Source organism: Babylonia areolata, chromosome 1, assembly GCF_041734735.1.
Source record: "Babylonia areolata isolate BAREFJ2019XMU chromosome 1, ASM4173473v1, whole genome shotgun sequence".
Taxonomy (NCBI): Eukaryota; Metazoa; Mollusca; class Gastropoda; order Neogastropoda; family Buccinidae; genus Babylonia; species Babylonia areolata.
The window spans coordinates 55,605,355-55,668,719 of NC_134876.1; the positions used below are offsets into that span (position 1 = coordinate 55,605,355).

The 63,365-nt window shown below is 40.9% G+C and overlaps 2 protein-coding genes across 2 annotated transcripts; one reads left to right on the plus strand and one right to left on the minus strand.

Moving 5' to 3' along the window:
* The first annotated feature begins 9,089 nt into the window (after window positions 1-9,089).
* LOC143292760 (solute carrier family 15 member 4-like) lies at window positions 9,090-36,671 on the plus strand. Its single transcript, XM_076603308.1, has 12 exons — window positions 9,090-9,442; window positions 12,003-12,156; window positions 13,011-13,170; window positions 14,369-14,467; window positions 15,211-15,284; window positions 19,152-19,291; window positions 19,904-20,073; window positions 28,190-28,398; window positions 29,405-29,591; window positions 29,861-30,049; window positions 32,564-32,698; window positions 34,489-36,671. Exons 2-12 carry the CDS (start codon window positions 12,010-12,012, stop codon window positions 34,704-34,706), a joined length of 1,728 nt encoding a protein of 575 aa, XP_076459423.1. The 5' UTR covers window positions 9,090-9,442; window positions 12,003-12,009; the 3' UTR covers window positions 34,707-36,671.
* Window positions 36,672-43,234: 6,563 nt separating this feature from the next.
* On the minus strand, window positions 43,235-59,808 carry LOC143284176 (solute carrier family 15 member 4-like). The gene is made up of 11 exons (XM_076590842.1): window positions 59,489-59,808; window positions 57,032-57,420; window positions 55,929-56,027; window positions 52,942-53,027; window positions 50,914-51,053; window positions 50,218-50,387; window positions 47,467-47,681; window positions 46,742-46,928; window positions 44,929-45,132; window positions 44,346-44,480; window positions 43,235-43,726 (listed from the first exon to the last, which is right to left on the minus strand). The coding sequence occupies exons 2-11, from the start codon at window positions 57,414-57,416 to the stop codon at window positions 43,515-43,517; spliced, it is 1,833 nt and encodes a 610-aa protein (XP_076446957.1). The 5' UTR covers window positions 57,417-57,420; window positions 59,489-59,808; the 3' UTR covers window positions 43,235-43,514.
* Between the last annotated feature and the right edge of the window lie 3,557 nt (window positions 59,809-63,365).

Sequence of the window (63,365 nt, forward strand, 5' to 3'; positions counted from 1 at the left end):
TCAGTGACTAACTGTTTCGCTGTTAAAAAGATCTGACTGTCCACTGTCAGACCGGCCACTCTTGCGCCACTTCTTCTCAGCACGACGGCGCTCTTTCTTGGCGTCACGCAGGATGTCGCTGACACCTGTGTACCACGGGGACGTGTGGTCTGAAGGCATACGCTTCTCTGTAGCTGGAGCATGTCTGTCCAGCAGTCCGCGAAGGCCATCATCCAGCTGTTGGGCGGAGAGGTCGGGTCCAAGGTCATCCAGCATGTCCTGGACGTCAGCCTTGAAGGAGTCCCTGTCAATGGCCTTGATGTCCCGCACTATGCGGTAGACAGGCTGCCTCTTGGGGCGGGACACTTTAAGCCTGCAGAGAACAGCGGCATGGTCAGAGGAGACCATGTGGTTGACCCGGCAAGAATGGACGAGCTGATCAGCCTCTCGGTGCAGGACCCAGTTGAAGACGTGGCCGCTTCTGTAGTAGGTAGCCTCCTGCACACCCTGTGTGAGTCGAACCTCGACAGAATGTCCAGCACCTTGGAGGTAAGTGGATCGGTGGGCACGTCATAGTGCACATTGAAGTCGCCGACCACCACTGACTTCCCTCGTAGGAGGTTGCAGTAGTCGAGCAGGTCTGGCAGCTCTGTCAGAAATGTAGAGTTCAGAAGTTTGTTCTGTTTGCTTGGCGGTTGTCTGTACAGACAGAAGAAGTGGATGTGCTGGGTGCTGTCAATGTGAACTGAATCAGTTCACAGGAAGTGAGAGTGAAGGGGAAGGTGGAGGTGATGGTGAAAGGGAGATGGTCGCGGTAGAGGACAGCAAGTCCCCCACCCCGTATTGCACGAGGGAATGACCTCAGCTTGTAGCCTGGCGGAACTAAGTCAGCACATTTGCTTTCATCGCCACTAGTTTTCAGCCACGTCTCTGTTAAAAATAAAACATCCATATTCTCATCCTTGATGAAGTCCACAATCTGTGTCCGCTTAGACTTTGAGCCGACGGACTGTGTATTAAATAGGCCCACAGTCATTCTGGTGTCTTGATGCCAACCATTGATGGCGATGACGTTGCCGATTTGAGTGTACCCGAGGTCCAGTAAGTATGGTGGAGTTGCTTGACCATCAGTCTTATTTGATGTTTGTGATGCCCTTAATGGCCTGTATCGTGCGAGGTCATCAGCTTGGTGGTGGGCTGCAGGGCGACAGAAAACATCCACAACAGTCTCAATTCCTCTGCTCTCCATACTGATGAGCGGGATGGGGTGAGGGGGGAGACCGTTTTTCACAGGGCACAGGGGAAAATATATTAAAATGCTCAAAAAGCTGGTAAAACTCATGAGTTCTGTTGGTTTAATAACTTTTTGTATGTAAACAAAATTTAACGTCTGCAGGCGCCTGTGTTCAATGACGCTTGTTTCACTGACTGAGTGCTCGTGCACTGCAAATAACAGATGTGTCAAAGCACGCTCACGTGAGGAGTTCAGCAACATTCGGTAAGGTCGTACTGCAAACGTGCTTACGAAAAACTCGTGCAGCAGACACAGAACGATAATGAACATCTGTTGACCTTCTTGAGTGGTGTTGATATTTTGTTCCCTTCTTCGACAATAGTAATCAGTAAAAACAGTAATTGTGGACAATCTACCAACCTTCTGCCACAACGAAAAACACTTTCACATTCACACACCGTCCAACAGCATCTGTGTCGAAGTTTTCCGAAATCTATGCACTATAACAGTTGTAATTTACACAACAAACATGAGCACAATTCTCACACGTCCGCCCGGAAGTAAATAACTGAAGCATTGATTGGACATTGTTTCTTTTATGTTTTGTTCTGAAAAATTGTAACCTTACATGTATTTGGAAGTAACCTGATGATTCTTTGACACTGAAATAAAATACTGATGATTTCGTGGATCTATTTACCACAGACACAATAAATGTTTTCGCTAAACTTTGTCTTAAAAGCATTCAGTCTTATGAGAGACACCAGAGAGATTACCATGCAGTCCATAATAGTACAATGGAAATTTTTGTTGTGTAATTTCAGTGGCAAACCCCTTTTCCTTTGGAAAAGAAATCCTGCCATCTGCTCCATATTGAAGACTTGAGCAGTCTACAACATTCTGAAACTGATTGTTGTATGGGAATTTCTAAAGTATTCTCTATTCTTTGTCCACCCGTTTTTTGTTGGGTTTTTTTTGCTGCTCTGTCGGCCATTTAATTTCCATTGATGCCAATATGAGAGAGTACCCAGCAAAATTCTGTATTTATGCCTCGGTTTGGCTGACAGAATGTGTAACATATTTCAAAAATAAAATCTGAACGGGTTTTTATATTAATCAGTATATTCTAATGCATTTAACACTGATTTTGAGTCAACCAAGAAAACAACTTTGAATATAGCTACTGGGAGATTTATCAGATATTTCAGCACAAGCATTATAGATGAGCAACGAGTTCAACTGTAATTATAGATAGGCTTACTTCCCAGATAAAATTATCTTTCAATTTCAAGTGAAGGAATTACAAAAGCTGCGCCCATGTTTTGTTTCCAAGCACTGAGCCTTCCGTGAACACGTGAAGGTGCGATTGGTTTTGATTTTTTTTTTTTTTTTTTTTTCTATAAACGTGTGTTTGCATTCACAAGGCTCTTACGATCGCCCTGATATTTCTCCTAATGTAATTTTTTTGTTCTTTGTGGCGTTGACTTCTTTAAGGTTACGTTCATCCACATGCAAATATCAGCATACTGGACTGGGGTAACACTTTCTGAGACTTCTTGAGAATGATCCTGTATAAGGATATATATAAAAAAAAAATTTAAAAAAAAGACGGGTGCTATGATTAATCGGTGTGTGTGCGCGTGCGTGCGTGCGCGCGCGCGCGTGTGTGTGTATGTGTGTGTGTGTCACTGAGTGTGTTTGTGTGTGTGTGTGTGTGTGTGTGTGTGTGTGTGTGTGTGTGTGTGTGTGTTTGTGTGCGCTTATGTATGTGTGTGTTTGTCAGTGTATTTGTGTGTCAGTGTATGTGTGTGTGTTTGTGTGTCAGTGTATGGTATTTATAGTACCATGCAATTACTTCATCAGTGTCACACTTGATCCGCACTTTTACCAAGTGAACGTTTCAAACAGTTTATATGAGTTCATTCTCCAATCTCCAAGCAACACTGACGTTATCTGATACGTATTATTTGGTTCAAGACCATGTGACTGATATAAAAATGTACTATCATCGTACATGCACGTGGTGTACAATGATAACTAGTGCTAAAAATTGTCTCAACTTCACACCACTGACCGGAAAAAGCGCATCCGGTTTGCACAAATGAAGTAATTTTCATTCCACCCGATTGCATAATAATGTACTAGCCTATCAGTGTAATCCTGTAATATCTTGAAGCTGTATGATAAAAAAACGATTCAGTGATGCCCGGCGGACCAGCAGCGCAACGCAACGCCGCGCTCATCGTCAAATTAATGAAAACAATTAATCAAACAAATAGATAAGTGATGAATGAATTTCGGTAATTTTTTTTTTTTTTTTCTTTTTTAAGTAAGCAATTGATAATGAAATGGAATAAAAATGCTGAAACAAATAAAACAAAAATGAAACAAACTGAAAAAAAACACTTAAATGATGATGATAAAGTAAAAAGGTAATAATGACAATAAGTAAACAAATAAGCAAATAAATATAAGTACAGACACGGAAGCACACACACGCGGCGCGCACACACTGGCACACACGCACACACACTCACACACACACACACACACACACACACACGCTCACTGACACTCACACCGGCACACACGGCCGAGCACACACTCACACACACACACACACACACACACACACACACACACACACACACATGCGCAATAGGTATGCAGCAAACATGCAGTTTCACAGATATGAAAGCATAAACAATATTGCGCTGGCCCAACACTACACATGAAAGCACATGCACTAACCCCGACACACACACACACACACACACACACACTGCCCCCACCCCCACCCAACACACACACACACCTCCTCCCACCCCCCCGCCCACCCCCACCCCCACACACATGTGTGGTTCGTCCGTCGGGATCGAGGAGGACCATCTAGTCATCCTGGGGGTGGGTGGGTTGGGCTCTGTGGGTGCGCAGATAACTGGTCAGGCCAATTCGCGACAGGAAGGTTCTGACGCAGTGTGGACAGGGGATGGTGGCGGCTGTCGGGGACTTGCTGGCACTGCTTTTCCTGACCTGTCTGCGTTGCTCTGCTGCAGCGATTCTGTTGGCCTCACAGGATTTGGCGCCTTTGTGGACAACTGAACGCCACTTTGGTCTGTCCATTGCATTCAGCTCCCATGTGTCGTGGCTGATGTTGAAGGCCTTCAGAGAAGCTTTCAGAGTGTCTGAAGCGCTTCTTTTGGCCTCCATGGGAGCTCTTGCCATGTTGGAGTTCGCCGTACAGCAGTTTCTTGGGTAGCCGGTGGTCTGGCATGCGAACTACATGGCCTGCCCAGCGCAGCTGGGCCTGCATCAAGATGGTGTAGATGCTGGGTAAGTTTGCACGAGTGAGCACCTCTGTGTCAGGGATCTTCTCTTGCCACTTTATGCCGAGAAGTTTTCTGAGGCTGGTGGTGCGGAAGTGGTTCAGCTTTTTGGCGTGGCGTTTGTAGACGTCCATGATTCAGATCCATAGGGCAGTGTGGTGAGAACTATGGCCTTGTATACTTTGAGCTTCGTCTCCAGGGTGATACCTCTCCTGTTCCAAACGTTCTTATGGAGTCTGCCGAAGGCAGCGCTGGCTTTGGCGAGTCTGGCATTCACCTCGTCGTCGATGACAACTGTGCGAGAGAGTGTACTGCCCAGGTATGTGAACTTGTCCACCGCGTTCAGTCGTTGCCCGTTGATGAAGATGTTTGGTTCAACGTAAGGCTTTCCTGGAGCTGGCTGGTGCATCACCTCAGTCTTCTTTGTGCTGATTGTGAGGCCAAAGTTGTCACAGGCAGCAGAGAACTTGTCGACGCCGTGTTGCATGTCAGCTTCGAAGGCAGCGTTGAGAGCGCAGTCATCAGCAAACAGGAAGTCGTTGACGGTGTCTGTCCTCACCTTGGTATTTGCTTGAAGCCTCCTGAGGTTGAAGAGTGAGCCATCTGTGCGGTACCTGATGCCAATGCCTACGTCAGCATCTCTGAAGGCATCTGTCAGCATGGCTGAAAACATTAGACTGAACAGGGTGGGGGCAAGAACACACCCTTGCTTGACTCCGTTGGAGACAGGGAATGGTTCTGAAGTCTCTCCGTTGTCTTGGACTCGGGCCAGCATCCCATCGTGTAGTTGCCATATGATGGTGATGAACTTTCTGGGACATCCGTACTTCGCCATGATTCTCCAAAGGCCATCTCTGCTAACAGTATCGAAGGCCTTGGTCAGATCGACATAGGTGGAGTAAAGGTCGGCGTTCCGTTCCTGACACTTCTCCTGGAGCTGCCTGGCAGCAAACACCATGTCGATAGTCCCGCGTTCTTTCCGGAAGCCACACTGGCTCTCTGGTAGGAGACCGTGCTCAAGGTGCGCTATGAGACGGTTGAGTAGCACTCTGGCCAGAGTCTTGCCTGCGACGGACAGCAGGGATATTCCCCGATGGTTGTCACAGGCCTGGCGATTTCCTTTGCGCTTGTACAGGTGTATGATGGAAGCGTCTTTGAAGTCCTGTGGAACTGCCTCATGCTGCCAGATGAGCTGGAACAGCTGATGAAGCTTCTCAGTCAGCGCCATACCACCTTCTTTGTAGACCTCAGCTGGAATGGAGTCTGAGCCGGTGGCTTTGCCATTGGATAACAGACGGATAGCTTTCTGGGTCTCCTCCAAAGTTGGAATGGCATCAAACGACTCACTGACTGGCACCTGGGGGAGTCGGTCGATGGCTTCATCATTGATGGTGGAAGGGCGGTTCAGTACGCTGTCAAAGTGTTCAGCTCATCTCTCAAGGATCCCGTCCTTGTCAGTGATTTGGGTAGAACCATTAGCACTGAGGAGTGGAGCAGATCCGGAGGTTGTGGGACCGTAGACTTCTTCCAGGCCGTTATGGAAGTTCTTCATGTCGTTCCTGTCTGCAAAGCCCTGGATCTCATCAGCTTTGTTGCTCAACCAGGAATCCTGCATCTGCCGCAGCTTCCGCTGGATGGTGCTGCGTGCGCTCTTCAGTATGTCTTTCTTTGACTGTGACTTGGGATCTTCAATGTGGGCTCTGTAGGCTTGGCGTTTGTCTTCCAGCAGCTGCTTGATCTCAGTGCAGTTCTCATCAAACCAGTCTTTGTGCTTCCTGGCAGAAGGCCCAAGGCACTCCATGGCAGTGTTGTACACCGTCTCATGCAGTGCGCCCCATGCTGCCTCCACATTCTGGTTGTCAGGCACGGTGGACTCAAGGCGTTTCTCCAGGGTGTCAGCAAAGCTCTGCTTGATGTTGCCTAGCTCCAGCTTGTTGACATTCAGGCGTTTAGGTGCTTTCATGCCCTGAGGCCGTCTCTTGGGCTGGATGCGGAGGTTGAGTTTGGAGACGATAAGGCGGTGGTCTGTCCAGCACTCAGCGCCGCACATGGCCCTCGTGACCCGTACGTCCTGCCTGTCCCTCTTCCTGACAATTGCAAAGTCGATGAGATGCCAATGCCCAGAGCGAGGATGCATCCATGACGTCCTGTTACGGTAGGGAGGCAGAAGACGGTGTTTGTGATAAGAAGGTTGTGCTCGGCACATGTCTGGAGAAGTAGTTGACCATTGCTGTTACAGTTACCAAACCCATGCTTCCCAATCACGCCTTCCCAGGAGGTGCTGTCACACCAAACTCTCGCGTTAAAGTCACCAAGAATGATGAGCTTGTCTGCGTTGGGAACAGTGGTGATGACAGCGTTCAGGTCCTCGTAGAACTTGTCTTTGATCTCATCCGGGTTGGTCATGGTGGGCGCGTAGGCGCTGACAATGGTGGTAAACTTCTTCCCGTTGCATAAAGGGAGTTTCATCCTCATCAGACGATTGTTCACTCCTTTCGGGGGGCCAGCCAGCTTGCCAACAAGGGTTGTCTTCACTGCAAAGCCAACTCCAGCCTCACGTCTCTCTTCAGGTCCGCGACCACTCCAAAAGAAGGTGTAGCCTGCGCCTCGCTCACAGAGTTCGCCTTCTTCTGCCAGTCTGGTCTCACTTAAGGCAGCGATGTCGATGTTGTACCTGGCTAGTTCACTCGCAATCAGTGCTGTGCGTCTCTGTGGTCTGTCCGAGTCGCCTCTGTCCAGAAGCGTACGCACGTTCCATGTGGCAATGGTCAATGGGGTGCTCCTTGTTTTCTTCTTTCTTTCCTTTGTGTGTCGACCGCTTGAGTAGGGTCCCCGTCAGCCGCGGTATGCTGACTAGGGTGGTGTGGAGCAGGCAATGTTTAGGGCACCTTTTCTAGCTCCTTCCTCATGCCATGGAAGTGAGCAGTGCTGTCCTGAAGAGGGCTGCTCAGTCGCTCAGGGGGCTGCCGATCTCCACCGCTGCTCCAGTCGGTGAAAAACGACCCTATGGCCTGAGCCGCCTGTGTGCAGATCCGCGGCTACGACTGCCAGTGTACCCACACCTGTCGCTTCGTCGCTCGCCTGTCGCCACAGGGCTTGGGGAAAATGATGGTATGGGATGAAGGATGACTGATGACTTGCGCGATGACTTTGTTTATAGTGAGGAGGAGTTGCGCACCGTCGACTTCACTCTCTTGTCCGAGACCGTCTGTATCCAGTGGCAAGACGAGGTCAAGACGACTGGAGATGGAAACGGATGCAGTGGATGACCAGGATGTCATAATTATGTGCCTCATCCTGCCCTCAGCACTCCACAGTGCTCTGCTGCAAACACCTTCCTCTCCGTTGAACCATGAAGGTTTCTTCCGCAGAGTCCGCCGGATCCAGAGTCTTCACATGCTTGGGTAGACAAGCCCTAACTCACCGACTGTTTGAGACCTGTCGGCTAGCCTCACCTAGTTTAGCCAGCCTGTCAAAGCCGTTGCCCGGGGGTTGGGCGCTGCCGCATACTAGCAGCTTCTAGGACCCATAGCTGAGAGCTGGGTGCCGGTGTGGACCAATAGAGGACGAACCACTCCCGGAAGAGCGTGACAACCCCCCGCCCCCTCTAGAGGTACTACTCTAGAGGTACTAGCCCTCCCGTGCACCCCCTAACCCTCCCCCCCTCCCCCCCATACACACATACACACATACACAAACACACACACTCACCATCAAGTCTCCCACGTAGGCCTACATTCAGTACACACACACACACACACACACACACTTACTTTCTCCCACGTAGCCTACATTAATTACCCTGCACCCCCGGCGGGCCGCCCGGCCATCCAGTTTGCACATTTTTTTTAAAGAGCTGTTCAGTCCCAGACTACATATATAATTTTGTACTAACGTAGTCCCATAATATCTTAAAGCTGTATGATAAAATTGATATGACACAAATGTGAGTCAAGAACGGGGAACTCAGTGAAAAGGCAAAAAGAAAACCCGGGCAAAACAGAGAGAGATTTTCTCATTGACGGCTCTGTGTCATGGTGATTGGCGTGTGAGACACTGAGACAAGACAAGACAAGACAAGACAAATTCTTTATTTTCGAGGATAATAGATAAACACTGGCACTTTTTTTCATCCAGTTCCCTCCCCGAAGCAGCTTGGGTCTCCACTACACAATATACATTATATATGTCATTGCATGCATGCACTACACAATGCTACTTAAAGTCATAGAATGCGAATCCTATTCTACATAAAGGCATAAGCATAGTGGTAAAAAATAAAGACACACACACACACACACACACACACACACACAGAGAGAGAGAGAGAGAGAGAGATTTTCTTCGTGTCATGGTAAACAATAATTATTGATGACAGGCCTGAGAGAGAGAGAGAGAGAGAGAGAGAGAGAGAGATGGAATCCAATCTGGGGACTTGGTGTTACACGGCTTAATTACTGTCAATGACCCAGACACCGTGAACCGAGCGAGCAGGACATGCGATCACATGACACAAGGAAATATTTCTCACATGACCAAAACATGTCTGCCAAGTCACAGCACAAAAGACGCGGTTACCGTGACAGATGGGGAAGCATGTGACCCCACTTTCACTCACAAACACACACGCAGACACAAGCATACACCTAACATAGCAAGTTTATTATGACCATGAGATGAATCTGTTGTGTGCTGTGTTATGCGCAATCTCGGAACACAAATGAAAAAAGAATTGACAGTGAAAGACCAACGACCGGCAACTCGGCACAGACATAATCGCGTGTGACAGCTGTTTTGTTTATTGCTCTACCAGAGTGCATGTTTTTTTATTTTTTTTTCGCAATATTCAGTATATGGTGGCAAGTTTGTAGGCAGCAGTTTTTAGCGATCATTCTCAAAGACGGTAAGTTTATGGTTGACTTGTTTGCATGCCGCAAATCTCCTTCACACTTCTCGACTGTTCGTAGTTTACAAACCAGAAAGAGAGAAGGAGTAGGAGGAGTTGGGTGGGGGTCGTGCTGAGTCACGCGCTTTGCGACACAGTTTCTTCGTTTTCTTAGTTTTGTCGTTTTCTTCACATGGTTGCTCCCCATTTGTCCCATATGTTTTATAGAATGTTAAGAGAACTATGCATTATGGAATCCTAGAGATACGTCCGGCAATGTTGTCAGGAGATTAAAAAAAAAAAGTTCAAAAGCAAAATAGATTTTTGGAGTGATTTTTTTTCTTCTTCTTTTTAGTTCGCTTTTCAGCATTGTCATGATGTACCAGGACAGTGCATTATATTAGTCACAAGCTTTTGTGTCAAATATTTTATCTAAAAAAAAGGACCATGTTTATGTTGCACTGAGAATAATCTAGAGTATTTGAAACATATTCAATTGATAAACTGAAGAGTGTGCAAGCATTCATTGACATACACACATTACACACACACACACACACACACACACACACACATATTGACAAATACACAACTTGGTTAAATATTGTTTTGCATTAAAATTTCAGTTGATGAACTGAGGATTATGCAAGCATTCACTGACAAGCAAATGTAGCACACACACACACACACACACACACACACACACACACACACACACACACACACATGCTCAAACACTCTGTCTCAACACACACACACACACACACACATGCACACAGACACACACACGCACATACACACACACACACACACACACACACACAGAGCTGGGACTGAGAAGTATGCAAGCATTCATTGACAAGCATATGCAGTATACATAACCACACATGCACATGCACAAACACTCTGTCTCTCTTGACACACACACACACACACACACACACACACACACACACACACACACACACACACACACACACACACACACAAAGCTGGGACTGAGAAGTATGCAAGCATTCATTGACAAGCATATGCAGTATACATAACCACACATGCACATGCACAAACACTCTGTCTCTCTTGACACACACACACACACACACACACACACACACACACACACAAAGCTGGGACTGAGAAGTATGCAAGCATTCATTGACAAGCATTTGCAGTATACATACCCACACATGCACATGCACGAACACTCTGTTTCTCTTCACACACACACGCACACACACACACACACACATACACGAAGCTGGGACTGAGAAGTATGCAAGCATTCATTGACAAGCATATGCAGTATACATAACCACACATGCACATGCACAAACACTCTGTCTCTTCACACACACACACACACACACACACACACACACACACACACACACAAAGCGGTGAATGCAGATAATAGGGTAGGTAGGCCTAATTATGAACAACATGTAATTTGGAGCGGTTGGTGTGCCACCCCACTTTGAACTATTGAAGCATTCTCACCTCACACATTTCACTATTTTACATCTGCTTGGACCTTGTTCTGGTACCGTAACCTGCTTAAGGGCAGAAGGATAAGTGGTGATCTCATTGAGACATAGATTTTACAATGGTCATATTGATGTGTCTTGGGATCAGTTCTTTGAAACTAAGTATAGTTCCACAAGAAATACTGATGGAAAAACTTTTGTACAATGTTCAAATACTAATACGAGAAAGTTTTGCTGCAGTAATCAGGTTACTAATGAATGGAATCAACTGCCACCTCAGCTAAAAGCAAGCACTATCTACTAATTCATTCAAGAATCAACTAGACAGTTCTACAAAATAATTATTGTTAGAGAGTTTAATGAACAAATAAACTGTAAATGAACTGTCAAACCTTGACCAAAACTCTACCAAAATGTGTTGTGAAACAGAGGGATTGTTTAAAAGCTTCAAAGCTTACTTTGTCTGTATCCTACTACTACTATGACTGCTAATACTACTACATATATGGTAGGTAGATAGACCGGTTTTATCACTTGCCCTTCTTGTTTTCCCAAAGAATTGTTTGTCAGTGTCTCCATCTCTCTGCCTGTCTTACTGGCTCTGTCTCTCTGCCTGTCTTACTGGCTCTGTCTGACTCTCAGGTGAAAACAGAAAAGATTTGCCTCTCTCTGTCTCTCAATCTGTCTAGGACTTTCTTTTAATGTTCTAATATTGTCTGCTTGTTTATCAGTCTCTTCCTCTGTATCTTTGTTGACACTATCTTTTTTTTTAAATTCTTTTTTTTTTTCTTTTCTTTTTTTTTTTAACCTTTGTATGCTTCTAGTCAAGTTAAGATCTCAGTCTTTTTTTTTCGGGAAAAATTACTCAAGAATCACTTCACATATTGATCAATTTATGCAACACAAACGTTCATAGCATTCAAAATCAGTTATTTTCTTTTTCAAAATTAATTCAGTTGTGTGTGTTTGTGTGTGTGTGTGTGTGTGTGTGAGAGAGAGAGAGAGAGAGAGAGAGAGAGAGAGAGATTCAAATCTTGCAGACTGCCACTGCAACAGAAATCTGTTCTGTAACACTTTGTTAACTCTGATTTCAGAGAAATCATGATGACCCCTGAGGAAACACATGAGAAGAGGCCACTGCTGGACCAGGAAGAAGCCTATTCCTCACCTGCCAGTGGCTCTTCTGTCAGAAATTCCACACAGAACAATAGGGATGCATTGCAGATAGGCTCTGAGCAGGATCAGAAGGTGAATATATAACCATGTTTTATTATAATTTGAAGAAGAAATAAGAAAAGAAAGGAAAACGGAATGAAATGAAATTCTAAAAAAAAGTTTGAAAGAAACAAAACTGGACTATAAAACATGTTTTTTAAAAATTATAGTATAATAGTGTGATCCTTGTTTATATCATTATAATAAACCAATTTATGCTACAAACATTACATAGAGCTGCAAGTGCAATGTTAATTTGTTTATCTACAAGTACAAACACACAATGAAAACATGCATCACAGCACACACACACACACACACACATCACACACATGTGTATGATATAACTTACATTTCCCAAAGAAATCCAGATGGTGTATAATAGAGTGTACACCAGAATCTGCAGAAATACCAAAAGAAGAAACACTTTCAAATATCACTTTTAGTTTTGTTAAGAATTTTAATTAGTATATTTCATTATTTTTTTTTTTTATTTATTTTTTTTTTTTTAATTAATATCAGTTTGCCTTTTGCTTCTTTTTGTGTGTAAAATGTTTCAACACCTATTTGAAATGCCTTGTGTTGCCTTTCACACACATTAAAATTTAAATGAAAATACACACACACAAATGTGTGCGTGGGAAAGAAAGAGAGAGAGAAAGAGAGAGAGTGTGTGTGTATGTTTGTGTACGTCTGTGTGCTTGTGTGTGTGTGTGTTTGCGTGTGTCCATGCTCACACATGATGTATGCATTTGTTTAAAACTGCTTTTTTTGTATGCTTAAAAAAAAAATCATTTCACACACACACACACACACACACACACACACACACACACACATATATATATATATATATATATATATATATTCATTACATTTCTGTGCAGTTGAGTCCCAAGAAACTGGGAGTGGTGATGTGCATTTTGGCCACAGAGTTGTGTGAGCGCTTGGCGTACTACAGTGTGGTGGCCAACCTTGTTCTGTTCTGTACCAGTGTCCTCCAGTTTAGCAGTAACGATGCCACTACCATCAGTTTGGTCTTCTCTGGTGAGCATGTTGTTATTGTATTGTATTTTGTTGTACTGTATTGTAATGGATTGGATTTGATTGAGCTGGATTTCTTTTTGTCAAAGCATTTTCTCTGTGTGAAATTTCGTCTGCTCTTCCCAGAGAGACCCCATCACTAAGGTTCATCACACACCCTTTTTTTTTAATTACTGTTTTTTGTTTGTTTGGTGTTTTTTGGGGTTTTTTTTATGAGCATGTGTGTTTGTTTCGCTTTCAGGCTGGATTCTTTCTTCGGAATTTCTGCTAAGGACAACCCTTTTTTTTTTTTGCCATGGATTATTTTACATGCATCTTATGTATGCTGGACATGGGACCAAGCAATCAAACGACTAATGAGCTGAGACATAATTTTGGCTTTGGTTTAGTTTAATGATAGGTTAACTGCTCGCTCTCTCTCTCTCTCTCTCTCTCTCTCTCTCTCTCTCTCTGTCTGTCTATCTGTCTGTCTGTCTGTCTGTCTGTCTGTCTGTCTGTCTCTCTCTCTCTCTCTCTCTCTCTCTCTCTCTCTGTGTGTGTGTGTGTGTGTGTTTAGAAAGTGTCCAGATGTTACACTGTTCAAATGAATTTGAAATGGTTGAGTCATTCAATTTTTAATTGCTTTTATTTCAAATATATGGATTGGGGGGGGGGGGGGGGGGTGAAGATTTGCTTTCATGTGTGTCTATGTTTGTGTGGCAGTGTATTAGATATACAACAAAGAGCTTTCTCTATTTTTTATTTATTTTTTTTTTTAATTTGAAGATGATATTGAAACATAATGTGTTGTTTACGGAGGACAGCTTTTTTGTTATTAATGGACTATATTTAAAGAAAATAGAGAAATCAGAGATAACACACTGTTAGAAAACACTTGATATCAATTTTAACTCCAAAACCAGTGTCTCACTACTTCAGTAATATAGTTTGTGAGTCTGTGTGTGTGTGTGTGTGTGTGTGTGTGTGTGTTTGCGCATGTGTGCATGCATTTACATGTGTGTATGTGTGGGTGTGTGGATGTGTGTTGGATTATATTTTGATTCACATGCCTTCTCAGCTTAGTCAACTTCATGTGTTTGTTTTTTCACATGTCAAACAGAGAATTACTGTACCTTTGTATAGACAATCAACCAGTCTTGAGTCTTGAGAAACACAGTCACATTACAGAGGACTTCTTAATCAGTTGTGTGGGGTTCTGCAGGAACAACCTACCTCATGCCCATCATCGGAGGCTACATTGCAGATGCTCACATTGGCATGTACAATGCCATCTATGGCTTTGCTATGATCTACCTTTTAGGTAAGTTTCAGTAGTGTGATAATTTGCATATAATTATATTGTGCATGATTTGGTTGTGAACATTTTGTGTGTGTTTATTTTATTCATTTACTTGTAATATTATTATTATTGTTATTATTATTATTATTATTATTATTATTATTATTATTATTATTATTATTATCATTATTATTCTTGTTGTTGTTGCTGTTGTTGCTGTTGTTATAATGTGTGTGTGTGTGTGTGTGTGTGTGTGTGTGTGTGTGTGTGTGTGTGAAACTATCTTCCTAGCAAGAATATATGTACTGCTGCACTTCCTTGACATTTCTGATGAATGAAAGAGGTGCACAACAGAAATGCATGGTGTGGATAAATAGAAAAAAAGTAAGCGTGATGCCAGAGAGTTTGCAGTTTGCCATTATCAAATCTATACAGAATTAATCATCTTGAGCATTACAACTAACAAAACCAGGATAATCTAAATACCCTTCTGGAATTCTCTCTGATGTCTCATAATGGATTTTTTTTTTTTTTTTTTTTTTTTTTAAGAAAGAAAAGAAAAAAAAAAGCAGCAACTCAATCCATTCAGGTTGGGATACTGTTTGTAACTGAAAGAGCCTCCAGCATTAGGCTGAGGAACTGAGATTAGTTCAGGTTATGAGAGTTGGATATTGTTGAAAGCAACAGTCTTCCATTTTTAGTTGTTGTTGTTGTTTTTCAATTTTTATTTTTTATTTTATTTATTTTTTTTTTTTTTTTTTTAGGTCTCTTTTTGGTGCCTTGCTCAGCCGTTGATTACCAAGCACTCTTTGATGATGAGAAGTATGCACTCAGTGTGGTAAGTGCTGATTGTTTTCTTTCTGTTTTGTATATTGTATGTTCCTTGCATTTGGCATGTAGTTGAAATGGGCTCAGAGTACACTGTGGAGGAACGGGGTGAACTGTGGAGGGGATATCTGTGAGTTGCTCAGGCATCAAAGTCTGATTCATCAAAGTGTGTTTGTTTTTGTTGTAGTTTTTTTACCTTTCAGCTAAGTGTAAGTAATTAGAGAAGGGACATGACACTTGATAAACTGCTGAGTAATTTACTGACAGTGTTTGAAGTGAAATTGAAAAAAAAAAGCTTCTTTTTTTTTTTACTTTTGCAGTTTATGATCATAGCAGGAAAGTCCATTGCTTATAGTTATATAAAGTATCAAACAAACTGATCTGAGATTTTTGCAGTTCTTTCGATCCAAATATCAATACACAGAACAATTGTTGCAAACATTAAAAAGTGAGTGATCTGTGTGAAGTGTGATTCTTTTAGTTTTTAAATGCCGAACGTTTTCACAAGCTGTTACACTCACAGTGTTTGTAGCTGCAGTGCTCGTCGTGTGTGTATGTTTTCCTTTGCATATACATCCTTTGGGAGGGCGAGGTGGGGGCATGGGGTAGGGAGTTTTTTCGAGTGTGTGCATATTTCAGTTGCTTCACTATCTGTTCCTTTTGTGTGAAATGACAAAAAAAAAAAAAAAAAAAGACAAAGAAGAAAAAAAATTTGACCCCCCACATGCATCTTATGGAAAGGTGTATATCACCAGAAATGAGTAGTCTTTCTCCTACTCTCACTGTACATGTGTGTGTGTGTGTGTGTGTGTGTGTGTGGTGTGTGTGTGTACGCATGCGTAAGTGCACACGTAAGTGCATGCACATTTGTGTGTGTGTGTAGGTGTGTGTGCGCGCACACGCGCATGTGCATTTGTGGGTGTGGGTGTGTGTGTTCAAGCAATAGGGTAGTAGAGGAAAATAAGAGCAGGTAATCAATGTTTCTATCAGTTTGAAAATGACTGAATATGTAAAGAAAGTACAGAGGTGGCAATGGAAGTGGGAAAGGACAAAGTAAAAATAAAAAAAAAAAAGAAAAAATTAAAGAAAGATATGAATGTAAACTACTGGTGGTCTTCTCAAACCTCTCAGTCCGAAACACACACACACACACACACACACACACACACACACACACACACACACACACACACACACACACACACACTGGCACACACACACACACACATACACACAAAGACAGAAAGAAAAGAAGAGGAAAGAAATTGCCGCAATAGATCTGCTTCTAAATTACAATCAGCAGTAGATTGATTGATGAGGATACTTTTTTATATTGATAAGGATACTTTTTATATAGTGCCTATTCTGTGATTGATTAATACTGATGCTTGTACAGCCCCTTTTCTAAATCAGCGTGATGAAATAATAATTTAAATTTTGATCTACAAAGTTTGTCATACAGTTGACAGAGGTAGGCTTGAAGCCTTATTGAAAGTGTGCTGCATCCATTAACAATTTCATGGTTTATTCATAGACCTGCCACAGTTAGATGACACTCTTGGCTCTCCACACTTAAATTGTCACTTTGCCAATATGTCACAGCGGTATCAAATGTGTGTGTGTGTGTGTGTGTGTGTGTGTGTGTGTGTGTGTGTGTGTGTGTGTGTGTCAGAGTGCTTGTATATGGGACATTGTGAATGTGCAGTTGTTTTGTATTTTTTTGTTTTTGTGTGTGTGTTTTTTAATAGCAAACCTAGGGTAAGCTCTCAAGGCCTGCTCAGTGGCATCTGCCTTTTTCTTTTTCAACAGCAGAGGTTGTGTAGCTTATATGGATCAGTCTGCATGGTTTCACATCTCCTTGAAACTGAAACAATAATTATATGACAACAAAGTAGAGGTAAAGTGTTAGACAAACCATTGCACAATGGCTCATATTGAAACTTGATTTGATTTGATTTGATTTGGATATTTATGTCGTGCCTATCCTCGTTTGGAGAGCAAGCTCTTGACGCTTTAAAAACTGAGGGTCATTTGCACAACAGGCTGCCTACCTGGGTAGAGCCGACTGATGGCTGCCATTGGGCACTTGTTATTTGTTTCCTGTTTCATTCAATCAGATTTCAGGCATGCACATATACACACTCAGACAGACATGTAACAGTTTACGTGTATGACCGTTTTGTTTATTTACCCCACCAGGTAGGCAGCCATATTCCGTTTTTGGGGGTGTGCATACTGGGTATGTTCTTGTTTCCATAACCCCCCCAAATGCTGACATGGATTACAGGATCTTTAATGTGCGTATTTGATGTTTTGTGTGCATATACACATGAAGGGGGTTCAGAAACTAGCAGATCCTGTACATGTGTTGACCTGGGAGATTGGAAGAATCTCCATCCTTTAGCCACCAGGGTGCTGTTACCGAGATTTAAACCTGGGACCCTCAGATTGAAAGTCAACACTAACCACTCAGCTGTTGCACCTGTCTTCCAATAGGACCCATTACTGGTCGATTTTGAAATGACTGTATGCCAGTTAATTTCAAATGATCTATACTGCATATGCTGGTTGATAGGTATCACATGCTTGCTTGCTAGTTTGTGCATGATATAAACATGGGAGCAGAGTGAAACTTCCAGTGGAATGTGCAGAGGTTGATTTTGAAATAATTGTTTGACAACTGATTTGCAAATGAACATAGGAACAGACGGAAATTTCCATTGCCAGACTGGTTGATTTTGAAGTGAATGCATGCCAACTAATATGAAGTCATTAGGGTCTGCAGTTATCATTAGCAGAAATAAACAATTTAGAAATACAGAGGTATGGACAAGATTTGATTAAATATTATCTTGAAGGCTGACGTGTACTGAAAGCAAAACTTTGGATGAATAAAAGAAAAGAAAACAAGAAATGTTGCATGTTTTCACTTCCTGGTTTCTTCTGTTGTCTATTGTCATGCTGTGAATATTTACACACTGTTCAAGTGAATGCAGAACAGATTTTTTTTTAATTCGAACTGAACGTTGGTTTCATCTTTCAACCTTCACCTTTCGTGGCAAAAAATGTCACAGTGACAATTGACGTATCCAGTATTTCAGTGCTGTACATTGCACATGTTCATTCCATAATCAGATATCAATGTTATTCCATAGTGTGCGTGCGTGTGTGTGTGTGTGTGTGCGTGTGTGTGTGTGTGTGTGTGTGCATGTGTGTGTGTGCATATGTGTGTGTGTGTGTGTGTGTGTGTGTGTGTGAATACAAGCGCTGACAAGGTGTACAACCCACAGCAACTATGCTGCTCTTTTCTACAAGATTTATTCACCCTTGAGAACAGTTTACTTTGATGAGTGCTTCAAGAAGACATGTTCATATCCACACACATTCTCCACTTCCATGTTTATTGTCTTCAACATATATTCACATAAATTATTTTCCTTTGCTGCTGCAATTGGTGTGTCTGCTTTCACTGAGAACATAATTATTACTGAAAAGTTATGCCAGTCCTTTTTTGGTCATAGCACACAGTTGTGTTTTTAAAGTGTTACAGTTGAGCTGCAGTTTGAAATTACACACATTTGATTAGACAAAAGATTGAAAGAAGAAAAATGAATGATTTAATCTAACAAAAAAGAAAAAAAAAAGAAAAAGAAACAAAACAAACACATCATTGATGGGAGGGCAAAAAGCACACTCAGAGCCATGAACTGTTCAGACATGGAAACAAGCCTTATTACTGCTGTGTGTGTGTGTGTGTGTGTGTGTGTGTGTGTGTGTGTGTGTGTGTGTGTTTACTTAAACAAAAGATTAAAAGAAAAAAAAAAAAATGAATGAGTTAATTTTGCAAAAAGAACACTCAGCGCCATGGACTGTTCAGACAGGGAAACGAGCCTTTTACCTGCTGGGTCTGGTGTTTGTGTGCATTGGCACGGGGGGCATCAAAGCCAACGTGTCACCCTTCGGGGCTCTGCAGGTTCAGGATGTGGGGCCCAAGGCTGTGCAGACTTTCTTCAACTGGTCGGTTGATCTGGTGAATTCCACTCAGTGTGGGGGAGGGGAGGGGAGGGCATGGGGATGCGGATGGGGGTCGGGGGAGGGGGGTGAGGGGGTGTGTAGTAGAAAGTGTTGTGTGGGGTTTGGTGTGGATGAGTGAATGTGTGGGAATGGTGTATGTGTTGTGTGTGTGTGTGGTGTGTGTACGCGCGTGTGTGTTCTTTGATTTTTGCTCTCTGAGTGATATTTGATGTGTGCATCAGTGTATGCAGGTTAGTGTGCACATGTAGTGCATGTATGTGTGTGTGTTTGTGTGTGTGTGTGTGTGTGTGTGTGTGTGTGAATTTGTGTATCCACAATGTCCGAAGGTGAGAGACTTATTCATCCATTGTTTCCCCAATCCCTTGCAGCCACTTGAAAAGGCAGAAGCAGGAGGTGCAGTGTCTACCTGCACTGTCTTCCTTTTTCATGGTTTTGAGTTCACTGACAACAGTTCACATGTTAACAAAGGGAATTAAGCAGTATACATAATAAACAGGAAACTGACATAACCCTGATGTCAAATATTTTGCCGATGAAGAATTTTGGCTCAGGACTTTTAACTTTTCTGATCAGTTAACATTTTTCCTTTGTCAGGTTCTACTGGTTTGTGAATGCGGGAGCCCTGATAGCGTACGTAGGGGTGGCGGCAGTGCAGCAGAACATCAGTTTTGCATGGGGATACACCATCCCATTTATCAGCATGCTCCTGGCCATCATCTTTTTACTCCTGGGTCGAAAACATTACCACCACAGGCAAAACAAGGGTGAGCGGTTGTTTTGTTTTTTTTCGTTGTTGTTGACGATCATTGAAACTGCTTTGCTCTGTTGTAGATGCATTCCTTTTTTGGTTAATTACATTGTCATACTCCTTGGTCATACATCACTCCATTCACTTGGAAGTTGCACCAATAGACGGATAAAAACTGTTGTTGATGTTCTCTCTGTTTAGAATTTATACTCAATATATCAAAATATTTCAGACCGTTCAAGGTGTACATACATTCTCTCAGAAAACTTAATCTTGAAATACATTATGAAATCATTACATATTGGCAATGATCCAATTGCTCCTCTTCTGGCCATTACAGCCCATTATATGGGGTGTTTGTTCCATGTAAGTACCGGTACTATATTAGTAGTAGTAGTAGTAGTAATAATATTATCTTTTTTCTTTGTATTATTAATTATTATTATTATCATTATCATTATTATTATCATCCCTCTAAGCTGCTCAAGATTTTCAGCTGGGCCCTCCTGGCTACATTTCCTTCATCCAACAGCATGAGGCAAGATTCTCAGCTGGATCCCTCCATCCTCAATTATTAGTCAATTATTATTATAGAGCCAGAGCCAGAGCAGGTGGGAAGCACTGAGGCAAGATTCTCAGCTGGATCCCTCCATCCTCAATTACTAGTCAATTATTATTACAGAGCCAGAGCAGGTAGGAAGCACTGAGGTTCTACACGGCCACATCACTGGTTCCAGGACCAGCAGAGCCCTAATTGCATGGGCCTGCAGCTCAGTAAGGTGTGACACTAAGACATGGTCAGAGTTTTTCATTTCAAAATAAAGTCCACTCCCGAATCTTTTTTTTTTAAATTTATATATATATATATATATATATATATATATATATATACAAAAAGTGCAGCTAATCAAGACAGGAAGCTAAATCACTGTCTAGCCTAATTACCCAAAGTAGTACACATTTTCCACTGAACTTCCACTCACCATCTCAAAAAAAAACAAAAAACAAAAACAACCTACTTCATCCATTTTCACCTAATTCCTCCTCAGCGTTTCCATACTTCTGACATGTGTGAATGTACATGTTGTTAGAAGAATGTTGCTGTGGTGAGTTTTGAAAAGAGGTAGAAAGAAAGTAGGAGGGGAAGAAGGGAGGGTTGTAAAGAGAATTCAAAGGTGAGTGATCTTCCCATCCTTCATGTATTTATCATATAGAACAATGATAGCAGAATGATGTGAAGATGAAGGAACAAAGAGAGGAGGGACACTAATTCTACATCATTGTGGAGTGAAATGTTACTTTTGTGTGTGTGTGTGTGTGTGTGTGTGTGTGTGTGTGTGTGAACATTTTCCATTCGATATCCTCCTTACACCGACCCAACCCCCTTCCCACTCTCCTTCAGCAAGCAAGGAATCACCTAGTGTTGTGTCTCACAAGAGAATTCACAAAAGAAAAAAAAACTCCATTCGAAATCACTCAGTGTGATTTGTACATAATTTAACTTTACTGTATGCCACTTTTTCTAGTAAAAGTGTAATATAATATGTCTCGATTTCAGTTTGTATTTCTTGGTATTTTTTCATCTTTTTATTTATCTATTTTTATTTACTTACTTTATTCTTACATGTTTTTTCAAAGAAGAAACGTGCTTTTGATGAGTTTACTTAAGCTCACATATGCCTCAATTTGCAAACTAAGTCGTGTTTTATTTATTCATTTGTTTAATCAGTTATTCATTTTTGTGCAGTTGAGCACAATAACGTCTGTTGAATGCAACCGTGTCAGAGAGAGCGACTGTTCAAGAAAAGAAGGATGAGTGGCCATGTGAATGCAAGAACTGACGGAAAGCGGGCAGGTTTTTTTAATGGGTTAACACTTTATATGAGGTGGCTGAGGAACGCAAGTGACACAAATGTAAAATGTATTTATATTATAATGAAAATGAGTAAAATGGTTATTAGAATAATGATACAATACAATGAATAGTCTTACGCTGTCATCTCTCAATTGCCAAGGCCTTGGTAATTTTGCTAAAAGAAGGGATGTCCTTCAATATCTGAGACAAAAACAATACTCTATATATTTTCTACAAGACACACATTTTCTTCCTAAATCTGAACGTCAAATTAGAGCAGAATGGGGATATGAATGTATTTTTTCATCCAAAAATAAGAGATCTAGGGGGGTAGCTATTTTACTTAACAACAATTTTGACTTTAAGATAGAGAAATGCATCAAAGATAGCCAGGGAAACTACATAATTCTTATAATAAATACCATGGGTAAACAAATTGCTCTAGCTAATGTATATGGACCTAATAGAGACGACCCATCATTTTTTAAAGACATCAGTCAAAAACTTGAAGATCTGTTAGTAACAAATATCATAATAGCAGGAGACTGGAATCTTGTTATTAACCCGAATTTAGATTATCATAATTACAAACATATTAATAATACTAAAGCAAGGGATACAGTACTGGATATGATATCACAATTAGAACTAGTGGACATTTGGCGAGAATTTAATCCAGAAATTTTACGATACACCTGGAGAAGAACAAATCCATTTCAGCAAAGTCGGTTAGATTTCTTCCTAGTTTCTGAAACTCTTATCTCTGACGTAAAGAATGCAGACATTTGTTATGGATATCGTAGTGACCATTCCCTCATAACATTAGAAATGATGTTTAAAGCAGAAAAGAAGCACAAACCTTTTTGGAAATTTAACTCTTCCTTGTTAAAAGATCAGATATATGTAGAACTTGTTAATGAAACTATTGAAAGGGTAAAGGAACAATATGCAGTATTGATATATTCCCGGGATAAAATCAAAGATATTCTAAATAGCGAATTGCACTTCACAATATCAGACCAATTATTTTTAGACACCCTGTTAATGGAAATAAGAGCAAATACTGTAGCATATGCCATTAAAAAGAAAGGAGAGCAAAGAGTAAAAGAAGAAGGTCTGGAACAAGACATACAGGCGATAGAAAAAAATAGTGATAGAAGTGTAAAGGAAGCATACCAGTTAGAGGAAAAGAAGAAACAATTAGAAGAAATAAGAAAAACAAAAATGGATGGGATCATCATTAGATCAAAGGCAAGATGGGCGTCACAGGGAGAAAAAATAACAAAATACTTCTGTTCACTAGAAAAAAGACACTTTGTGAGTAAACAAATGCTAAAATTAGTTACAGACAATGGACAGGTCTTAACGAAAACAGAGGAAATGTTAGAAGAAACTAGGTCTTTTTACCAAGAACTATATAAAGAAAGAAATACACAAGAGGTTGACTTAGGTACTTATGTCACAAATCTACCACATTTAAGTGAACAAGAAGCTGAGGTACTGGAGGGAATTATTACTAAAGAAGAAGCATCTATAGCATTAAAGAATATGAATAATGACAAAAGTCCAGGAACTGATGGAGTGACAGTCAATTTCTTTAAGTTTTTCTGGAAACAACTTGGGGATTTTGTAGTCCGTTCTATTAATGAAGGATTTTACAAAGGAAGAATGTCTATAACACAAAGGGAAGGGGTAATAGTATGTCTACCTAAAGCAGATAAGCCTAGGGAATTCTTAAAAAACTGGAGACCAATTACTCTTTTAAATGTCACCTATAAAATTGGAACAACATGCATTGCAAATCGAATCAAAGCTGTCTTACCAAAACTGATAAATGAAGATCAAACGGGGTTCATACCAGGAAGATATATTGGGGATAATTTAAGATCTATGTATGATATGATTCATTACCTGGAAAAAAAGAACCTACCAGGACTGCTCGTATCGATAGATTTTGAAAAAGCTTTTGACTCGATTAATTGGGGGTTCATGAAAAATGTACTGAAAGAATTTGGATTTGGGAAGGATATATGCAACTGGGTAGCCTCTTTTTATAATGATATAAAGTCTTATGTAGTAGTTAATGGAAAGGTATCCCAACACTTTGATATAAATAGAGGGTGTCGTCAGGGAGACCCGATATCGCCTTATTTGTTTGTCCTATGTTCAGAGATACTTGCATGCAAAATTCGTAACGACGAAAAAATAAAAGGTATAAAAATATCCGACACAGAATTTAAAATAAATCAGTTTGCAGACGATACAACATTCACATTAGAAGGAGACAGATGCTCATACGAAAGGTTGTTTGAAACACTAAATGAATTTGAAGATATTTCAGGCCTAAGACTTAACTTTGAAAAAACAATAAATGTTTGGTTAGGAAAAAAGAAAAATTCGCCTGAAAGATACTTAGTTCACAAAGAGATGCAATGGAATCCAACAAAGTTCAAAATATTGGGAATTTGGTTTACTAACGAAATATCAGACATAACAAAAATTAATATTGCAGATAAATTTGTTGAAGTCATTAATCTATTCAAAACGTGGGCAAAAAGAATATGTACGCCTTTGGGTAGAGTGGCAGTACTAAAGTCCTTAATACTTACAAAATTAACTTACTTATGGATTTTACTGCCCAACCCGCCAGAAAACGAACTGAAAAGACTGCAAAAAATGTGCTATGAGTTTGTATGGGACAAAAAAACAGACAAAATCAAAAGACAGTATTCGGTGCAAAACATTGAGCAAGGAGGTATAGGAATACCGGATATAATAACTTTCGTTAGGTCCTTAAAATTGTCATGGGTAAGGAAATTATACACAGGAACCCAAAAGTGGAGGCAAATACTACTTAAACAATGTCCAGAAATAATTAACTTAAACTGTTACGGAGCCAAAAGATTTATCAAAAGTAAATGTAACCACTTCTGGAAAGATGTATTCGTAGCATTTGATGAATTCAACAACCACGTAAAATTACAAAACTACAAAGAACTTGTATCAGAACCTATATTTTATAATGACAAATTTAAAGTAGGTAACGTTGATTTTTGTTTCAATGACTGGGCAAAAAAGAATGTGTATTTAGTAAGAGATGTATTAAGTGAAGACGGAGGCTTTCTGAGCCATGAACAATTCTGTAAAAAATGGAACATAAGAGTTAACTACTTACACTATCAAAGTTGTACACAAGCAATAAAGCAATACATTAAAAAGGAAAGGATAGTAATAATCAACAACGAAAGTAACCAGAACACAAAAGCATTAGACATGATATGTAGAGTTACAAAAGGATCAAGAACATACTATAATATTTTGCTTGAAAAAATAGAAATATATGACATAAAACCATTCAGTAATTGGGAGAGAAAACTGGATGTTGTAATAGATTGGAAAACTGCTTTAGAGTTAATTAAGAAGACGAAAGAAATCAAACTAAAATGGTTCCAAATCCGAATTTGCTTTAGAATTTTAGTCACAAATAGTATTCTTAGAAGAATGGGATTGACAGAAAGTGAAAAATGCAACTTTTGCAATATTGAAAAAGATACTATACATCATTACCTGTGGGAATGCAACTACATACAGTCTTACTGGTTAGAACTGGAAACATTATTGAAAGATAAATGCCAAGGGTGTGAGAGATTATCATTTAATACTGAACTTATTTTGTTTGGAACTGACGACAAAACGAAAACAGACGAAGTACTCAACCTGATTATATTATGGGCTAAATTTTTTATATACAAAAGCAGAATCAATAAAATCAGACCAACAATATCAGCATTCGTGAAGGAAGTACAGTACAACTACCGCACTGAAAAATATGTGTCCAGAATAGAAATGCACTATAACAAATTTGAACAGAAGTGGTTCCCGTACATGGGAATAATAAGCGATTTAAAGGATTAATATGATACATCGGAATATATAAGAATGGTTAAAGAAACTGGTTTTTGCTGTCATTATCATTGCTGTCTTATTTCTACTTTAGTGTATTTCAGTTTTGCATACAACACTGCCAACCACACGTACAGACATACCGGCGACAGGCGAATATCTGCAACACCATATGCTATACCTCAGTTGCCATTTATGTATCAGTGTTGAATTGAAAACTCAAATGCTTTCGTGCCATTATGCCAACATTCAAGTGTTTGTGTGTAGCCCATTTCGTTTGCCAATGTCTGCGTGTGTGAATGTGCGCGCGAGAGTGTGCGAGAGCGAGCGTTTTGAGCATATGTGTGTGTTGGGAGGGGAGGGAGGGGTGTGTGCATGTGCGTGTTTGTGTCTGGCTGTTTGCTACTCTGTGTATGTAAGAGAGAAAGAGAATAACATAATGATCGGACAGATGGCTAGCTTAGAATATACACAATATTATTTAACAGGTTTTGATGTTTTCATAACAATAATAATTGATAATATTGTTGTTTTTTTCTTCATGATTATGTTTGTACATTCTAAGAACCTGTTTTAAACTGGATTAATATCGGTGTTCCCTCGATGTCTCAGAAGGAGATTATGTTGCTAGTTTTGTGGTATATTGACCGATGGATTACACGTTGAGTATGGGTGTGTGTGTGGGCCTCACTGTGTGTGGGTGTTTGTTGGGATTGGGGAGATGCAAAAACAAAAACCTTGCAGTTGGATGAATGATATAACTTCAGTGAAGCGAGGGACAGTGTTGATGTGTTTTTCCTTGAAGCAGATTCTATGGTGTAATGCTTCATTGTTTTTCTTGGAATCAATGTATTTTGTTATATTGTTTACCCAAAATTTTAATGTGAAATGTGCTTACATGTTTCTTGACAAATATAACCTTCTCTGCAAGGGAAAAAAAAAAAAAAAAGAGGAGGGGAGGGACAGAGTGGGAGAGATACGGAAAAAAAAAGAAAAAAAAAAGAGAGAAAGCGAACTTGAACTGAAAAGTGAATACTCTCCTATTCGCACCCTCTGTGTGCACTCAGAAGAGATGTTGAACAATATTACACTCTGATAGGGTCTCTGGGCTGCGATTGAAGAGAGAATTAAATGATGAACAAAGTGTACTGATGAAGGAAAGGATACTACTACTACTACGACCACTACTACTGCTGCTACGGCTACTACTACTACTGCTACTACTACTACAACTATGACTACTACTGCTACTACTACTACTATTACTACTCCAGTTTATAGAGCGCCTTTCCATATAAAACATGCTTAGTTACACTATATAATGTAAAGACCAACAAGTAAAATATGCATGTGAACACTGACATGAAAACAGACATCCTGCCAAACACTAAATCCATACAGGCATGTACAACACAACACTCATCATACATATACATATCACACATCACAATACCTAAATAATGCACATTTCATGCCACAATACTTAACACAAATACCACAGTGAGTGCAATATTCTAATTGAATCCCAATAGTTAAAACCAGTCACATATATCACAGTGCCTGAACAATTTAGAATATATCCCTTCAACAGCACCCATATTAAACACTCCAGCAATATACTTAAAAACCAGCATGTGCATGCACACACCAGAAGGGATCAAGTTTAAAAAGATAGAGAGATTCAGTCCGTGCAGGAGCTTCAGTTTTGTTCGGAGACTGATGCTCTTGTCTCTTCTTATGGGCTTCAGTCTTGCCAGTGCTGCTGCAGTCTGCACAGCTCTTGCTAGTATTTTGGCCTTGGGCCCTTCTATACTGATGATGGCACCAAGGTCCTGCTTCACTGTTTCAAGCTGTCGTCTGCTGACATTGATCTTGGTCTTGACTGGGTCTTTACTGTTTGTCATGAGTTTCATCTTCTCGGCACTGTTCTCCATTCTGTAACTTGATTGATGTTTCGCACAAGCAGTTTACCAATTTTGCCAGTCCTTCGTCATTGCCTGCCAGTTCATCATCATAGTCATCATTATAATCTTTATCAATACAGTCTTCATACTAATGTTCACCAGTGTTTACCAGTGGTCAGAGTTTAAGGCCAGGTTCTGGCATGGTGTTGTGTCCATGTGGTTTCCGTCTCTCTACCCAGTGCAAACAGGTACCTGAATTTGGTCAGGGAAAGTTAAAGGAGCGGAAGGAGAGGATTAGGTCCCACCTTCCTATGCTGGATCCTACGCACGATGATTATGAATTCACTGCCCCTACAGCCATAAAATACCATGAGACCTTTATCCTTTTAACATCTATTAACCTTCAGCATCAAAGCCATTATAATCATCATCATTGTAATGCATCAAAGATGTTCATGATGGGATAACAGGCAGCATGATGGCGGATTCTTTCATCGTCTGCTGGCAAAGCTGCAGAAGGAAGTCCAGTAGGGTGCCAGGTGCCTCAGGATTCTTTGACACAGCAAGGCAGGATTACGGTGGAGGCTACAGCAATGACATTGTGGATGGTGTCATCTCTGTTGTACGGCTGTTGCCCATCTTCTTCTTCATCATCATGTATTGGGCGATATATTCACAGGTATTTTGGATTGTTGGTCTGTGTACGGTACCATGTTGGGTCATGAAATATGGAGCTGCTGAATGTTCTTTTACCATTCAATATGGATGATTTTTTTTTTTTTTTTTTTTTTTTTTTTTGTATGGAAAGACCACTGCACAGTGTTGTTAAGGATTCTTTCCTACTGTGGCATTGTACTGTTCAGTAATAAGATCATTATGCGGCCAGCATGTATGTGTGCATTAATAGTGTGCATTTGTTTGCATTTCATCATATAATATTTGGCTATGTATTGGGTTATATACTAACTGGTAATAGTTTTTGATTAATTAGATTACATTTCATACCATCTACATAATGTTGAGTTGTTCTGTATTATTTGTTTTTGAAATACTACTCTGTTCTGTAGTATACCTCAGTGTTTTGGAGTGTGATTGCATGTGTGTGTGTGCAGTAGGGGTGAGGGGGGGGGCTATTACCTCCATCCCCCCTGAAGTGGTTTTACTATAAAAGGATATATCCAATTTATGTGCACACCAATGTAACAATCGTTTTACACATGTTATGCTACTTAGCACCAGCACCACAGTTTTGGCACTTGCTCACTGGGCATAATTGTACGACTGGTAGCTCTTTACTGTGAGAGAAAAAAAGTTATTAACTATCATCATTTCAGTTGCAAAGACTGCAGTAGGAGAATAGCTATAGGAATGGTGGAGTTAAAGGATTTAGACAAAGTGGCTATTGAGTCAGCAGCTGCTGTGTTGGACAGATGTCATTGGAAGTGTTAATTTGCATGTTAAAAATCTGGGTGGGTGAATAAACATGCTGACGGTATTGAACTGCATTGCATTGTATTTTGTTGTGTGGATTGAAATGTTACATTCTACACTGGATCTGAAAGAAATCTGTTGAGAAAGACATTGTATCTGATGTTCTGATTTGTAGGTTATGTTTAGTTTTATCAGACTGCCTCTTGTTTTACATCTCAAGGGTTAACTGGACAATGGCTGTGTGGTGTTTTCAGATGCAGTCCACCTTTTTCCTTCAAGGGGAGCGCATGGATCTCCACATTGGAGAGAGTCAGGTTCCTGTGGCGATGCTGAACGCTTTCAACACCATTGCCATCATGCTGCTTATTCCCCTGCTTGACAGAGTTGTCTACCCTTGCTTCCATCGCATTGGGCACCCTCTGAGTCATCTTCACAGAATAGGTCAGCCTTTGTCTCCAGAGGCACACACACACACACACACATACACACACACACACACACACATGTATTATATATTGACAGACAGACAGACACTCATATTCACTTGTGAGTATTATGCATATTTGCTATTAACTTTAATTGATTTTGCTCAGTCTTAATCTGGGTTTTAAAGTCCAGAAATTTGGTCTTAAGGTCAGCTAACCTGAAACAATATGATTTATCTGTTTCCTTTTTCATTAAGCGTTTTTTTTTTTTCCATAAATTTACAGGTATAGGATTTGTCCTTGCTGCCCTGTCCATGGTTGCTGCTGCAGTGGTGGAGATCGAGAGGAAAGATAACCTGGGCTTTGAGCAAGAAGTTGGCGAAGAGACATTCTATGCTTCCAACATCACTGTTTTTCTGCAGATTCCACAGTTCGCTCTCGTCGGTGCCAGTGAGGCATTCACCAGTATTTCAGGTATTGTCAGCAGGCAAGATAAGCACTTCAGGACAGTGTGATTGTATGTGATATGTGGTTCCAGTTAGTAGATATAGAGAAAATCCTATTTTCAGAACCGCCTTCTCCACATTCTCCCCCTTTTTCTATGTTGCATAGAAATGACCCTCCCACCCCTTTGCCCCCCGCACCCTTCCACCCTCACCCCCTGTTGTGTTGCACAGATTCAGGCATGATCCCACGATAATTCAGTCATCAGTGAGTTGATGAAAGAAAAAAATTATTGAGCATTGACAGTTCAGTCTTTCATCAGCAGATGCTGTCAATATTAATGTATAAACAAGCACAGTAAATCATGGGCAGTTCTCAGCCATCAATCCTTGGAAATGAAACCAATTTTGTTAAACCTTTCAAGCGTACATAAATTCAGTTATTTGGAACATGTCAGAATACATTACAGTTATAAACAGGATGCACTGGACATGCGAAGTCCTGTCCTGATACAAGTTCACTGTATGTATGTGACAAATATTGTCAGAGCTGGTAATTTAAAAACTGACGGTAGATGACATTCAACAAAACAAAAGATGAACAGAGTGAAACAATTGTAAGAAATGATGGACATATGAAGTTATGTACAACTAACCAACAAGCATTTTTCTTGCCTTTTCTCTTTTTTTTCTCCTGAATTTTCAAATAGTTTTCGCCAGCTATATCTAAAGATAATGTTTCATCATTCAACAAATATTGAACTGTTAATGTTTCATCATTCAACAAATATTGAACTGTTATTTATTCATTGCAATGCAGCATTATAAGAGACAGATAGCTAGAGAGTAGTGTTTGTGAAAGGATAGGCACAGAATGGAGCTTTGTTTATAAGTCAGTTGTTTGATGTGGGAAATAAGTCAGGGATTGAAAGGGGTGGTAACCTACTTCGGGAGGTTATTGGCCATAGCAACTTTCGTTTTCTCTGCATAGACAGGTAGTAGTTTGCACAGGACAGGAATCAGACCCCTGCCGGAGTCTGCACTGGTGGGTCACGGTAAGTATGTTACTTAAACGTAATTTTAGGAAGAAAATTTCCTTTTCTTAACTTTTGCAGAATTCTGAGACCACTCTCCAAACCTCAGTTGATCAAACTTCTTTTTGTATATTAGTATCATACATGCTGTTGAGCAATTTAGGGACATATACACACATATTATCCCGTTGTGGAGACTAAAATTTGGGTGGTGGTCTTGGGAAGAAGCAAAAAAATAGTCTATTTTTCTTGCTTCAAACATGTGTACTTCCATTAGCAGTTGTCAAGTGGAATGAATATTTTCATGATCTGAATTGGAAAGAAATATTTTCACGTTGGTTCAAATTCCAAGATGTGAAACTGAGGTGACTTCAGGCTCGATTTTTAAACTGGTTATTGCCTTCAAGAACGTTTTTGTATGACTGCAGAATCACTGAAGATCTACTGTGTTCTGTTTCCTTACAATTATGCACAATTGTGTGTGTGGGAACCCATAGCAACAAAGTGTTGTCCTCTAGCAAAGTTCTGCAGAAGAAATCCACTCTGATAGGTACATAGATATACATGCATGCATTCAAGTCCTGACTAAGTGGGTTTGGTTATGCTTATGTCAGGCATTTGCCAAGCAGATGTGGTGTAGTGTATATGGATTTGTTCAAACGCAGTGACGCCTCCTTGAGAAACTGAACTGAAATTGAAACTTTAAATGTGAAATTGTGTTATTGACAAACAACAACAGCAACGAAAATGATATATATACATGCGTGCATTACAAAAAAAAAAAAAATATATATATATATGTATATATACAAATCATGGACAGTCTCTTTATTATGCACAGAACTTCATGTTTATTTTCATATGCAGAGCAATTGAAACTGTCTTTCATATCCACTAAGCGCATGCGGAACTTTGTTTATCGTCTCATCCAAATGACTGGCATCCAAACCACCACCACTCAAGGTCCAGTGGAGGGGCAATACTGCCATGTGTGGGATTTGATCTCACAGCCTGAAGATTTTCTCACTTTACTGCCTGGGCTGAGACCTCACCACCAAGCCACACACCACTGGAGTGTTGACCTAGAGGTAATGCATCCGCCTAGGAAGCAAGAAATTCAAAGCACACTGGTTCGTATCCCATGCTGGCCAGTATTTTCTCCCCTTCCACTAGACCTTGAGTGGTGGTCTGGATGCTAGTCATTTAGATGAGACGATAGACCCTGGTCCCTTGTGCAGTATGCACTTAATGTACGTAAAAGAACCCAACAAAAGGGTTGTCCCTAGCAAAATTCTTTTGAAAAATCCACTTTGATAGGAAAACAAATAAAGTTGCAGGCAGAAAAAAAAAGAAAAGAAAAACAAGGGTAGCACTATCTGTGTAGCTATGCACTCTCCCTGAAAAGAGCAGCCCGAATTTCACACTGAGAAATCTGTTGTGACGTAAAACAACAATACAATACAATACAATGCATTACACTCATCACTTCTCTGTGTGTGTGTTGAGAACAGGTTTGGAGTTTGCCTTCACCCAGTCCCCGGTCAGCATGCAGGGGGTGATGATGGGGGTGTTCCTGGCCACCAATGGTCTGGGCAGCTACCTGGCTTCCCTCATTTTGGAAATCGTGTCCGCGGCAACAAAGAGTGGTGTGCAGATATTTTCTGTCCTCTTACGCTCCCACCCCTCACCCCTTTTCCCCTCCTCCTGCCTTCCATCTTTGTGCTTGTGCTGACAAAAGGGGAAAAATAAAGGAAAAAAAAAAAAGAAGAGTTAAAATGAAATAACCATGTCTGTTTTTTGTCCCAGGTTAATCCATCAGTGTAAGATGTTTGTTTTAATCACATGTTAACATGCTGTTAACCACCACCCCGCTCCCTTCCCCCCCTCGCCCCCCTGCCCCCCTGAAGAAAAAAAAAAGGATGAAGGTCATGAAATGCAGTGATGTTGTGTATGTGCATTTTTAGTCTTGGAGATTTCACCACACACACACACAAAAAAGAGTTATAAAACAAAAGTGATGTCTTGTGTGTCTGTTTCTACTGTTGGTTTTGATTTTGTATGGTGTGGGGACAGGAAGGGAGGAGATGGTGCAGAGTAATCAGGAAGGTTTTACTGCATCAGTAAAATAAATAAATAAATACATTTTTTTAAAGTTTTTTTTTCTAAGGGAGTTATGTCCAGTTACAGTTTTGTTCCTCCACCTCCTTCTTCTCATTTGTCAAATATTTATTTATCTATTTTTTAATTTTTTTAATTTATCTCTCTGTTCATTTATCCATTGCTCCTCCAAAGCCCTTTATGGTAATACAAACAATTGAACTTGTACTAGAAATCTGTAAGTATTCTGGAAAGGGAGGGAGGGAAAATGATACAGTTTCAGTTTAAAGGAGGGATCAAAGCATGCAGACTGACCCAAAAATGATACACCACATCTGTCTGTTAAATAAAACACCAACAACAAAACTGTGTGGATGGGGACAAAAATGGGGAAGGGGGTGGGGTTGGGGGTGTACTGGTTACAACTTGTTAAACCTTAAGTAACACGGATGTCATTGCCAGCTTTGATGGTTAACCATGGTGAAAATGATGATGATAATGATGGCGGTGATGATGATGGTGTGGGTCAATCTACCACAGGTGACTGGGCTGTAAATAATCTGAATATAATGTACCTGTTTGTGAAGTCTGAAGTCTGCGTGTGTATGTGGACATGCGTCTGGTTGCAGTGAGCTAGAGTTTGGTGGGTATGATCTTCCCAGCTAGGAAGCAAGCATCCATGGGTTTGCGTCCATTATAAGACTGGGATTTTTTTCCCCAATTGTTTTTTTTTTTTTTCAGTTTGCATAACACAGAGATATATTCATTCATGCACGCGTCCATCCATTAATTAATATATGCATATCAACACCACACACACACACCTACACACAGACAGACACTGCACGGCACGACATAAAATGACATAACATTGCATCAACAAAGAAGTGCATTAATTGAATCTGTACATAGCTGGCATGCAAGACCAGGATTTTTACTCTCCCCTCCACTAGGCTCTGAGTGGATATCTTGGTGCTAGTCTTTTGGATGAAGCAGTAAACCATGGCCCTGTGTGCTGCAAGCACTTTGTGCATGTAAAAAAAAAAAAAAAAATCAGTGGTAATGAAAGGATTGTCCTTGGCAAAATTCTGTAGACAAATCCATTTTGACAGTTAAACAAACAGCACTTGCAGATAGGAAATAGACAAGAAAATCAGAGAGATGCTACACTGTGGCCATACACTCTCCCATAAGGAGAGCAGCCTGAATTTCACTCAGAGAAATCTGTTGTGACAAAAAAACAAACGCACACACACACACACACACACACACACAAACACGGTACAATAGAAATCAGTGATATGAAAACTAATCAACAGTGTCTTTGTGTCCTTTTCAGACCCCTGGTTCCCTGATGAGATCAACAACGGCCATGCAGAGTTCCTTTTCTACCTCATGTCTGCCTTGATGGGCGTCTTCTTCCTGGCGTTCCTGGTGGCTGCCAAGTTCTACAAGTACAGGCAGCCTGAAAGGGAGATGGTGTTGGGTCAAGAAGTGACAGTCGAGGAAAACTTACAGCGTGAAGGCAGTTTGGAAAGGGTAGACACAGGGTTTTGAGCAGATTTTGTGAACTTGGTGTAATGAATGATTTCGTCATTGTTTTGTTTGTTTTTTGTTTGCGTTTGTTTGTTATGTGCTGCCACCAGTTACGCATACAAGAGCAAGTAAGTAAATACTGATGTAAAAGTGTATCATTTTAATGAAAGAAAATAACACAGAACATTCTATATAGATCTTGATTCATTCTAATTGCTAAGTGTTTTGAATTGATGTTGGTATGTGATAGTAATGGGTACTGTTTTTCTTTCTCTCTTCATCTTTCTTGCTCACTGTGTGCATGCACATAAAACTTTTTGTTTGTTATTCACTGAACCCTTAGTTGTTTCTTTTCATGCCTGTGCCTCAGGGTAGAAGACCTATATTGTTCTGTGAAGTGTTCTTGGAAGGCACAAACTTCTTTGTCATATTTTTGTTGTTGTTGTTGTTTTTTGTTGTTACAACTACCTTCTTAGAATCCTTTCAGTTGATCTCAATAACAATTTTACAGAGAAAACCAAACCACAGACTGAAACAAGAGCACTTGTTACAATTTGTGAAATGTTCTTGGAAGCTGCAATCATTTGGTGTGATTCTGTTGTATTGTGTTCATCCTTGGAATTTGTTTAAAATGCTCAGTCATACACTGATAACAGATTCAATGAAACAAGACATCAATGAACCAAACAACAGATTAAACCAAACCACAGGTGAGGTTATAAACTGTAACATGGTCACATCTGTTTCCGTGTGGGAGGTGTGTCTGTGTGTGTGTGTGTGTGTTTCTAATTTGTTTCATCCTCCTTCTTTTTTTTTTCTTTTTTTTATGCTGCAGAGGTTCCCCTCTGTTTTATTTAATCCAAAGTGGTGTTTCGTTTTGGGTGATAGCGTCAGATTTACTTGTAGAGCAAAGTTCCCATTATTCTAATTAGTGGAACTGTTTGACCCTAACAGGTAATATGTTGTCTTGATTACATTACGAAACCTTAATTTGATGAGAAAGAGTGAGAGACAGTGTGAGTGTGTGTGTGAGTGAGTGGGCAGGGGAATGAGGTGGGGGAATTATAATGGGCGTTTGTGTGCATGCATGGATGTATGTAGGGAGAGGGTGGGGGAGACACGTATGTGAGTATGTGTGTGCGTTAGAATATTTTTTTAGATAATGATATTAATGAAATTTGGTAAATTGATTTGTTAAATATGTTCTTTTTAAATCATACCTTCCCTCAAATCAGAATTTCCTTGTGTTGCTCAGTTAATATTTTATTCAAATGGTTGCGAAAATGTCAGTACAACAAACAGTGTGTGTGTGTTTACTCTTCTTTTGCCTGCTTTGTTTATGTATGTGTATATTGTATTCTTTGTACACATGGTACCTGTGATAATGTGATTTTTCTTCTTGACATTTGATCCTCTCTTTTATTTTCAGTTTATTGTTGACTGTATTATATTACATGCCATGATTCTAACCGACTCAATGAACCTCATACAGAAAATTGAAAACGGAATGGGAAGCCCAGAGTGGCATAAGGCAATGCGCAACTTTCAGATTAAAAAACTCACATGGTCATACTGCCCGGGACATGCAGGTGTTAAGGGAAATGAGCGAGCTGACTGACTTGCTGGTAACGCAACACCAACGAGCGGCCTACATCTAGGAAAATCGGAAATCCTCAGAAAAGTCAAAGAATACCAAAAAGAACAGGTACAAGGCCATCACACCATCGATCGCCTCAAAGAAATAAAAGCAGAGAGAGGGAGCGGCCGAAAGTCTAACATGAAAGGTAGAGCACGATGCTTTGCAAATCAAACAAATATCGGCATCATTTCCAAACCAACATTGCGCAAATTTCTTCAAAACGGAACAGAGTCTCTGTGGGCCTTTCCAAATACAATAGACTGAGCAACACACTAGACGCCACGTTCTTGGCATCAGAGATCTTTTCCCATCCCTCTTGGCAGCCTCTGTGCGTGTGCGTGTGTGTATGTGTGTTGTGTGGATGTGTGGGTCTGTGCTTTTGAGTGCGTTTGTGAATGCGCGAGAGTGTAAGTGTACACAAGTGTCAGGAGAGATCTGTGTACGGGTGTGTGTGTGTATATATATATATATATATATATATATATATGTGTGTGGGGGTTGGGGGTGGGAGATATGGGCGTATATGTGTGTGCTTGTACAAGTAAGTGTTCATCTCTGTGAGTGTGTGTTTGCGTGCGTGTGTGTGTGTGTGTGTGTGTGTGCCGTGGAAGCTGCGATACGTAGGCTAGAAATGAGTGTGTGGAGGAGGGGGTTGGAGGAGGTGCAAGGTAATGTGTGTGTGTGTGTGTGTGTTGGAGCTCATGTACGTTTATATGTATTTGACTGTACTTTCATATCTGTGAAACTGCATGTTTGGTGCATTTCTGTTATGCATGTGTGGGTGTATGTGTGAATGTGTGTCGTCATATTTTACATTCATTCGCTTAATTATCACCATTGTTGTCTTATTTATTTATTTATTTATTTTTTATTATTATCATTTTATTAGTATTACTATTATTATTACTACTACCTTTTTCTATATTATAATTATTATTTATTTATTTATTTATGTAAGCTTATCTATTATTTATTCCCCCCCCCCCTTTTTTTTTTTTTTTTTTTCAAGGCCTGACTAAGCGCGTTGGGTTACGCTGCTGGTCAGGCATCTGCTTGGCAGATGTGGTGTAGCGTATATGGTTTGTCCGAGCGCAGTGACGCCTCCTTGAGCAACTGAAACTGAAACTGATCTTTGTGATTGTTTTGAATGGTTGTGCAAAATACTTTTCCATTGATGATCATGTTATTAATGTATGATACTAATGAAAAATGCTATCTGGATATTATATCTTATGTATTCCTCTATGAGACTTTAAATTTTCCCATACTGATGCTAGAGATATGAAAAATGCTATGTGGATATTATATCTTATGTGTTCCTCTATGAGACTTTAAATTTGCCCATACTGATGCTAGAGATATGAAAAATGCTATGTGGATATTATATCTTATGTATTCCTCTATGAGACTAAATTTTCCCATACTGATGCTAGAGATACCAGGCTCCAGAGAAGTGTATCTTTTTGGGGGGGGGGGGGGGGCGGAATCTTTGTCATGCCTTGTCAGCAATGAGCATTTTTTGTAATTTACGGTGAGTGAGTCTCCTATGCTTATGACTGATTTCACAAACTTAAAAAAAATAATTTCCAAGATATTTCTGTATGGTATGGAAGCTGAACCTAAATGAATCTTTTTGGAATGAAAGCAGGACCAACATTGATTTCACAGATACATCTTTAACGTGTGAAAGCAGAACGCAAATTGTTTTCACAAATATAACTACATGATTATGGTATGAAGGCAGAATCAAAAACTAGCGGAACCAGAATTGATTTCACACTTGAATTTTTGCAGTGTCAATTCTTTACATCTTTTTAAGTATGAAATATATTTTCACAGCAGATTTTTTCTCTAAAACTGTTATTGTTGTTTTGTTTTTTGTTTTTTTGGGTTTTTTTTTGTTTGTTTGTTTTTTGTTGTTTTTTAACAATAGGTTTTGATTCCAGAAATGTGTCATCAAAAACTATTATTTTCAATTATTATTGTGAATGAATAATGTGATTGAGTATCACAAAGGACTGCATACTGACCATTGACAGCATGTGAGAGAGTGCATCACACCAGGTGGATGTCTTGCTCAAACTATTTCAGTATTTGTTGTTGATGTCATCAGCATTGTCACCATAATCAGTTGGGTTTAGTGTCTCAATGGAAACTGGTTTGAAATAGAGTCTGTTTCAACTGATTGTTTTCTGTGATATGTTTATACTCCATGATACTATGATACCATGATGTTGATCACTTAGGAAGTGGAAATTGTGTTATTGTTTAAATCCGCTTCTTCTTTTTTTTTTTTTTTTCTTTTCTTTTTTTTCTCTTTTTTTTTTGAAGTCCATTGCTTTTTTATCATTTGAATTTAGTTTATAATTGAATAAATTGCCTTGTTATTGTAACTTTCCTCTGAAATTACTTGCTTTGTTATTTTCTGAATTTATTTCTTTTTTTCTTACATTAGTTGCTTTGTATTTATTTGAATTTGGTTACTGCTCTCTGAATTTAAATCTTTGCTTTTCATTATTTAAGTTCAGTTGGGTTTGTTTTTTTTAACCAGTTTTGTTGTTATTATTTGAATTTGTTTACTTTCATCTGAAATTAAATGCTTTGTTGTTGTTTTTTTTGTTTTTTGAATTTGGTTATTTTCCATTGAAACTAACCACTTTGTTGTTGTTTTAGTTTTGTTACTCTTCTCTGAAATGCATTCCTTCTTGCTCAGATTTGGTTACTATTTGCTGAAATCAGTTGCTTTGTTATTGTTTCTTTTCTTACATTAATCGCTATTGAAATTGTTTTATTCATTTTTTTTACAATTTCAATAAGACTGTTTTGTCAAAATCACAGACAGGGTTATTGATAATGTTTGCTGTGTTATGATAGTATCATAAAGAGTGGAAACATGGAGTTAAGAGTTCTGATTGTTAGTTCAACATGATGAACTGAAATGTCAGTTTGAATTTGGTTTGGAAGTATTGTTTGTTTGGTTGGTTTTTTGTTGTTGTTGTTTTCATAGAACAAGATTTTTATTGTACTGAGTGTCAGAAAACAGGATCCATGTTGGCTTGTTTTGTTTTTTGTTTTGTTTTTTTCAGAAAATGGGTACACCTGGCTTTGTCACGTAATACTGTTTACTTGCACTTCATAAAAGGAAGAGAAATCTTTCAGCACTGTCAAAAAGTATGAAAATTGACAGAAAATATAGAAAGCCAAAATAAATGCAGCCACCATGAATTTGATCATTCATCAGCCCTTTCTTCACTTCCGTTACTGACAATGTACTGGGTTTTGTCCTTCTAACTTTTTGCTTTTTTTTTTGTCAGTGTCTAGATTTACATGTGCATGCACATATGTGTCCTCAATATAAATCTTGTTTATATTAAAAACAGAACACTGGAATCTGAGCAGTGCTGTACTTGGAATTGTCAGTCTTGTTACACACTTAAACATATATTTATTTCTGTAGTATAGCCGCTCTTTATCTGTTTTTGACTCTCTTCTGCTTACTTTCAAGACAATGTTCCTCAGCTAATATAAAGGCACTGAGGGTCCCTAAAGTTTGAACAAAAACACTCATTTTTTTCAGCTGTCCCAGTTTAGAATTCTCTTACTGATGATCTCTGCAACATCCAAGCAAGTTCAACTTTTGAAACATACCAGAAGCATAATCGTTTACCATTTACTCCAGTCCTTCAGTTTTTCAGTACAAGTTTGCTTCCCAAAGACTTATACAGCTGATATGTGCTTGCATGCAGTGGTGAGTATGCTGCTTGATTTATTGGACGGTATCTGTTGTGTTGATGGGTTTATTATCACTGTTTTGTTTGCCCGGTTAGAAATCATTTTCAGCATGCAGTGCATTGAAATCCAGCTTTATTTGGAGGTGTGCTTTGTGTAAATGTTTCACTGTTATCATCAGTAGTGGTAATGCATTACACTTCTGCTTGTAATCAGTCATCATTGTGTGTGACATTAACATGTATATAAGAATGCTGTGTTGTAAGGAACAGTCGCCTGAGTGTTGTCACAATTCTGTCTTTACACTGTTTCAAGTCCTGAGCAATGAAAATGTGCTGTTCTTGCTGCTCCGTTTGTTTCTTCTTTTTTATGTATTATATATCTTAACATGGGCTCTTTTGTTAAGGTTAAAAGTGGTGGAAAGAGAAGACTGGGCCTTCCTGTACACAGCCCAAGGTACAGTGAATATGAAATCATGTACAGTGTTAAAATGCTCTGGGATCTTTAACCTAAATATATGTCATTGTATTTTGTTTGAATAACTTTGCCAGACAGGACAAGCAATGGTACAATTTGGGGAGACAGAATCATTGATCATGCAGTTTTCATTCATTCTTTTGTAGTGTGCTTTTTTGCTGGCTGCTTTGTGTTTATTATTTCATTTGTACTACTACTACTTCTACTACTACTACTTCTACTACTACTACTACTACTGAGAAGAAGAAGAAGACATTTATATAGCACTTTCAAACCTCTCAAAATGGTTTTCAGTAACTTTTTCTTTTCTTTTGTCAAAAGAATATGAAGATTTTCTATGGAAAGCAATAACACATTGCACTCAAACATTAGTTGCAATACAGTTTCATTGAACAATTCCAATCAGCTTACAAGCAATAATCTGTAACCCTGTTATTGTAGTACCATATATGGTTTCTTTCTTATGATCTTGTTGTTTTATGCAAACAAAGGATCTGTGCATTGCATTTGGTGTTTCTCATTTCATGGGTAAAAAAGAAATGTAGAGTTTGTTTATATTAGTTATTACTGTGCTTTGTTATTTGGAAGAGACATACCACAGGGTAAATAGTGCACCTTGCTGTGTGTTGTGCGTCCATACATTTACTTTAAATCTGTGAAATCTCTTTCTGCGAGGATCTGCGTTTGAATCCTGATCTTGCACTTTCTTCCAAGTTGAATGGAAAATCAAACTGAGTGTCTAGACATTTGGATGAGACAAAAAACAGAGGTCCCATTTTCAGCAGGCACTAAGTGTACTGAAAAAGAACCTACTGCAACAACAACACTGTCCTCTGACAAAATCATACAGAAGAAATCCACTCTAATATCAACACAAATACATGAACATGCACTCAAGGCCTAATTAAGCATGTTGGGCTATGCTGCTGGTCAGGCATCTGCCTAGCAGTTGTGTATGGATTTGTCTGAATGCAGTGACACCTCCTTGAGAAACTGAAACTGTAACTAACATCCTCTGTGTTGAATTTTACGCTAGGCTCAGTCTGGCTTAGTCTTCAATGAATCCCAGGGGCATGGTAGGGGCAAATTTACTTCAGGAGATCCTCATGTCCACTGTTAGGGAGGTAGAGGCATGGGGGATGGAATCCAATTGAGGAAGGGGAGGGTCAGTTCTGCTCAGTAGAAGTTTTCTCACAGACACCAGGATTAATCTGGCAAGCCAGATTTCAGACATGAAACTTCCAGAGCAAGAAAAGATTGGGAGCTTTAAAGGAAATTTGTGGCCTCTTTTTTATATGCTATTAATTACTTAATCCAGTGTACTGATGCTGCATGGTTGAATTGAAATATACATTCATGCTGTTTTTTGTTGTGGTTTTTTTGTTTTTTTTTCAGATGTGATTAAACTATTTTGCACGGTGTATGTGTACTTTTAATCATTCAGCTTTGAAAGCTGGTTCAGTCATGCGTCTGTGGTCACAGTGATATTTCTTGTCCCCCCAGTTCCTTTGTTTCTGTTCTTGGACATTGTTATCTCAGCACAAACACAAGCATGCATGCACACACACACACACACACACACACACACACATACACGATGCATGCATGCACATTTACCCATGCATGCATGCTTACATGAAAGCACACACACACACACACACACACACTTACAAGGGTATCCATGCACTCGTATGTGCACTCTTATACATGTTTACAAAATGAATGCATGCAGTTTTTATTGTGCAGTGAAATTGAATGCAGCTTACATTCAGTTTCATGCTTTTATTCTTGTTGAGGTTCCAGTGCATTATTGGTGTGTGTGTGTGTGTGTGTGTGTGTGTGTGTGTGTGTGTGCATAATTCTATGGGTGTTTTAGCACACACACACACACTCACTCACTCACTCACTCGCACTTACTCATGCACACACACACACACACACATGCAACCACTCCATTTTTTAAGTATATATCATTCTTTATTTTTTTTGCTTTCTTGATTCATTTTTTCTCAGTTTAGTATTAACACTGGCCTTGAAATCAAAGCATGCAATGTATTTCTTGCCTAGCATCCTTATTTTAGATTGAAGTAGAACAAGGCATTCAGATTACAGTAGGCATGGAATCTGTGTGTCTTCAGTGGAGTTGTGTGGGAAGTGTTCCTCCCTTCCTTTTATGTGTGGAAAGGTTTTGCATCAGATATTACCTTCTGCTCTGACACCACATGAAAGTATCTGCATTGTGTTAGTTCTCTTTTTTGTTTATCATGTCCTGATTACATCTTTCCAAATCCATGCCAAGTGATGTGTATTCACATAGTGTGATCAGTGTGCGTGTATGAATATATGTCTGCATGTGTGTGCGTGTGCACACACGTGCATGTGTGTGGTGTGTGATAACCTTTCAAAGTTCTTGGTTTGGAGAACTTCTGTAATATTGTTTACAATCAGAATTTTGATTAATCATTCATCTTTTTGATTTTAAACTTTATTTATTCTCCTGTGCACCTTGTTTTCACATTTTCTTTTCATTTTATCAAATGGTCATCATATTTTAATACACAGTCACATGAGTTCTCTCTCTCTCTCTCTCTCTCTCTCTCTCTCTCTCTCTCTCACGAATTTTTGTTATCGTTATCCCCACTTTATTACTCATTCTGTCTGATTCTCTCATTTCAACTGTATTAGCTCTTTTTTTTGGGGGGGGGGGTTGGGGGTTGGGGGGGGTCTTTTTTTTTTTTTTAGTTTGTTTTGTTTTTTGTTTGTTTGTTGTTAAAACAGTATTAATGATGTTTCTTTCTTTCTTTTTAATCTAAACCTCAGAGCTTCCCAAATAAAAAAAAAAAAAGGAAAACTCCAACACTAAACTGTGTGGTACCTGCACAAAAAGAAAAGAAGAAACACTGAAGATGCTACCAGCACATAAAACCTCGACAACAAATGTTGACTAAAGATGGTAACAGCATAACAAACAAAAAAAAAGTTCACTATAGATGTGTATTTTCACAGCCCACTACATCCGATTTTGCCGGTTCCACCTCGATCTCCATATCAGGCAACTCATCATATTTCGTGCTCCGATAGCGGTAGAACTTGGCGATGATAAGGAAGACGAGGAAATCGAGGAACATGAGTCCTCCGAACAGAAAGAAGTAGTACTGCACGTGAGCGTTGTTGATTTCGTCATCAAACCAAGGATCTGGAAGAAGAAGAAGAAAAAAAAGAAAGAAACAGAAAAAAATAAAATAATTGTTGTACATTAAAGACCAGCAGAAAAGCACAGTAGAATAGCACTTTATATGGCAATACAGGTTACCAGGTTATTCAGTTGGTAAACCGGTTGAGATGTCATTTCCAAGCCCGTGCCAGGTAATATTCATGTAAACGGCAGCTATTTTGTTCCTCAAAATCAAGCATTCACACACGTCCACACCCACTCTCTCTCTCTCTCTCTCTCTCTCTCTCACATACGCACACACACACACGCGCGCGCGCGCACGTGCATACACACTGGCACACACACACACACACAGAGCACAAACACACATACACACTCAACGCACACACATTCGCACACACACACGGTCACGCACATATACTCACACACACACACACACACACACACACACACACACGCTCATGCAACCACTTCTTTTTTTTAAAGTATATATCTTTCTTTATTTCTTTGCTTTCTTGATTAATTTTTCTCAGTTTAGTTTTTACACTGGCCTTGAAATCAAAAGCATGCAATGTATTTCTTGTTCTGCACCCTTGTTCAGACTTCTAGATTGAAACTATCAACATGTTAATATACTCACTGTCCTTGGTAGCAGCCTGCACAGCGTTCAGTATGCCAGTGGCGATGAATCCTCCCAGACCCGAAGTGACGAGAAACAGGCCCATCAGTACTCCTTGCATGGACTTGGGGGCTTGAGTGTAGGCAAACTCCAGTCCTGTCGTAAGGATAGCAATGACAAAATGTTGCGAACAACAAGAAAGAGGAGGGGAAAACTGTAATGATGATAAGTACAAAGTAGAAAAAGACGAAGAATAAAACTATTATGATAATAATAGTAGTTATTATAATAATTTGTATTTGTATTTCTTTTTATCACAACATATTTCTCTGTGTGAAATTCGGGCTGCTCTCCCCAGGGAAAGCGCGTCGCTACACTACAGCGCCACCCATTTTTTTGTTGTTGTTTTTTTCGCGTGCAGTTCGATTTGTTTTTCCTATCGAAGTGGATTTTTCTACAGAATTTTACCAGGAACAACCCTTTTGTTGCCATGGGTTCTTTTACGTGCGCTAAGTGCATGCTGCACACGGGACCTCGGTTTATCGTCTCATCCGAATGCCACTGCAGTATATGCTTGTCACCTTCATAATTTCTCTAGACTCACCACAGATGCTGGCGAAGACTTCACTGGCGCCCACGAGGGCGAACTGTGGCACCTGCACGAAGACGGACATGGAGGAGGCGTTGAACTTCTCTCCCCCCAGATCCTGGATCAGCGTCCCCCCGGGCTCCTCCATGCGGTCCTTGCGGGCGATCTCCACCACCCCGGCCACCACCATGGACAGAGAGGCCAGCACGAACCCGATGCCTGAGACCCGGACAAAAATGTGGTCAGTGTCACACACATCTGGCCGGCACTTCACCAGTCTTCTAAAGAGAGGAGAAAATAAAATAAACGACCACTAAGCCATGGTGGGGGCTGCTTTATCCCCCTTTCCTTTCACTTTGCTGCCACAATCCAACAGCATGGGCTTAAGTCTAAAGCTTGTTGGCCATCGTAAGTGCAAATTGTTGACATGTATTGCATTATCAAGCAAAGCATCAGGCGAGTCTTACTTTAGAAGAGAGGAAAAGCAAGAGAATGGAAAAGTATCCTATTCATCAATAGGCGGAACAAATAGCCTGTGGAGCAAGAAAATATTCTGCAACACGCACAGCACATTCAGTATCGGAATGAGTCAGGCTGAATATATTCTGAGCATTTCCTGCAGTAAAATATTCTGCATGATATCCGCGATGCTCATCGCCAAAGCACTGGCATCATGGGTATCAAAACATGAGCATACCCAGCACATAAATCCTTAATTGCATTTTTTCATCCTTGTGAAATCATCAGACGAAGTGATGTTTTAGCCCTCTCACACAGACGATTGCATTACGGACGTGTAGATGGACACAGTCCTTTTTTCTTTTTTTTCTTTTTTTTTCCTGTTTAGGTCCTTAGATCCAAACAGAACACAGTGATACCCTATTCCTCTCTTCACACACTTACCCCACGCCTCTACCCTCCATTAGGAATGGACGAAAGTAATGGCATCAATGAAATGAGAGCCGTCCATAGAGGAGGCTAAGTGAGGTAAAGGTAGAAAGGCTCTGGAGACAACACGTAAACGCGGGCAACAACTGATGGTAGAAAGTGTGACGTCTGCAATATGTAGCCTGCAGCTCGAAGCCAGCTCGTTTCTGGTGATAGAATGTGTGACGTCTGCAATATGTAGCCTGCAGCTTTCTGGTGATAGAATGTGTGACGTCTGCAGCTGGAAGCCAGCTCGTTTCTGGTGATAGAATGTGTGACGTCTGCAATATGTTGCCTGCAGCTCGAAGCCAGCTCGTTTCTGGTGATAGAATGTGTGACGTCTGCAATATGTAGCCTGCAGCTCGAAGCCAGCTCGTTTCTGGTGATAGAATGTGTGACGTCTGCAATATGTAGCCTGCAGCTCGAAGCCAGCTCGTTTCTGGTGATAGAATGTGTGACGTCTGCAATATGTAGCCTTCAGCTCGAAGCCAGCTCATTTCTGGTGATATAAAGTGTGACGTCTGCAATATGTAGCCTTCAGCTCGAAGCCAGCTCGTTTATTCCTTTGCCTGCTGAACATTGGTGACATGAGATCTGTGTTGCGTGATTCTGATGTGGTTTGTACTTTTTGTGTACTAATAATTGATTTAGCTGGAACAAATATAATGCAAGCCCAAGAGGAAGATATATGAAGAAAATAAAACAAGCAATGGGCGCACACATAAATTTATCCCAAAAAAAGTAGTAATAATAATAATAATGAATAAATAAATAAGTAAATAAATAAATAAACGAAACAAAGAAAAAAAGACGTGTCCACATCTGCATTTTACAAGAGTTCACCGCCACTTACATTCACCCAAACCAGCAAGCCAAGATCCAGAACTCTGGAGCTCTTTACCTATCCTCTGGAGATGTGAGAGAGGACGTCCAATTTTCTCCATGCAGGGGTAAAGGCCTCTGTCGACGATGGGGATGAGGATGATGATGATGATGGTGTTGAAGGCGTTCAGACCAGAAGCCGGGATTTGGATACTCCCCACACTGACGTCCAGTCTTTCTCCTTGGAAGAGGAAGGTCGTGGACATCTGGGAACAATACACACTGGCTATATATGGTCGAAATAAACATGAACAGATCCTTTCCAAACTGGAAAGCAAACGAATTGGTTTATATATATATATATATATATATATATATATATATATATATATATATAGTTCCAGTGGGAATGCAGAAGGAAATGCTCCAAATTTTCACTCACTCATGCATTGTATTGAAATGTATTGTACTGACTTCTTTTGTCACAACATATTTCACTGTGTAAAATTCGGGCAGCTCTTCCCGGGGGAGTGCGCGTCACCGAATCTCGGTTATCACCTCATCCGAGAGACTAGCACCCAGACACCTGCTCAAGTTATAGTGGGGGTTGGGAGGGGAGTGAAAATCCCAGTTCGTGTATGAACTAGAACCTGTGGACACTCGTTTCTAGCTGGGTGCAGTGCCACAAGGCCACCGCTCCACTGAAAACACACCGCACATGCACACGAACATACACCTACGAACAGCCTTGTACATTATTTACCCCTTCCACACACACACACACACACACACACACACACACACCTGGTTGTACACGGCCCAGTACATGACGATGGTGAGGAAGACGGGCAGCACTCTCAGCACGGCCTTCACGCTCTCCACCGTGTGGTCATCAAAGGAGCCGCCGTACCTGGCGCGGGCCGGATCAAAGAAGCGGGACTTCTCCCCTGGGGGCACCTCGGGCCGCTTCCTGGTCAGCACCTGCCACACCACCGCCACACTCATGGACAGCAGACTGCCTGAAAGTGGAAGAAAAAGGGGGGGAAAGAAAGGGGGCTGGCAAGGAAAGATCAGCTGACATGTTGGCGGTGAGTGTTTTAAGCACGAATGGTTTAGACGCTTCTTTGTCAAAACAGTATCCATGACGGTCCAGGTTCAATTCTCGTTCTCGCCCTTAAGAGATAAGACATAGCTTGCAGGTCAGGCTGTCATTCATCATCCTTCATTTGGACTTCTTCCTCTTGGGATTGTATCATTTCTGTTATCAGCAAACTCAACGACACCTGCACTAAGAGTAATATGTATGTATATGATAGTCAGTCGTGTCTGACAATGACCACCAGAACAGCAGAGGAGTCATCTGCTGTCCTATCTGGACTAGAATTTGATTATAGTGGAGCGTGTCTTGACAAGTTACATCCCCACTCTCTCGACCAAGAGGGTTTTAGGACAGTCGGCTTTGGGATGGTTCCCAAAGGAGAACTAGCCCCCAAGGCTGCAGCACTGAGAACCAGTGCAATCTTGCATCCTAATAATATCAGTCATAGTCCTTCACAAAAGATTGAGCTGTACCATTGCAGAGGAGAAACCATTGTTCATACAGCTCTCACTTTGCTGTTGGCCCAGCTGTAAGCTTATGCCAGTCTGTGATATAATCCGATACCTGCCTGAGGGACTAAAAGCAGTAACTGCACTTCAGCATGTTTGTCTAAAGTAGTAACATGCACTTCAAACTCATGTTGCTATGATCGCATTTCACCATGGCTCAACAATCAAGGGGTTAAAGAAAATAATGTGCGTTCGGAATAGCACATTCGAAAAAAGCACGCCATTGAAGTGTTTCAGTTACCGTTGGCATTCACTTCACATCACTTTCAATCTGCAAAGGACAGGGTACGGAAATATGACTGCGACATGTGACTGTGCTTTCTGACCAGTCCCGACACTTTCACACTAGTAGTGGCAATCAAAACCTGATGCTGCTTTGTTAGTGTGCAATGCTATTTCATCCGATTTATTTTAATAATTAATAATCACTTGAACAAATCATCCACATAGCCGATAAAATTGGTTAAACACGATGTTTTTTTCTGTTAAAACAACAATCACAGAGATATGCAAATTTTAATAAAAAAGATTCATAAAATAAAATAAGACCCGTTTTCGCTAACTACAAACTGTTGCAGCTCTCACTAGAATTGTGGCTGAAGACCAGCGACAATGGCACGCACTGTCAGTACCATGCCATGCAGCTGTTTCTAAAATGCCTTCGTTGACCAGATTTCATTCTGAGAAAGAATGTTTTATGACAATCAATCCAAGATATTCACCTCAGTGCTAAGGGATGTCCATATGCGCTACTTCCAAATGGCCACCGATCAGTATGATTATGCCTTACTAAGAGGATTTGATGCTTTACGTAATTGCTAGGTAACGGCGCTAACACTGAAAGGAACGATGGTGGAACGTTTTCTGGTGGACCTCTACAACCAGCATGATGGCAAGGCCTGACCAACGTACTGGGTCAATGGGTAGGTCGGGCATCTAGTCCTTTTTTTTCTTAAAGAGATGTCGTGTGATGTAATGTGTGGCCAATCTGCATACTTTGGCATCCCCCTGACACTGATGCTGAAACTTCCACCACTGAAAGATCTCGCGGTGATGTTTCGGGGAAAAAAAAAAAACAGCTTGAAATGTCACCATGTAGACGTTTCGGTCGATGTAGAGATACTTCAGAAAACCATTCCGGAATGGGGCCGAAGTAACAAGTTACAACGGCACAACAGAACACTTAACACGTGTCAAAAATAAACTATGCAGGGGAACAAAGAAACAACAAATCGGAGCTGAACTTAGATTCACAAAGAAAGGAACAAACAACCCAACAGCTATACTAAACTGTTCAAAAAACAAAACGAAAGAGAACAACAGGAAAACTAGTCAAGACAAAGCGATAAAACAGAACCCAGATCAACAGCAACAAGGGCGCAATAGCCGAATGGCTAAAGCGTAGGACTTCAATCTGAGGGTCCCTGGTTCGAATCTCGGTGACGGCGCCTGGTGGGGAAAGCGTGAAGATTTTTCCGAGCTCCCAAGTCAACAAATGTGCAGACCTGCTAGTGCCTGAACCCCCTTCGTGTGTATACGCACGCAGAAGATCAAATACGCACGTTCAAGATCCTGTAATCCATGTCAGCGTTCGGTGGGTTATGGAAACAAAAGCGAACAAAAACATACCCAGTATGCACACGCCAGAAAACGGAGTATGGCTGCTTATATGGAGGGGTAAATAAACAAAACGGTCATACACGTAAAATGTTACATGTATGTCTGAGTGTATATGTGTGCGTGCCTGAAATCTGATTGAATGACACAGGAAACAAATGATGAGCGCCCAGTGGTAGCCGTCAGTCGGCTCTACCCAGGTAGGCAGCCTGTTGTGCAAATGACCCCGTGTTTGTAAAGCGCTTAGAGCTTGGTCTCCGACCGAGGATAGGTGCTATACAAGTATCCATATCAATCAATCAATCAACACTAACGGAAAACAAAACTGACCACCAGGAGCCTTGTGCTCGTAGAAAGGCCTGACGACGATGAAGAGGAAAATGGCGATGACCATGCTGACCAGTGGTACCACGTAGCCCCAGGCAAAGCTGACCTCCTGCTGGACGTAGGCCACACCCGTGTAGGCAATGAGAGACCCCACGTTGATGAACCAGTAGAACCTGAAACAGCCACCATCACATGAAAAAAAGCAGGCCACGACCATGATGATATTAATCCGTCGTCTAATTGACTGCAAAGACGAATGGGTTCCTGAACAACGATCTGGTACATCCTGCAAGGCACGATGTAAGGTAGGAAAAGAGGCAGACAGCAAAAGATATGGGCGGATAATATCCCAGAACGGACAGGCCTGAGACTAAGTGACGCCTTGGGAAAGACGAGGAAAAGAGAGAGAGAGATGGAGAGAACTAGTTTCAGGTCATCAGTGATGTCCCTACGGTCGGAAACTAGAAGAATTTTGATGAGCGTTCAGCGTTAAAAAATTTCCTTCGTGTAAGGAATGAGAGTAGACTTTGGACAATTCTTCACGCTGAGCCAACTTAGTGTAGCTAAGACCGTTTGTGCATCCTAGTTCTGCTGTGTGTTGTTGGTGCTGCTCATCCGGCTATTGCTGACAGATATAATGCAAAAAGAAAGAACGAAAGAAAAAAAATGAGACAGAACAACATCTCCCAAAGCCCTCACCAGTTGAAGAAGGATTTAACAGCAGCCTCTCCCTGCTCCTGCAGTTGCTGAGCCCCAAAGGGTCCCACGTTGGACTTTATGCCGCCAGTGCCGATTGCGATGAACACTAAACTGGACAGGAACAGTGCCCGCCTGGTGTCCTGTGGAGGAAACCGAATGCACTGTGTAAAGCTGCAAAAGAACAGGCTTACAAACCCAGGTATGAAAGGTTACCTGATTTTGAAATGAAAGAACAATGAAGCTTGGAGAGGGAAAAATTGATTCACAATAAAGAGAGGTAACTCTCTCCATTTACAAAGAACTCAACTTCGAGTGAATGCTGCTTATGCTACCAATTCAGCTAGACACAGGTAAATGTAAGTTTCACTGGAACAAACTCTATTGTTATCCGACTATGGTTAGGGAAGGAGAGGACTGGGCCCCACCTTTCTCAGCCGAGTATTAGAACGGATATGAAATAACTGCCCCAATGGCCGTTAAAGGCTATGGTACTTTTAACCTTTTCAAACTGCTCACATATTTTGAAAGCTGCTACAACGATCAGGCAAAGTAACATCACAACTAATAATACCCGTCCACAGGCGATTATCAATGATTTTCAATTTTTGTCATTGTTTCTAGGATTTCGGTAATCAAACTATCCAGAAACAGAAGAAAATAATGTAAATTAAAACAGCAAATGATGCAGCGCCTAATAATTTTCACGATACAACACTTAACATTTTTAAGTGGTGCAGCACATCAATGCGCCAAACTGAATTCCACCAGTGTGACAGCTTGTAAATAACCCAGTTGATACTGATCAAAGTCGCACAAGAAAGCATGAAATTGAGTAGAAAGAGTTTTATTTGTGTACTGTGTTGTGCATTGCTTCGAAAAGCAGCTGCTGCATAGCACCAGTTTCAGTTTCAGTTTCAGTTGCTCAAGGAGGCGTCACTGCGCTCGGACAAACCATATACGCTACACCACATCTGCCAAGCAGATGCCTGACCAGCAGCGTAACCCAACGCGCTTTGTCAGGCCTTGAGAAAAAAAAAAAAAAAAAAAAAAAAAAGGGGGGGGGGGAATAAATAATAGATAAGCTTACATAAATAAATAAATAAATAATAATTATAATATAGAAAAAGGTAGTAGTAATAATAATAGTAATACTAATAAAATGATAATAATAAAAAATAAATAAATAAATAAATAAGACAACAATGGTGATAATTAAGCGAATGAATGTAAAATATGACGACACACATTCACACATACACCCACACATGCATAACAGAAATGCACCAAACATGCAGTTTCACAGATATGAAAGTACAGTCAAATACATATAAACGTACATGAGCTCCAACACACACACACACACACACACACACATTACCTTGCACCTCCTCCAACCCCCTCCTCCACACACTCATTTCTAGCCTACGTATCGCAGCTTCCACGGCACACACACACACACACACACACACGCGCGCACGCAAACACACACTCACAGAGATGAACACTTACTTGTACAAGCACACACATATACGCCCATATTTCCCACCCCCAACCCCCACACATATATACAAAGATATATATATATATATATATATATATATATATACACACACCCGTACACAGATCTCTCCTGACACTTGTGTACACTTACACTCTCGCGCATTCACAAACGCACTCAAAAACACAGACCCACACATCCACACAAACACACACACGCACACGCACAGAGGCTGCCAAGAGGGATGGGAAAAGATCTCTGATGCCAAGAACGTGGCGTCTAGTGTGTTGCTCAGTCTATTGTATTTGGAAAGGCCCACAGAGACTCTGTTCCGTTTTGAAGAAATTTGCGCAATGTTGGGAAGCACCAGAAAAAGCAATACTAACACGGACTCCATTTCAAACAACAAACTGATCAATGGAGTACCCGCAGCAGCACATAATCTGGCAGTAACATCAGTACCCGCGAAGAGGGGGTTCTGCTATTGGCGGACGAAGACTACAGAAACAGAAACAAAAAGAGCAGCTCACAACATTCATGTCGAAGTAGGACCCATCTTCATCAGTTCCAAAGACGGAAGTGTAGCTGAAGGCTGATGCTGGCAGCAGGACCAAACCTGCAAGCAAGAGCACTTTCGTCAAATGTGCGTCACATGGCATAAAGTAGCACGTGGAACATAGACATGCATGTCGCTCTACGTGTATGTATGTATGTATGTATGGATGGATGGATGGATGGATGGATGATTGGATTTGTTTCTGTTTTTCTCTTTCTCCTTCCACCCCCCTCCCCCACCCCCACCCTTTCTCTATCTTTTTTCACTGCTTCCGCATTCTGACACATTGTCCTTCCTGTTTTTTCAGCTAATTGCAAAAATAAAATAGATTAACGGAGTTTGGACTCAAATATTTCTCTGGAATGAACGATTTTCGACAATCTGGAAATTTCGGGCATTCCATCATTTATCATCTGCAAGTGCACTCATTTCGCAACTGCATACGTAAGTCATGTGGAATATAATGAAGTCTGCCAGTCTCAATACGTCAATTTTGACTGCCAAGCATGCAAAGGATAAGATCAAATGATTAGGGGCCGTATTCAAGACGCAGTCTCTCCGCAAACCGCATCTTTTCCGTTTAAAAACCAACGCAACAAAAGGATTCGCCATTCTAGATACCTCTGCTTCTTCGGCTGTCACCCTTGGCAGATAGTAAGGCTAAACTACCTTCGGGTTTGTAGACCCGTGGGTAGGCCCTTCTGTCCCCGACACCGCCTATTGTTTACCCTCGGGCAGTTTGCCTTGCCTCAGGCAGATTATCCACAGGTACATATTTACCCGCAGGCACGGTGGTCTCTTAAATACGGCCCCAGGAGTCATTCTGAAAACGACGTGTGTGTGTGTGTGTGTGTGTGTGTGTGTGTGTCAATGTCCATAATTGTCTGTGTATCTGTGTGTCCTGTGGGTAGGAGGACTGTGTGCATAAGAATGTTCAAGAATCTGTGTGTGTGTGTGTGTGTGTGTGTGTGTGTGTGTGTGAATTATCCAGTTGATTTGTTGTACAAACAGCTGTTTTCAACGGATCCGTAAGTGTTAAAATCAACAAAGCAATGTGGATATATATCTTTTATTTGCTTAAACGAAGAGAATATATCTGCCAGTATATGATCAAACATTTCTTCTTTTTTTATAAGCACGCTTGCGGAACACAAAAAAAAACATCTGATCAAAATTAACTGGGAGGAAGGGGGCGGGGTGGGTGGTGGGGTAGAGGGTTGGAATGGCTTTGTTCCATTAACTCACCGTGTTAAGGAAGCTTCACAAAGCGATCAATCATAATTTGGCGGTCAGTGTTTTCCCATTTTCACCTCCGCTGTTCAACTCTGTCGGATTGTGGCTTTGTAATCGCTAGCTATCGCCAACACAATGAAACCACTTGTGCTGGAAGCTTATCTAAGGGCGTTGTTGACTTAGGGTGTTGATGTTGAGACTGCTTGTGTTGTACGTTTATCAAGGGGCGTTGTTGATTTAGGGTGTTGATGTTGAAACTACGTCTGTTGTGAGCTAATCTAGGGTCGTTGTTGTCTTTGGGTGTTGATGTTGAGACCATTTGTGTTGTAAGCTTATCAAGAGGCCTTGTTGATTTAGGGTGTTGATGTTGAGACCACCTGTGTTGTAAGCTTATCTAGAGGGCGTTAATGACTTAGGATGTTGATGTTAAAACCACTTGTGTTTGGAAGCCTAATTATGGGTGTTGTTGACTTAGACTCAGGTTCCGTTGTGCTGATGTATCCATTTATTTGTTTATGCTTTTCTTTTTTTTCCCTTCAAGGCCTGACGAAGTGCGTTGGCTTATGCTGCTGGTCAGGCGTCTGCTTAGCAGATGTAGTGTAGCGTATATGGATTTGTCTGAACACAGTGACGCCTCATTGAATAACTGAACAGAACTGATCTGTTGTAGTGCTTTTTAGACAAGGCTCTCAAGGCCTAACCGAGTGTTGGGTTTATGCATACGTCAGGCATCTGCTCTGTTATCCAAAGCAGGTGCGGTGTAGCATTAATGAATCTGTCCGTCCGCACGCTTTGACACCTCAGTCCTTCAGACTGAAACTGAAACTGACAGCTCCATGAATCTAAAATATCTAATACCTATCTTAGGAAGAAGCATCTCAACTCTACGTTACTGCTAATTACCATTGCTGGGTGGTCTAAGTTCGCTTGGGGAAAAAATAGTTGTGGTATAAAAGGATTGTTTTTTTTTAATGTGCCTATTGCCTCATAACGTGACATGTTCGTTCCAAACACTCTTTGGTAATATTTACGTGACAAATTCATGTGGAATGACTGTTTAGCGCGTTTGCTAATCCCATGTGTTGTCTTGCTTACGTTGGTTTCAGTGGAATGTGTTTGCCTGAAACATGATTATACATACCCAGGTACACACACACACTCTCTCTCTCTCACTCACTCACACACATACACGCACGCACACACAGACACACACACACACACACACGCACACACACACACACACACACACACACACACACACACGCAAACGCACACGCACACACTCAAATAAATGAAATTGAGAGACAGAGGTGGGAAGAGAGATACTGACAAAGACAGACAAGCAGAGAGAGAAAGAGCAAAAATCGAAAATTACTACTAAAGTATCCACCACAGAACTGAGCACAGAGATGGACTGGCCAAGAGCCGTTTACGTTAAATTGTTCAGTGCTTGGGTGTTGGTTCAGCGAACGTTGCGATGTTCGAGGGGCTGGGTACTGGATGTCTGTCCTGGTGGGACGTCCGTCAGTCTGGCGTTCCAAGGGGGAGTCCTGGAGTGTCTATCACAGCGGGGCGGGGGGTGGGGGGGGCGGGGGCTGTGGGCTGGTGTGTTCATTACATTCCCTCACTGACGGGGGGATGTGGGGGGGGGGGAGGGGAAGGGGGGAGGAGTTGGAGCGCCCTGGTGTGTCGCCCTGGAGTGTCCATCACACTCACTCACCCACTCACCTAAAATATAGATGAAGCCGGAAGCCACGATAGTCCGGAACTTGCCGGCCCAGGCGTCCGAGATGATTCCCCCGATCACTGGCATCAGGTACACCACTCCTGCAGCAAGAACACACACACACACACACACACACACACACACACACACACACACACACACACACACACACACACACACACACACACACACACACACACACAAATGTTACACTCAAGTGAAAAAAAAAATTAAGAGTTTTAGTTTCAGTTTCCAGCCCTGATATGTTCCTTTGCGATCGGCTGGGCTTTAACTTTAAGCAACGAAGACATATATTTTCAGCTACAAGGAAGTGCCAAAGAGTACGGACTGATGTATAAGCGAACACCGCACCACCCGTTTAGTAAAGGAACCAGATGCCTGACTAGCGTATACACCCAACGTGTTGGTCGTGCCTTGAGAGCCTATACTCGAAGTTTCGCTCTTTGTCGAAGGTTTGACTGAAAAAAAATTGAATCATCCCCATTAAGAAAAAAAATATATATATATATATTTAAAAAACAAACTGACTAGCTAACTAATTGACTGACTGACTGACGTACAAGCTAATTAACTGACAATATGAATAGACAGATAATTGAGCAAAAAGAAATTATATGATTTGAATAAACAGAAGAAATATAAGTCATTAAACAAACTAGAAAGAAAAAATTAAGCAAACAATTAATGAATAATAACTCTTATAAAACGTGTGTGTGTGTGTGTGTGTGTGTGTGTGTGTGTGTGTGTAATTGTGTTATATATATATATATATATATATATATATATATATATACATTTATATATTTACATATTTATGTAGAATTGAATAGAATGGAATATGCCTTTAGTCCAAGTGTACCGGGGTCACAAGGAATATAGATAGATAGGTAAGTAAAATTAATGGTTGGCGTTCTCAGTATAGCGACGCGCTCTCCCTGAGGAGAGTAGCCCGAATTTCACACAGAGAAATCTGTTGTGACAAAAAAAGAGAAATACAACTACGAAATACAAATACAAATAAATAGATAGATAAGGGGGAAAATTAAAAAAAAACAGAAACCCCAAAACAAAAACTTGCACCCACCAGAGAAGATTGTGGTGACGTTGGCGGCCGTGGTGGAGTCGAAGAGAAGCACGCTGGTGCAGTAGAGCGCCAGGTTGGCCACCACACTGTAGTACGTCAGCCGCTCCCCCATCTCCGTCAGCAGAATGCACACCACCACCAGCAGCTTCTTTGTCGTCATCTGGGACTTGGGGCTGACGTCATTTTCGTCTGGTGGTGATGAGGAAGAGGCGCAGGCTTCGCCGTTGGCTGTTACTGCTGCTGTTGCCACTGATGCTGCTGTCCGGCCTGCCGCGGCCTTGCCACTGGCGCTGAAAGTGTTGCTGTTGTCGTTGTCATTCTCGTTGTTTTCGTCTCCAGCGATGAAGGCCGGGTTGTCCCTCATTTTGGTGCTGCTGGCGTCCATCAGTCTGGGGATTGGAAAGACAGACAGCACGTGAATCCACCCGAAAGGGGTAAGAGTGCGCGATGATTGCACTTTCTTAACCCCTCGACTGCTGAAACTTGGTAAAATTAGATCGGTGCAGCAAGAGTTTGAACTGCTGCAGTTTTTGTTGTTGTTTTTTTACCGACGGTGTCATTGATTTTGTTGACAAAAGTAATGCAATCCAAGAGTGAGAAGTCCCAGTAAAGAAAGATGAATTCTGGTCTCTGACCTGTAAGTTGTTGTTTTTTTTCCTGTCTTAATGAGGTGTCAGCCATGCACTGGCGAGTTTACTCGGATTCAAGGGGTTAAACTGTGAATGACATTGAACTTATGGACTCATTGATCAAGGAAGCAATCAAGCAGGTTACAATGACAGGTAGGCAGCCATGAAACCGTGCCTAATAATCAGCTAGCAGATGATCCAGCTTGATTTGCTTCAGAAATGTCAACCATCTTGTTTATCTGGCTCATGTTATCATGAACTCGTTTACCAAGAGGAAAAAAGGGGAAGGGAAATTGTGGATGGGGAAGAAGAAAAGTGGACAGATGGATGAATGAACGAATGAAGATGAACTGGCTGATAAATCCAATGAAAGCATGAAGGAATGAACTGACAGATAAATAAGAAACAGGCAGTATGAAGGCTTTCAACAATTACTGCTACCAATCTGTACAATCGAATAGACAAACTTAAAAACACAATAAGCTCAATTCATATAACTTTCGTTCGTTGATGCACAGCTACGAGGACTCTCAGCAACACATCTTACATCACCTAAAATGAATAACTAAGTAAATAAATAAATAAATCACACATACAAACATGCATACACGTTCACACAAAAAATGCTTACTCATACTTTCCCTCTTTGAGAGCAAATGAATAATCATCAGTGTCTGTCCTATTTGGTATCCAACTATGTAGAGGAAAGAAATGAAGATTTAACACTGATGGCTGAAGATGGTGCATAATCACGAATTAAAAGAATGGGACACACATGCACAAGTGCTCGCGCACACTCAGTTGAATTGAAACTCTCTCTCTCTCTCTCTCTCTGCGTACACTCCCTGTCAGCAAACATCGTACCTGTAAGAATGAGATATTCATCATTCATGATGCATACTTTTTTGTGAGATGGATATATAAGTTAACAAAGGCCCATCCTCCTTTGATCTGGATCTAGTTTTCACCTGGGTCCAAAAGGATGTGCTTTTATCTTATTTCATTTTATTTTATTTTAATCTTAAAATTTGATTTTTTTTTTTTTAATCATCGTCGTATTTTATCACCAGAGTGGGGCGCCTTCGGATTACCTCTTTGTCCTCTGTTTGAATAAAATTTTACGTCTGTCAGCCCGACCGACTTTTTCGATTTGACCTATATGTTTGATTGAAAGCGCTGCATTTATCAGTAAGACTTTTTTTCTTCTTCTTTTTTAAGCGACCAAAAAGAAAAGGACAACACGGGTGTTGGGAAATCTCTTGCTGATATGCGCATACAAGATGTACCCCTCTTATGAGAAATAGATTTTTATTTATGTTGAATACTTTAGGTGAGGAGACCTGAACATGTTGGTTTCGGCTTTATCAAAATTTTTATCCATTTTATTTACTTATTCATTTGTCGTTATTTTTTGTTGTTCTTTTTTTATGAGGGGGCTTGGGGGGAGGGGTTCTAACTTGATTGCCAGTTTACTGCACCCCCTGTCTTCCTACCCTCCTACACTCCATATTTTTTTGTTCTTTTTTTTTTTCCTCAGATCGTTTCCGTTTATACAGATATACACACAGGCATACACACATACACGCGCGCACAAACACACACACGCATACACATACATGCAAGCACACACACAGACACAGACCCACACAGACACACATACACAGACACACACACACACACACACACACACACACACACACACACACACACACACACACACACACACACACACACACACACACACACACACACAGAGGAGTTTAACAAACACTGCAAAGAAAATAAGCCATTCTGCCCATCATAATTATGATGACGAACCAGACCTTACCCAGCGCAAGAGAAATATCCAGTCACAAGACGCCAGTCACCTTTAAACACCTACCATACACACATCAATTCCACTGTCCGAAACGATATGTATGTTGTTGTTTTTTTCTATCACGCTTGATTACAATGTCTCAAAGAACAATATTCCGACGAACGAGATAATAGTTGTTGTTTTTTTTCCCAGTGTCTGCCTGTCTGTTACAGTTCCAGGCAGATATCAATATTTCTTTTTGTTTGGCAGCAACTTGTTTATTCCCGTTTTCACTACAACCTTCGTTCACTTGCGAGGCCCACAGGAGCAGTGCAAACCCGAAAGGAGTGCTGCGTACATACACAGCTGATAACTACGGAACGTTTAGACGCACTTGAGTATTCAAAAAAGTAGAGGAGAGAGAGAAAAAAAAAAGAGATAGAATCGCATACCTGTGTCACACCGAAGCAGCTAATACTTTCGGCTTGTTTTATTTATCGATGGAAGGCTTGTCACTCGGACAAATAAGTGGTTGAAGCGATAAGCGTTAACGAATGTAAACCGTTGAAGCAATCAGCTCTCATGACTGTTAACTGTTGAAGCGATGACAAATCATGATTGTAAACTGTTCAAGCAATAAAGCGTGCACGCGCGCGCGCGCGTGCATGTGTTGTGTGTTGTGTGTGTGTGTGTGTGTGTGTGTGTGTGTGTGTGTGTGTGTGTTTTCATACTAAAACAAAAACAAAAACAAACCCAAAACGTACACTTACAGAAGCAGGTTACTGAAACAGAACAACGTCGCAATCTCAATAGCACTGAAGCAAACGCATAAAATAATGATTGAAGAGAGAGAGAGAGAGAGGGAGAGAGAGAGAGAGAGAGAGAGAGAGAGGAAGAGTCACAGAGACAGATAGACAGGCACACGTGCACACATACACACACACACACACACACACACACACACACACACACACACACACACACACACACTACAGACATGAGTGCTACTGTAGACAGCCTTAGTGTGGTTCTGATGCCTGAGCTGGAAACAGCGTAATTAGATTTCTTTCATGGCAAAAATCCCAGGTTGATATTAACTTTGTCGTTTCTACCTAAAAATGCAAAGCATACAAACCGACAGAAACATAATCATGAAGATAGGGATGTCGTCCATGTTGATTTCACCTGCGCAATAAATCGAGTGAAAAAAACCACACACTTTAACCCTTTCACCTCCAGTCAATTTAGAGTACAAAATTCCCTTGTGGTATAAACACAGAAAAGGCAGTGGCTAAGAATAGCTGGGGATTCCCCCTGCGATGTATAGAAAATAAGGCCTATCCTCCCACCGAACATTAAGAGCAGTAGGTTCATGGATAACAGACCAGTGAATGGTCATCTTTCGGTGATATGGGTCCTCTACCACGCCTGTGCATAAATGCGAGCTTGGAGGTTAAAGGATTAATTTACAATTGTTGGCGATGTCTTCGAGATCGAAGATTTTTATGAAGGTCAGGTCACTTTTGTCAACTTTGTGCGCAGGCATGCCGGTGACTATCGAAACACTAAAAAAAACTATTTTGCAGTTGAAACACACAATCGCGTACCTTGGAGGTTTCGCGGAGTTACGATAAAATTATTTAGAAAAGACTCGAAAGGAAAGTCACGCAAATGCGTGAAGGTTTTTTGTTTGTTTGTTTGTTTGTTTTTTATTTTATTTTAAGCATTTAGTGAGATTCCATGACTGCATGCAGATGGAACTGAACTTCATCGCTCTTCGATGACGCTTCCCTCCCCCCCGACCCTACCCTTACTCCCATTCCATCTTTCACTCACACACACTTGCCCTTCCAGCAGCGTTTTCTGATGGAGAAGTTGTCCTTCGTTCTTGGAATCAGCACGAAACGGTAATGCAGTGGTCTTGTGGTTAAACGACTCCACTAGACCGTGTGTGTGTGTGTGTGTGTGTGTGTCTGTGTGTGTGTGTGTGTGTGTGTGTCTGTCTGTGTGTGTGTGTGTGTGTGTGTGTGGCTGTGGCTGTGGCTGTGTGTACGTGTCTGTGTGCTAGTTTCCTATATTTTGCCATGAAATAATGCTGCTGGTAATGTGCTAAAAAATCCCAAATAAACAAACAAACAGAAATATAAAAATACATTTACAACAAACAACAGCAAACAAACACACGTAGCAACGACTTGCCAACAGCCATTCCCAGACCTAACTCATGTGTATGGTCTGGTCTGAAGGATAACGTTCTATGATTTGCTGCAGAGATGTTGGCTTTCCCCACGCCTTCTGTCTGTCTGTCTACCTCTTTTCCCCCCAATCAAGTCCGTCTTCCTGTAGACATGGGAAAGAAAAGGTATTGTTCATTCCGAGCGTTGTGTGGTGGGTGCCTTATGATTATGCATGGCTGTGCTGGCTCTGTGTGTTTGTGTGTGTGTGTGTGTGTGTGTGTGTGTGTGGTGTGGTGTGTGTGTGTGTGTGTGTGCGCGCGCGCGCGCTCGCGCGCGCTCGCGCGCGGGCGCTTTTTCTCGTGTGGTTGTTGTTGTTTTTGTTTTTTCTGACATCATCGTTAGCGAAACTGTCATCGAAACATGTTCCTTTCAAAGTAAGGAATAGCCGTCTATGCAACAAGCATACTCATGCAATCTTTTTTTTTTTTTTATCATTTACCGAATAAACACATCTACATTCAAAAGTGCTACCATGTTACATATTTGTTCACTTGTGCATGTACAGGGAAAGAACCAAAGCTTGTCAAATCCTGTTATGTTTCCTTTCAAACATTTGTCCCTGCTGGCCTCCGTACACACATTAAGCACTCGATGAACTCTCTTCTAGAGGGTTCAGACTATCTCTGGCTTCATCGGAATTCGTGCATAGTTTGAGGGAAACGACCAATAATTATCTGTATAGATGCTTTTCGTGTGGAAATTGATAAAGACTTCAAAACCTCGCTTGGCACTACGGTTACTCCCTAGAGTCGTTTAGCATGGGCAGCATGATTCCTCCACAAAGCGTTTGAATGCGTTGTCAGGAGAAGAAGGTTGTCTGTTCCGTCTCACGTTGATCGTAACTGTCATTGTGACTAAACTTCAACACATATTAGCCTTACCCCCCACCCCCAACCCCATCCCTCCATATACCCCCTTCTCGATCCTCAACAAGATCACAATCACGTCTACCCTAAACATTATACCCTACCCCCACCTCCCTCCCTGTCTCGCTTCCTAGGCGAACGCGTTACAACTAAGCCACCACCCCACTCATGCATGCAAACAAAATAGGGAGCAAACAATGAAAGAGACAATGACACGAATGAATGAACGAATGAATGAATGAATGAGCAAACGAACGAACGAACGAACGAACGAAAGAACGAACGAACGAACGAATGAATGAATGAATGAATCTCAAAACGTTGATGCTGCTGCTAGGATTACACGAACTGATCTGTGTCCGGCATCTCTGTTTCTCTCCTCACCATCCTCCTTGAAACGCTCAGGCTGTTACTGTTTTGTCAGCAGGAGGGGACAGAGAAGGGAAAACGAATGAAAAGGAGATGGGAATAACTTTTGTGCAGGTGTGTTTCGCTCCGAACCTGACTTAAAAAAGGGACAGCTGGAAGATACGTTTTGTTACTCATGAGAGCTATTTTTTATGTATTTATTTAATTATTCTGTCTATTCATTCATTCTTTCTTTCTTTCATTTCTTTGTTTCTTTGATTGTTCGTGTGTTAGTTTGCTTGCGTGTACAAGTGGAGTGGTGGCTTAGTGGTAACGTGTCCACCTAGGAAACTACAGAATGTGAGTGTATGGTATCGAAGCCAACACTCGCCAGAATCATCTTCTCCTTCACCAGACCTTTAGTGGTGGTCTATGCACGCTAGTCATTCGGCTGAG

What these genes read in the sequence shown, in the direction of transcription:
- LOC143292760 (XM_076603308.1), top strand. Translation starts at nt 12,010, where the DNA reads ATGATGACCCCTGAGGAAACACATGAGAAGAGGCCACTGCTGGACCAG. An exon ending in AGAAGTATGCACTCAGTGTG is followed by an intron (nt 15,285 to 19,151) that starts GTAAGTGCTGAT and finishes TGGACTGTTCAG; the next exon opens with ACAGGGAAACGAGCCTTTTA. An exon ending in ATTGGGCGATATATTCACAG is followed by an intron (nt 28,399 to 29,404) that starts GTATTTTGGATT and finishes TGGTGTTTTCAG; the next exon opens with ATGCAGTCCACCTTTTTCCT.
- LOC143284176 (XM_076590842.1), bottom strand. Translation starts at nt 57,416, where the DNA reads ATGGACGCCAGCAGCACCAAAATGAGGGACAACCCGGCCTTCATCGCT. An exon ending in CCTACTTCGACATGAATGTT is followed by an intron (nt 51,054 to 52,941) that starts GTGAGCTGCTCT and finishes TTTCCTCCACAG; the next exon opens with GACACCAGGCGGGCACTGTT. An exon ending in CTCACATCTCCAGAGGATAG is followed by an intron (nt 45,133 to 46,741) that starts GTAAAGAGCTCC and finishes TCCGGGTCTCAG; the next exon opens with GCATCGGGTTCGTGCTGGCC.